The 72089-nt window shown below is 39.5% G+C and overlaps 3 protein-coding genes and 2 pseudogenes across 3 annotated transcripts; all 5 read left to right on the top strand.

The window, feature by feature from the left end:
• The first annotated feature begins 1649 nt into the window (after window positions 1-1649).
• Window positions 1650-7559, top strand: LOC134645878 (trace amine-associated receptor 13c-like; annotated as a pseudogene).
• Window positions 7560-10330: 2771 nt separating this feature from the next.
• On the top strand, window positions 10331-17345 carry LOC134645692 (trace amine-associated receptor 13c-like; annotated as a pseudogene).
• Window positions 17346-21231: 3886 nt separating this feature from the next.
• LOC134645706 (trace amine-associated receptor 13c-like) lies at window positions 21232-22340 on the top strand. The gene is made up of 2 exons (XM_063499248.1): window positions 21232-21404; window positions 21524-22340. Exons 1-2 carry the CDS (start codon window positions 21232-21234, stop codon window positions 22338-22340), a joined length of 990 nt encoding a protein of 329 aa, XP_063355318.1.
• A 2008-nt stretch (window positions 22341-24348) lies between these two features.
• LOC134645669 (trace amine-associated receptor 13c-like) lies at window positions 24349-25678 on the top strand. Its single transcript, XM_063499200.1, has 2 exons — window positions 24349-24521; window positions 24862-25678. Exons 1-2 carry the CDS (start codon window positions 24349-24351, stop codon window positions 25676-25678), a joined length of 990 nt encoding a protein of 329 aa, XP_063355270.1.
• A 4451-nt stretch (window positions 25679-30129) lies between these two features.
• LOC134645743 (trace amine-associated receptor 13c-like) lies at window positions 30130-31240 on the top strand. The gene is made up of 2 exons (XM_063499311.1): window positions 30130-30302; window positions 30424-31240. The coding sequence occupies exons 1-2, from the start codon at window positions 30130-30132 to the stop codon at window positions 31238-31240; spliced, it is 990 nt and encodes a 329-aa protein (XP_063355381.1).
• Window positions 31241-72089: the final 40849 nt, after the last annotated feature.

Here is a 72089-nt window from a genome sequence, read left to right on the forward strand (position 1 = left end):
AATAAAAAAACACAAGTACAACATATCCAAAAGGAATGTAGAAAAGAGAGAGAGGCAGGACTACAGGAAGAAAATAGTGAAGCTATTGGCCAAGACGTAGATGAAGGGGGAAATCAATGTCCAATAAAAACTGAAAGAAAGAAGAGGGGAGGAGTTGAGAGGATGTGGTGTGAGGACAGTGGCGGTCCTAGGCTGTTTGGCGCCCTGGGCGAACACTCCCTCTGCCCCCCCCCCCCCCACACACACACACACACACACACATACAAAACATATTAAGGATTGTACATTAACATAAAACTGTTGTACACACACACACATATGAAGAGAGAGAGAGTATGCATTGTATGCAAACGGCTACCAAACAGCCATCATAATTCGTCATAAAATGAGAACAGGACAAATTAACACTGACTAATTAATATTAAAATCTGTAACATTATGTATTGTTTGGAGTTTAGTCTGTTACTGTTGCTATTTTTACCATTTCTTCTTGGAGCAACTGTAACCCACATAATTTCCTTAGGGATTAATAAAGTATTCTGATTCTGATTGTTTCAGGATACATAACCCGCCATTGTGCAATGACACATCTGCTTACCTGTATCTTTCGTTTCTCCTCCTCTTCTTTTCTCTTTTTTTCTAAACTGAGCACCTGATGGCTTTGAACTTTTCTTGTCCATCTTCCATTGGTTTTAATTTTGCACTCCAGTATGAACACCCATCCCTCAACCCGAGGATCACCACAACACAACCTAATAGACCTACACCTTAGTTCACAGATTCACTTTGTCTGGGGTTTATTTCTGGGATTTCGCACAACCCAGGATTCAAATCATGAATACATAATGGGCTTGGATTTACAACATTATGAATGAAATGTGCTCTATCTGGAAGCAGCCGGCCCCCTCCCCTTTCGACAGGTTGTGTGTGAGACTTTAAATCATCAAACTGTAAATTATAAATTTTAAATTGTTATTGATCCCTTTACACCAAGTCCTAAAGTGTATATTTATTTTCTTACTCTGCTTATATTTATTGTTTGTTTACTTGCACTGCTGTAACTGGAGCCTCTTCATCTCGTCTCTCTATATACTGGACTGTATGTAGCGGAGATGACAATAAAGTTTACTTTGACTTCAGCAGCAAGCAGGCGCGCCGAGGGCTCTCGCGCTCACTTTTCGCGTATAGAATTTCGAAAAAACATCGGTGCAAATTATAAGTCTGTATTATAATGTCTGGTGTTTTCGTGTTTGTTGTTTTGTTTTTATTTTGTTTTATTTTGAGAGTTGTTTATTAGATGCCGCTCCAGCCAGCCAGAGAATCCCCCGCCGCCCCGCCCTCTCCTCCCTGTGCCACAAGCAGCAGGCGCACCTCGCAAATGGAGGGCGCCCTTACTCCCCGCAAATGGGTGATAGAAAACCGATCGGTGCCTATGCCATTCCCACTATGCACTGGCTGACGTCGGGGGAGCATGAGTACGAACATTTTTTTTTTTTGCTGATGCCCGTGATGCCGCCCCCACCACGATGCCGCCCCGGGCTACCGCCCGTGTCACCCGTATCTAAAACCGCTACTGCATGGGGATCAGTTATATTACTAATTCTGGTAACAACTCTGCCAGAGCTGCAGCTCTCTGCAGGTCTGTGGAGATGGATACTCAGGATGGAGCAGAGCTCTGCTTTCCACAACTCTTCAACATCTCCTGCAGGAAACCTACAACTCCTCTGTCTCAAGTTTTGCTCCCTTATATTGTTGTGTTCTCAATGTCTCTGCTAACTGTGCCTCTCAACCTGCTCGTCATCATCGCAGTCTCCCACTTCAGGCAGAGTTTCACTTTTTTAACCGTTACTGTAGTTTTACAAGTCAGAGTCAGCTTAAGTAAATACATGATTTTACTCATATGTGGACTAGATTTACATTTTAACTGGTAGACTATTTATTTTATAATGATCTGTATATATTAGATTTTAATATAAGATTAGATGACAGACTTTATGAGTTTAAATATTCATTATATGAGGTACTTCATTCAGTATTCCTTCTCCTACCAGTAATCTTTACATTCAGTCTGCTACAACTTATCTTCTGTCTACACTTGAACATGCTAAACCTATAATTGAATTATTTTCAGATGTTTCAAATGATTTTGTTTCTCTCTCTTCTTTCAGGCAGCTCCACACACCCACTAACATCCTCCTCCTCTCTCTGGCTGTCTCAGACTTTCTCATTGGTCTGTTGTTGATGCCTGCAAATATCATCCAAAAGAAAGTTTGTTGGTTTCTTGGTCAGCTCACATGTTTAGTATATACTTATGTATCCTTATGTATCCTTCATTATTACCTCTGCCTCAGTGGGCATCATGGTGCTGATATCAGTTGACAGGTATGCGTAATTATTCAGCCCCCTGAGTCAATACTTTGTTGAACCACCTTTTGCTGCAATTACAGCTGCCAGTCTTTTAGGGTATGTCTCTACCAGCTTTGCACATCTAGGGACTGAAATCCTTGCCCATTCTTCTTTGCTGTTCACAAACGCTGTCCATCTAATCTGACTGAGCTGGAGCTGTTTTGCAGTTTTCAGATCTTGCCACAGATTCTCGATTGGATTTAGATCTGGACTTTGACTGGGCCATTCTAACACATGGATATGTTGTGTTTTAAACCATTCCATTGTTGCCCTGGCTTTATGTTTAGGGTCGTTGTCCTGCTGGAAGGTGAACCTCCGCCCCAGTCTCAAGTCTTTTGCAGACTCCAAGAGGTTTTCTTCCAAGATTGCCCTGTATTTGGCTCCATCCATCTTCCCATCAACTCTGACCAGCTTCCCCCTGTCCCTGCTGAAGAGAAGCACTCCCAGAGCATGATGCTGCCACCACCATATTTGACAGTGGGGATGGTGTGTTCAGAGTGATGTACAGTGTTAGTTTTCCGCCACACATAGCGTTTTGCATTTTGGCCAAAAAGTTCCATTTTGGTCTCATCTGACCAGAGCACCTTCTTCCACATGTTTGCTGTGTCCCCCACATGGCTTGTGGCAAACTGCAAACGGGACTTCTTACGGTTTTCTGTTAACAATGACTTTCTTCTTGCCACTCTTCCATGAAGGCCAACTTTGTGCAGTGCACGACTAATAGTTGTCCTATGGACAGATTCCCCCACCTGAGCTGTAGATCTCTGCAGCTCGTCCAGAGTTACCATGGGCCTCTTGGCTGCATTTCTGATCAGCGCTCTCCTTGTTCGGCCTGTTTGTTTAGGTGGACGGCCTTGTCTTGGTAGGTTTACAGTTGTGCAATACTCCTTCCATTTCTGAATGATCACCTGAACAGTGCTCCGTGGGATGTTCAAGGCTTCGGAAATCTTTTTGTAGCCTAAGCCTGCTTTAAATTTCTCAATAACTTTATCCCTGACCTGTCTGGTGTGTTCTTTGGACTTCATGGTGTCGTTGCTCCCAATATTCTCTTAGACAACCTCTGAGGCCGTCACAGAGCAGCTGTACTTGTACTGACATTAGATTATACACAGGTGCACTCTATTTAGTCATTAGCACTCATCAGGCAATGTCTATGGGCAACTGACTGCACTCAGACCAAAGGGGGCTGAATAACTACGCACACCCCACTTTGCAGTTATTTATTTGTAAAAAATGTTTGGAGTCATGTATGATTTTTGTTCCACTTCTCACGTGTACACCACTTTGTATTGGTCTTTCACGTGGAATTCCAATAAAATTGATTCATGTTTGTGGCTGTAATGTGACAAAATGTGGAAAAGTTCAAGGGGGCCGAATAATTTTGCAAGCCACTGTACATGAACAAATTGGAGTCTGTTAGATAGATATGATACAAACCTGTGCAGTGCAGTACCTTTAATACCTACAGCATGTTCTAATCGCTCTAATAGGATATTATGGTCGACAGTATCAAACGCTGCACTGAGGTCTAGCAGGACAAGCACAGAGATGAGTCCACTGTCAGAGGCCATAAGAAGATCATTTGTAACCTTCACTAAAGCTGTTTCTGTTTTGTGATGAGCTCTGAAACCTGACTGAAACTCTTCAAATAAGCCATTCCTCTGCAGATGATCTGTTAGCTGTTTGACAACTACTCTTTCAAGGATTTTTGAAATGAAAGGAAGGTTGGAGATTGGCCTAGAATTAGCTAAGACTGCTGGGTCTAGAGATGGCTTTTTGAGTAAAGGTTTAACTACAGCCACCTTGAAGGCCTGTGGTACATAGCTGATTATTAGAGGTAGGTTGATCATATTTAAGATTGAAGCATTAATTAATGGCAGGACTTCTTTGAGCAGTTTTGTAGGAATGGGGTCTAAAAGACACGTTGATGGTTTGGAGGAAGTAATTATTGAAGTTAACTCAGAAAGATCAATTGGAGAAAAAGAGTCTAACTTAACATCAATGGTACTAAAAGTAGCTGTAGATAATATTACATCTGTGGGATGATTATTGGTAATTTTTTCTCAAATGATAAAAATTTTATTTGTGAAGAAGTTCATGAAGTCATTACTAGTTAACGTTAAAGGGATTGTTGGCTCAGTAGAGCTCTGACATTTTGTCAGCCTGGCTACAGTGCTGAAGAGAAACCTGGGGTTGTTCTTATTTTCTTCAATCAGTGACGAATAGTAAGATGTTCTGGCTTTGTGGAGGGCTTTCTTATAAATCAGCAAACTATTTCTCCAGGCTAAATGATGATCCTCTAAATATGTGACACGCCATTTCCTCTCCAGCTTATGAATTATCTGCTTTAGGCTACGTGTTTGAGAATTATACCACGGAGTCAGGTACTTCGGATTTGAGGCCTTAGTTTTCACAGGAGCGACAGTATCCAGAGTCATACGTAGTGAGGAGGTAAAATTATTAACCAGATGATCGACCTCTGTTGGAGTAGCGTTCAGATAGCTGCTCTACTCTATGTTGCTACAGGGCATTGAAGATGATAACAGTGGGTGGATTATATTCTTAAACGTAGTTACAGCACTTTCAGAAAGACATCTACTGTGATAAAGTCTACTGCTGTGTAATCAATTATTGTAAAAAGGAAATGATCAGACAGGAGAGGGTTTTCAGGAAATACTGTTAAATGTTCAGTTTTTATGCCATATGTTAAAACAAGATCTAGAGTGTGATTAAAGTGGTGGGTGGGTTCTTTTACATTTTAAGAGAAGCCAATTGAGTCTAATAACAGATTAAATGTCATGTTGAGGCTGTCATTTTTAGCATCTACATGGATGTTAAAATCACCCACAATAATTATTTTATCTGAGCTGAGCACTAAATCAGATAAAAAGTCTGAGAAATCAGACAGAAACTCTGTGTAAGGCCCAGGTGGACAATAGATAATTACAAACAAGACTGGATTTTGAGTTTTGCAGCTGGGGTGGACAAGGCTAAGCATCAGGCTTTCAAATGAATTAAAAGTCTGTCTTGGTCTTTCGTTAATTAATAGGCTGGTGTGAAAAACTGCTGCCACACTGCCCCCTCGGCCTGTGCTTCGAGGTTTCTGGTAGTTAGAATGACTCGGGGTTGTTGATTCATTTAAACTAACATAATCATCCTGCTGCAACCAGGTTTCTGTAAGGCAGAGTAAATCGATTTGTTGATCAATTATTAAGTCATGTACTAACAGAGACTTGGAGGAGAGAGACCTAATATTTAATAATCCACATTTCACTGTTTTACTCTTTGGTTCAGATGTGGATACTGTATTGTTCTTTCTTAGTGATTTTTTATGTTTAAGTTGCTTATTGCTGGTTTTTAGTTTGTTTTTTGTCTGTTTGGGAGCTGACACAGTCTCAATGGAGATGGGTTTTTTTTGGGGGGGGGGTATCAGGAGGAGAGAAGATGCAGAGAGGCGTGTAAGACTGCAACTCTGCTTCCTGGTCCCAACTCTAGATAGTCATATTTTGGGGGGTTCAATAAATTGGTCCATATTTCTAGAAATGAGAGCTGCTCCATCCAAAGTGGGATGGATGCCGTCTCTCCTAACAAGACCAGGTTTCCTCCAGAAGGTTTGCCAATTATCTATGAAGCCCACATTGTTTCTAGGACACCAATCAGACAGCCAGCAATTTAAGGAGAACATGCGGCTAAACATGTCACTCCTGGTCTGATTGGGGAGGGGATCAGAGAAAACTACAGAGTCCGACATTGTTTTGGCAAAGTTGCACACCGATTCAATATTGATTTTAGTGACCTCGATTGGTGTAACAGGGTGTCATTACTGCCTACGTGAATTATGATCTTACTGAATTTACGTTTACCCTTAGCCAGCAGTTTTAAATTTCCTTCAATGTCGCCTGCTCTGGCCCCTGGAAGACAATTGACTATGGTTGCCGGTGTCTCTAGCTTCACATGTCTCTGAACAGAATCACCAATTACCAGAGTTTGACCCCCGGCGGGTGTGTCGCCGAGTGGGGAAAAACGGTTAGACACATGAACAGGTTGGTGGTGTACCTGGCGCTTCTGTTTAAGACTATGCTTCCTCCTCACCGTCACCCAGCCGCCCTATTTCCCCAGCTGCTTGGGGTCTGCCGGGGAACAGCTAGCGGGGCCTACGCTATCTTCGGCTGCACCAGCTACAGGGGCCTGGCTAGCTATGGGTAGTAGAGGATAGAATCCTCTACTACCCTTGCAACGGTCTACACTTTCGGACAGGACAGCTGCAATAATTTTGTTTGTTTAGATTGTTTTAGTATAGAAATAATGACTTGTTGATATTACTCTCTTCTTTCAGACAGCTCCACACACCCACTAACATCCTCCTCCTCTCTCTGGCTGTCTCAGACTTTCTCATTGGTCTGTTGTTGATGCCGGCAAAAATCCAACGAGACACAGCTTGTTGGTTTCTTGGTCAGCTCACATGTTCTCTGTATAATTATACATGCTTCATTATTACCTCTGCCTCAGTGGGCATTATGGTGCTGATATCAGTCGACCGCTATGTGGCTATTTGTGACCCTCTGCATTACCCCACCAGAATCACTGACAGAAGAGTGAAACTCTGCGTCTGTCTGTGTTGGCTCTGCTCTGTTTTTTACAACATATTATTTATAAAGGACAACCTGCTTCAATGAGCGCGACATACTTCCTGTTATGGAGAATGTGTATTTGTCATACACTACATTGCAGGAACCACTGACATCGTTTTAACTTTTATTGCTCCAGTTACTGTCATCGTATTTCTGTATATGAGAGTATTTGTGGTGGCTGTGTCTCAGGCCCGTGCCATGCGCTCTCATGTTACAGCTGTCACACTGCAGCTCTCAGTGACTCTAACAGCAACTAAATCAGAGCTAAAAGCAGCCAGGACTCTGGGTGTTCTTGTTCTTGTGTTTCTAATATGTTTCTGCCCATATTTCATTGTTTCACTTTTAGGAAATGAGTTGCTCAATAGCTCATCTGCATCCATTGTGATATATCTGTATTATTTTAACTCCTGTCTAAATCCTTTGATTTATGCTATGTTCTACCCCTGGTTTAGAGAAGCTGTGAAACTAATTGTGACTCTACAGATACTGCAGCCTGGCTCCTGTGAGGTCAGCATACTGTAGAAGAAGGAGATCTTTCCAAAAAGATGTTTATGATAAAAACTGAACAACCAGCTGTAAAAACCCTTTCTGTCTCTTTAAGAGAACAAGGAGAATAAGACATATTGTTCACCTCATTAGGCATATTCTAAAAGTTGGAAATTATAACATATCCAAGATATTTATGTTGATCCAGATCAATGACAGTTTCTGTAATCATTTTTGAAGTAATTCTGTATTTTTCTCTGATTCTGCAATTAAGAGAGGGAAACAGAGGGAAGGTGCTGTATGCTCCTGTTGAGGCCACTGTTATTGATGCCATAGAAATAAAAGGGAAGTGTTTTTTTTTTCATTTGTTTGTTTTTTATTCAAATAAAATAATATTCAGAAACTGTTTCATGGATCATTGTCTGTTAAAAGGTGTTCTTCACCTTTTAACAGACAATGATATCATTTACAAAATGATATCATTGTCTGTTAAAAGGTGTTCTTCACCTTTTAACAGACAATGATATCATTTACAAAATGATATCATTGTCTGTTAAAATGTGTTCTTCACATACTGCCTGAAATATTGTCAGAAACAGAATACGACTGTGGCAGCAGGAATTAGCTGCTAGCTAATTGTGTTTTCGGTCATATTTCTTACAAAAAAAGAAAAGAGTAAAAGAGTAATGGATAATTGTATTTTTTCTTATGTTAAAACAACAGAAAATAACTGTAAACACTATAGCTTTCATAGTTTTGCCTGTTTTTGTCTATCGCAACAATGTAATGGTTCAAATGTTGTGTAGGGTATGAAAGCACCAGCACCACTTTTTGCAGTGCAGTACAAAACCATGACACCATTGCACCTCCACCATGTTGTAAAGATGTTTCTAAAGTTTTACTGTTGTTCCTCCCTCCTGACCGCTTCCATACATAAGCCCCTTTTTCCATTAGTACTTACCTCGAATTGACTAACCACTGATCGCCTCGGATTGACTGGTTTTCCATTACAATCCAGTACAACCTAACCTGTGTGGTTGTTATAATAGCAGCGCGTCCGAGCACCCTGTGACATAATTAATATGCAACACAAACGCTACAAAAAAAGGTGGACGTCGAGGCAAGAATATACCTGCTGCTCAGTCTGTGGCTTTTCGTTAGACTCAGGGACCACGGCGTTGTTTTTTTGTAGTCATGTTGCCAGGTTTCAAAAATGGCATTTTTAATTTTTGCGAATGAGACACACTCATGACTCACTGAGTGGCGCTACTTATCAGCCAATCGGTGGCATGCAGTCTGACGACATCACATTTTAGTACCTGCTTGGATCGCTTGGAACCCTGAACGAGCAGGTACTATGACCTAATGGAAAACCCTGAAAATCGTGGCAAACCACGCCGAGTTGACCTGGAAAAGGGGCTATTCTGTCAGCACTGCAAACCAAAAATGTTCAAGTTTGGATTCATCCCTCCATAAGACCTGTTTCCATTTTTAAGCTGTCTCATTTCAGAGACATTTGTTATTATAATATATGGATATATGTGAATAAATGTTCCTATTAAGTGTCAATCATAAATTGAAATCTGTAGGAGAACAAGAAAAAACAATCGAATCTAACACCATGCTTTGGAACAAAGTCACCAAACTTTTATAGTGTTTGTTTGTTGTTGTTGTTTTTAGTTTTCTTTTAAAGATTTTTCTGGTATGGTTTTTCTACACACATTATAAGAGCTTTACCTTACATAAAAACACCATAAGGGTAAGTGGTAATTACATTTTATTTTTCAGTATTGCTGTGATTTAACACGTTGCTGTACTAAATTCAGTAATTGCATTACAGTCACAGTTATTTCAGTAGTCTCGTTATAAAGGTTCTTCAGTTATCTGCATGCCGGGTGGATAGAAAGATAAAAACAAACAAAGATGATTTTTTTTCTTCCTCTGCTACCATTATCTGATTTCATTTTATGTGGCTGAAGAAGGAAAATGGCGGAGTGATCTTCAGCCTTTGACAAGTGGCGATATGGACATTACTTTTAATTTTATTGGACAAAAGGAGGAGAGAGTGATAGGAAATTGGAAAGTGCATCCAAGTCAGAAACCAGATTATACTGCCAACAGAACTTTGGCTCTTTGCAAGTTTTTGGACAGACAGCATGCTAACACAAAGCTAGCCAAGAACATAGAGTAATGTTAAAGCTGAATGGATTGATCTTCATCATGTAACAGAAGCAGTGATGAGCAGTCAGGGTTGTAACCGCCATTTCTACCTGTTCACGTTTTTAAAAGTAGAATCACAGGGGCAAATCACTGTAAAGGATTTGTGTTGGTGTGTTGGTCTTTAGCATATAGATATATGTTGTCATTAGTAATTATTTGACGGCGCATTTCAGTTCATTAATAATGAGAATGTAATGTAACAAGTGGTAGCTGTACCAAATTACTTTCTCCAGCTAGTAATTAAGTACCATATGCCATTACTTTTAAAACATTTAAAAGTATATGTGATAAATTACATTTCTTGTAATGACCCGAACACTGGTTGTCAAATAGTGCTTAGTACTGTATGGCCTCAATTATAGAGGCCTAGAATGGGTAAAGAGAGAGGTTAGGACACAATAAAAGAAACACAAGTACAACTTACCTGAAAGGAGGGTAGAAAAGAGAGAGAGGCAGGACTACAGGAAGAAAATAGTGAAGCTATTGGCCAAGACGAAGGGAAGGGGGGAGGAGTTGAGAGAAAGTGTGGGGATCAGTTATATTACTAATTCTGGTCACAACTCTGCCAGAGCTGCAGGTCTGTGGAGATGGACAACCAGGGCGAAGCAGAGCTCTGCTTTCCACAACTCTTCAACACCTCCTGCAAGAAGCCTACAACTCCTCTATCACAAGTTTTGTTCCATTATATTGTTGTGTTCTCAGTGTCTCTGCTAACTGCGGCTCTCAACCTGCTCGTCATCATTGCAGTCTCCCATTTCAGGCAGAGATTCACTTTTTTTGAAAAACTGCAGCTGTAGTTTCACTAAACTTAGTCAAGTCTAACTAAGTTCAAGTTATTAATTTATGATTTTTGTGTACAATATACTTGCATTTTAATTGCTAAACTAATTTTGAACAATGATGGGCAAACCTGTAGATAGTATCTTCTACAACTTCAGTACCTTGTAACTGTCTACACTTTAGACAGCTGTAAATATTTAGTTTGTTTGGATTGTTTCAGTATAGAAATAATGACTTGTTGATATTTTTCTCTCTTCTTTCAGGCAGCTCCACACACCCACTAACATCCTCCTCCTCTCTCTGGCTGTCTCAGACTTTCTCATTGGTCTGTTGATGATGCCGGCAAAAATCCAACGAGACACAGCTTGTTGGTTTTTTGGTCAGCTCACATGATTAATATATAATTATATATGCTTCATCATTACCTCTGCCTCAGTGGGCATTATGGTGCTGATATCAGTCGACCGCTATGTGGCTATTTGTGACCCTCTGCATTACCCCACCAGAATCACTGACAGAAGAGTGAAACTCTGTGTCTGTCTGTGTTGGCTCTGCTCTGTTTTTTACAACATACTATTTATAAAGGACGACCTGCTTCAACGAGAGCGACATACTTCCTGTTATGGAGAATGTGTATTTGTCATAGACTACATTGCAAGAACCACTGACATTGTTTTGACTTTTATTGCTCCAGTTACTGTCATCGTATTTCTGTATATGAGAGTATTTGTGGTGGCTGTGTCTCAGGCCCGTGCCATGCGCTCTCATGTTACAGCTGTCACACTGCAGCTCTCAGTGACTCTAACAGCAAAGAAATCAGAGTTAAAAGCAGCCAGGACTCTGGGTGTTCTTGTTCTTGTGTTTCTAATATGTTTCTGCCCATATTTCATTGTTTCACTTTTAGGAAATGAGTTGCTCAATAGCTCATCTGCATCGATTGTGATCTATCTGTATTATTTTTTTTTCCGCTTTTTTTTATTGAGCATCAACAATGTAGTACAAAGACATACATTTAGCAAGGCCACAGTGCTCCTTTTTATATATTTATCCCACCCCAAAAACATATTGGACACCAATCCAAATAAATAAATAAATAAAGTGAATAATGTGGATTTAAAGTTCACCATATTTGAAGATGTGCACTTAAAGGGCGATATTTTGGACAAAATTAATCCCAATCACACACAAAAAAAAGGTTTTTCGGCAGCTGTCAAGCCTCTTTCAGGTGGGTATGATTTTAACTTTCTCTAAATGTTTTAGGAATGTATCCCAAACAGCAAAGAATCTCTCCTTCGACCCCTTGAGAGCGTACTTTATCTTTTCCAACTGTATAAATTGTGTCAGGTCACTAAACCACAAAGCCGCTTTGGGTGGCTTTTTTGACTTCCAATGCAACAATATCCTTCTGCGTGCAAGCAGTGTAGTGAAAGCGATTATGTTTTTATGACTCTTCCTTAATGTTTTATGTCCTCTATCTGTGACACCAAATATACCCATAGCTGCATTGGGTTGAAGTTCAACATTCAATGCTTCGGACAAACTATTGAAAATTGTTGACCAGTAGGCTTTTAAAGTTGGACATGACCAAAACATATGTTAAATCTGCAGAGGGATTTCTGCATCTCTCACAGCTTGCATCTATGTTTGGAAATATTCTGGCCAGTCTTGCCTTGGAGTAATGAATGCGGTGTAAAATCTTGAACTGTATGATGTTTAATTTAGCACAAAAAGTGCTGTTGTTTACTCTTAAAAGAGCGCTCTCCCAGGTCTCCTCCTCTAAGTCCACCCCCAGCTCATTCTCCCAATCTGCTCTGATCTTTGCCATTGTTATTTTCTTAAAGGAGGCTATACAATTATAAATTCTTGAGATAAGGCCTTTAGCCTTAAATGTCAGTTTCAACAGATCATCTACAGCAGTAAATGGAGTTACATTTGGAAAGTCAGGGTTATGATGCTGAAGGAAGTGGCGAACTTGAAAGTATCTAAATAAGCTGGACCGAGGGAGGTCAAATTTGTGTGACAAATCCTGAAAACTTGCCAAGACTATGTACATGTCAGAGAAGTTATGGAGGCCTCGTCTCTGCCAAAGAGCAAATTCAGAGCCTAATCTGGCGGGGAGGAAAAGGTGATTATTGTGTATAGGGGTTAAATGGAGAAGATTTTCAAACCCAAAGTTCTTTCGAAATTGAGCCCATATTTTGAGGGTGTTAATAACTATAGGACTGGTGGTGTGCTGCCGTGAGGAAATTGGAAGGCTAGAGGTGACTTTAAGAGAAGTGGAGATGCAAGACGCTGCTTCAACTTGGCACCAGTCTTCATCAAGGGTATTGAGCCAATATATGATTTTTTGAACATTTGAGGCCCAATAGTAATGGCGAAAATTTGGAAGTGCTAAGCCGCCTAGATTTTTAGGCTTCTGTAACAGATCCAGGCGTATTCTAGGTTTTTTCCCATCCCATATAAATGAGATCAGAGCTTTATCAACAGATTTAAAAAATGATTTTGGAAGGTAAAGTGGGATACACTGAAAAAGATAAAGAAACTTGGGGAGTATATTCATTTTTATACAATTTACCTTCCCTGCCAACGATAGATGAAGTGGCTTCCATTTCTTTAAGTCTGATTTGACCTTTTCAAGTAATGGACAGAAATCTTTTTCATAGAGATTATGCAAATCTCTTGTTATATTTATGCCTAGATATTTAAAGCCGTTTTTGGCTATTTTGAAAGGTATAGCACTGCTCTGTATTTGAAGAGCCAGATCATTAACAGGATAGCATTCGCTTTTACTGAAGTTCAGTTTGTACCCAGAAAAGGAGCCAAAGCTGCTTAGGGTATGGATAATATGGGGGACACATGAAACAGGATCAGATACATATATTAACAGATCATCTGCATAAAGGGACACTCTATGCTCTTTATCCATCCTATGGATACCTGCAATTGATTGCGAGGTTTTGAGTGTAATAGAGAGGGGCTCTATGGCCAGGGCAAATAACAATGGACTGATTGGACAGCCCTGACGGGTACCCCTTGTCAACTTAAAATAATGTGAACATTTACCATTTATGATTATAGAGGCTTTGGGTGATGAATATAAAAGTCTTATCCATGAAATGAAGTTGGGGCCGTAACCAAATTCTTTTAAACAAGCGAATAAATAACCCCATTCCACCCTATCAAATGCTTTCTCTGCATCCAGCGCGATAACCACCTCAGGCACCACTCTGGATGCAGGAGAGTGGATAACATTTAGGAGTCGACGGACATTCGTAAATGAGTGACGGCCTGGGATAAAGCCAGTTTGGTCAGCAGATATTACGTCGTGGATTGTGGTTTCTAGGCGTAGGGCAAGAGCCTTTGCCAAGATTTTTACATCACAGTTTAGGAGTGAAATGGGACGGTTCTGTGCTGTCTTTACCTGATTTCAGCAAGAGGAAAATAGATGCTTCAGTCATTGTCTGAGGAAGTGACCCACGAGACAAGGAGTCATTAAAGATGTCAAGTAAAATTGTTATTAGCTTGTCAGAAAATTTTTTATAAAACTCAATGGGATACCCATCCGGGCCCGGTGCCTTGCCATTCTGCATCGCCTTTATTGCAGTACCTATTTCTACATGACTGAGTGGAAGTTCAGTTTCAGTCCTATGGGCCGCTGTTACAAGAGGAACCTGAAGATTATTAAAGAAATGCTCCATATCAGAGCAGACACTTGTAGTCTCAGATGTATATAGATTTGAATAAAATGTAGTGAAAGTTTCTTTAATTTCTTCAGGGTCAATTGTTAGCTCACCATCATCTTTTCGTATTTGTGTGATTTGTTGTGCGGCTGAGCGGCATTTAAGTTGGTGTGCTAATAAACGTCCGGCTTTGTCGCCATGCTCATATACATAACCTCGTGATTTTAACAGAAGACGTTCAGTTTTTTCAGTTGACAGCAAATTGTATTGTGTGGAGATCTAGCTTCCTTTTATAAAGCTCAGGAGAAGGAGAAGCAGAGTACTGAGCATCTAACATAGAGATGGTTTTAATTAGTTCCTCTTGCCTAATTTGATTCTTTTTGTTTTTTCTAGACGAATATGAGATGATTTCTCCCCTGATTACGGCCTTTAATGTTTCCCACAAGAGGGAAGGTGAAACATTATCTTTCTGGTTGAAAATTAAAAAGTCATCTATTTTTTTTGATATCGTTTCACAGAAACCCTCATCTGCCAGGAGAGTCCTGTCTAATTTCCAGGGTGGGTGTTTTGATTGGTAAAAAGGAAACGCAAGATCTAAAAGTACAGGGGCATGATCTGACTCTACAATGGTTAAATATTCAGTTTTCTTGACTAAGGGGAGAAGATTCTGGTCAATAAAGAAATAGTCTATTCTACTATATGAACGATGTACATTAGAGAAAAAAGAAAATGATTTACTTTGTGGAAATAAAAACCTCCAGAGGTCAACACATCCTATTTGGGCCATAAAAACGGATAATAACTTGGCTTTTTTAGAGAGATTTGCAGGTTTACAGCTGAAACGGTCAAGTGCTACGTTCATCACACAGTTCAAATCTCCACCAAAAATCAGCTGTTTTGAGTTCGTATCTGGAATTAATGATATTATTTTGCTAATAAACTTATCATCATCCCAGTTCGGGGCATAAATATTTATCAGAACCACAGGTTTATGGTACAAGAGTCCTGAAACCATCACAAATCGCCCCTGCGGGTCCGAAGTAATAGTGGATGCATTAAATTGAATTCTTTTATGGATTAGTATGGCTGTTCCACATGTTTTTGAGTTGAGGCTCGAATGGAACGTTTTTCCTATCCATCCTTTCTTAAGTCTGATATGATCTTTTACCAACAGGTGGGTTTCCTGGAGAAATGCAATGTCACATTTTAGATACTTAAGATGATTAAATATCCTAGCTCTTTTGACAGGCCCATTCAAACCCTTCACATTCCAGCTAATGAATCGCACAGCAGCCGCCCCCACATCAATACCATTCACCATGTTTAACTAAGGCGATTACAACATAAGAGTAACCAGCAAAAAAGATAGGCAATGAGCGTATTTAAGTGCACGATTTGGAAAATTTCAACTCTTGTGTACATAAAGGTGAACAAACATTGTAAAGATCTGGTGGTGTCCTTTCCCTTACACTTGTCCATAAACAAGGATGAAAACAAAACTAAAACTAAACCTATACTTGTCGCTCTCTCTGAGGCAAGCTGCAGGTTAAACACTATTACTAAAGACTTCCAGAAACACATTTTTTAACACTTCTACACAAGAAGGCTCCCAGTTCCTATGATAGAATATAATTACAAAAGAAAAAAACAAAAAAACAACAACAACAACAACAAAAAAAACCACCATTATGATTAAGCAGTACGAGCGCTCTTAAACAGGTGCATACACATATATGAATAGAGTTCTTATACTCACAGTTGAAAGGCATCAGCTTTAGTATAAACAACTTAAAGAGATAACTCAGAATAATATTATTTAGGCCAACAGGAACATCACTGAGTGTCTATACTTCGAGTCCGCGGGCCGCAAATTGACCTACATTTTGCCAAGCACAGGAGTATTTACATCACTGGGTCAGAAAGTTCAAACCGCGGCTCATTGTCCTAATCCTTACCGAAAGTCCGGTCGATGAACTGCTGGGCTTCATCAGGTGAGTCAAAGGTGAGCCTGTCGTCTCCATGCATCACTCGCAGCCGGGCTGGATATAGCAGGTGAAATCTGACGTTCTTCTGGTACAGCGCTTGCTTGACGCTGTTAAACGCGGCTCTCTTTTTGGCGAGTAAAACGCTGACATCCTGATAGATCCTAATAGTAGCACCTTGGTACTGGAGCTGATGGTTCCTGGCCCAGCGCAAGGCGGCTTCTTTCTGCTGGAATCTGGAGAAGCAGACCAGGAACGCGCGGGGGGATGATCTCCGGCTGGTTCTGGAAGTCGGGGTTCGGTGAGCTCTCTCCAGTTCAGGAGGTGCAGGGAAAACTTCGGAACCCATCATTTCCATCATGACGTCTGAGATGAACTTTATGGGATCTTTACCATCTTCGCTGCCTTCAGGAATATTCAGTATACGGAGATTAGCTCTCCGTGAGCGGTTCTCCAGGTCGTCGCACCGGTCTGCCAGCGACTGGTTCTGGGTCTGAAGCATCTTGATGGATGCCTCTGCTACTGTTAGCCGTTCAAAGTTATCCCCGGCAATAGACTCCACGGAGGTAAGACGTTTCTGGAAAGAGCTCACCGTTGTTTGTAGCAAGTCCAGTGAGTCTTGAATCGGTCTGATGGCGTCTCGAATCAGGGCAGAAACATCCTCCTTAAGGGAGGTTCTTTGTTTGGCAAATTCGGCAGATAGTTGGTCCATAGACACCATTACAGCTGTAAGGTTTTCAGGTGCTGGAGGGTCGTCTGTTAATGTCGACGTATTGTTAGCTGCAAAGGATGCTAGCTTACTTGCAGCACGTGTAGCCGGAGTTTGTACATTAATTGGTTTCGCTTGTTTAGACATGCTAATTATTTTCAAAGTTAGTTAAATTGACTTCAACATACAGATGTGTCGCAGTGTACGCAGCAAGTTTGTTATAAAAATATAATTTTAAGATGTGAACCGGGTGCCCTCGCACATACGTCCTCCCTCTACATAATACCGGAAGTCTAGGAGTCACATCTAGGAGTCACATCTGTATTATTTTAACTCCTGTCTAAATCCTTTGATTTATGCTATGTTCTACCCCTGGTTTAGAAAAGCTGTGAAACTAATTGTGACTCTACAGATACTGCAGCCTGGCTCCTGTGAGGTCAGCATACTGTAGAAGAAAGAAATCTTTCCTTAATGTACCAAGTGGTTTACCAAATTACTTTCTCTATTAATAAAGTGCTACATTAATTTTAAGAAATTTAACAAGTAATAATAAACTACATTTCTTGAGTAATAACCCCAACACTGGTTGTCAAATAGTGCTTAGTACTCTATGGTTTCAATTATAGAGGCCTAGAAAAGGGTTAACAACCCACTGGCAACCTCCTGTCACTAGCAACAAAATGTGCATTCTGACACTGTTTGCCGAGTGGTTGCTGGCTATCACTGGGTCAGACTGGTTGAAAACAGCATCACCAAAAACCATTACATGATTGCTTTAATCACCAAAATGTTGCTGTGGCTACTCAGATGGAAGATTCCAGCTTTTCAAGTTGGCCTTGTTGCCAGGCAGCACAAACCAGTCTTCAGTTCTGTGTTACTATAACGACTCCTGTGTGGAGTGTGTCGTGAGAGCAGTGAGACCCAGCTGATTTGAACACAGGGATAAACACATCTCTAGGCCTGGCTATATTATCTTTCCTTCAACTTCTCCTCACTAAAGATAAGATTAAACTCAGAGTTTCTTAGATGAGTAAAGTTTAACTGAATTCAATATTTTTTGTGATTTTCATTATTTCGTTTTGGTTCAGCTTTACTAAATTCCTTTAATATAATTTCCTGCAATTAAAACCTACATTGTGGACTTTTTAACTTTTGGAAAAACAATAAAGGTAAAAGTCTGGGGTTATTCTTATTGTTATTCACATCTTTTTATTGGTTTAAAAGATTCAAAAACAGGGGGGAGAGTACAAGTTTAAGAGCAGTAAACGTAAAGAAAAACACAATAGAATAGGTTAAGATAAAAAAGAATAACATACTACACGACAAGAATAAAATACTATATACCATCGAATAAAGTACCAACAAAATAGAATAAAATACCCTGTTATAGTAGGAAAAAATAAAAAGAAATTGTACTTGGTATTGCACATAAATATTGCAAAAATATAGCATATAAGGGAGACTGAGCGAAGGCTATCATGGTGTATTGGATGTTTGTGTGTGTCTGTCTGCACATGTGAGGTCATCTACAGAGACCGTGTTTTAGAGTCTGACAGCGGTTGGAAAGAAACACCTGTGAAATCTCTTGGTCCCACATCATGAGTGCTGCAGCCTGCCACTGAAGGAGCTACTCACTGCTGTCAGAGTCTCCTGCATGGGGTTGGAGATGTTGTCCAACAGGGATGACAGCTTAGCCATCATTCTCCTGTCGCTCACTGTAATGTTTGCATGCCTCAAACTTTAATGATGACACCTTCAGTATTTCTCAGTTCCATTCTTTAATTCTCAGGCTTGCAGCGGTAACACAGTCTACAGCGCTAACTTGTTTATCTACCGTTTTTCGTTGTCTCTTTCTTTTCTATTTTTTTCCTTCCGCCTTACATTAGACCTTTTCAAAATAAAATCTCTGTAAACATCACACTCACCACCTCCACTGGGTCCAGAGGGCCAGTCTCTGCAGCAGGTACAGCCTGCTCTGCCCTTTTCTGTAGAGGGTATCTGAATTGTGAGTCTAGTCCAGTTTGTTGTTCAGATGAACACCAAGGTACCTGTAGCTATCCACAGCCTCAATGTCTATATCTTGGATGCTTAGTGGTTGCAGTGGAGGATGTTTGTGCCTGCGGAAGTCTACCACCAGCTCCTTGGTTTTACTAGTGTTGATCTGGAGGTAGTTCTGCTGGTACCAGACCACAAAGTCTTGGGTCAGTTCTCTGTACTCCCTCTCATCCCCATCAGTGATGAGGCTGACTATGGCAGAGCCATCAGAGAATTTCTGCAGGAAGCACTGGGTGGAGTTGTGGGAGAAGTCTGCAGTGTAGATGGTGAAGAGGAACGGAGCCAGAAATGTTCCCTGTGGGACCCCTGTACTGCAGACGACCCTGTCCGACACACAGCCCTGAGTTCACATAATGTGGTCGGTCAGGGAGGTAGTCCACCATCCATGTTGTCAGGTGATGGTCCACTCCTGTGTTCTTCAGCTTGCCCTTCAGAACTGTGTGAAGAATGGTGTTAAAGGCACTGGAGAAATCAAAGAACATGATTCTCACAGTGCTCCCAGCGGTCCCCAGGTGAGAGAGGGAATGATGAAGGAGGTGATTGATGGCATCATCATTGACTCCAGTGCCAGGTTGGTAGGTAAACTGAAGTGGGTCCACTGATGTGAAGCTGTGCCAGGTCGAAGCTTGCCAGTATCTTCATCAGGTGGGATTTCAGAGCCACTGGCCTGTAGCTGTTGAGGTCCTTGGGATGTGGAGTCTTTGGCACTGGTACAACATAAGAAGTTTTTCAGAGCTGTGGAGCTCTCCCCAGCCTCAGGCTCAGGTTGAAGATGTGCTCCATCACCCCACACAGTTGATCTGTGCAAGACTTGATAACCCTTGAGCTGATGCCATCTGGACCCGCTGCCTTCCTGGCTCTGATCCTCCTCAGTTCCCTCCTAATCTGGATGGTCGAAAGAGACAGGCTGTATTCGTGTGTTGGTTGTGTGCTGGATGCTATGGTTGGGGGTGGGGAGTAGTGAGCAGGGTGAGAAGAGGAGGTGTGAAGTGACTAAGGTGTCAGAGGGGGAACAGCCGCAGTGGCCACCTGGCGAGCCGGCACGACCCTGCAGGGACGGTCGTGAGCCCCCGCTCGGACCCAGGTCGAGCAGGCTCCCCTGTCACGGGTACCTCCGTCTCCCCACACAGTTCCTCCACCGCTCCCGGCTGGAGAGGACCCTCGTGTGTCTCCTCCATCTCCAGCTGGAGCAGTTCCCCCACCTCCAGTGGGCACGGACCCACTCGCTCCTCCACCACTCCAGAAATCGTTAATCAGAGCCATCTTTATTCATTCCGACTGCAGCTCACAAGCTGCCAGGCGCACATAATGTCACACCACAACTCTCTCAACCCCTGCTTCCCCGTGGTTTTAAACATGGCGAGCGTGATAGCGGATGCTGTGCAGGTGCATCCGCACGACACCGCCGACCATGCCTCACCACACTCATTTATTTCTGATGGCGTAATGTCATTCTTCAATTTGGATTTATCCGAATGAGAGTGTGCATAGCCAAATTACAAAAAAATCTTCCACTAAGGCTGCATTACAGGCTTCAGAAGTATACAAATTGTCATAAAATGACTGAACTGAATATTAATATAATATGGGGTGGTAAGTATGTTTCCATATTCATCCTTTATTGCTGTAACAATGAGGATTATTCTTTATTAGTGTAAATAGCTCCCACAGGTTACCCTGCCTTCCAAGCTACTAAAATAACACCAGAAATAACAAGTGCCATGTTAAATAACAGGTTAACAGGTGAGACTGACATGCTACTCAGGTTACGTCTTATCAGGGTTAGTATGGAAAACACCTGGCTGATTTCGAGGTAGTCAGTACTGGGTGAGTCCCCTCACCCACAGCAGCATCAGAATCCTGCATTATCCACTGGGCAAGACACATAGGATCAGGGATTAGGACCTTTTTTTATCAGTAAGCTGAAATCAACATCCTGTATAGGGGTTTTGTGGGCCTACCGATTGACAAGTGGAGTCAATTAAATAACTGAGACTTCCATTTCTGACCTAGAATGAACAGAGAGAGAGAGATTAGGACACAATAAAAAAACACAAGTACAACATATCCAAAAGGAATGTAGAAAAGAGAGAGAGGCAGGACTACAGGAAGAAAATAGTGAAGCTATTGGCCAAGACGAAGGGAAGGGGGAAATCAATGTCCAATAAAAACTGAAAGAAAGAAGAGGGGAGGAGTTGAGAGGATGTGGTGTGAGGATCAGTTATATTACTAATTCTGGTCACAACTCTGCCAGAGCTGCAGCTCTCTGCAGGTCTGTGGAGATGGATACGCAGGATGGAGCAGAGCTCTGCTTTCCACAACTCTTCAACATCTCCTGCAAGAAACCCACAACTCCTCTGTCTCAAGTTTTGCTCCTTTATATTGTTGTGTCCTCAATGTCTCTGCTAACTGTGACTCTCAACCTGCTCGTCATCATTGCAGTCTCCCACTTCAGGCAGAGTTTCATATTTTTTACCTGCTGCTGTGGTTTTACAAGTCTATACTTGATTTGTTATACCTGTTTGAATAGTTTCTTTCTGTTGATTTTTTAAATTATATTTCCTGTCTTTCTAGGCAGCTCCACACACCCACTAACATCCTGCTCCTTTCTCTGGCTGTCACTGACTTTCTCGTTGGTCTTCTGTTTATGCCTGGAGAAATCCTACGAAATACAGCTTGTTGGTTTCTTGGTCAGCTCACATGTTCTCTGTATAATTATGTATCCTACATCATTGCCGCTGCCTCAGTGGGTAACATGGTGCTGATATCAGTCGACCGTTATGTGGCTATTTGTGACCCTTTGCATTACCCCACCAGAATCACTGACAAAAGAGTGAAACTCTGTGTCTGTTTGTGTTGGCTCTGCTCAGTTTTCTACAGCTATGTGATTTTAATAGATGATCTAAGTCAACCAGGCAAGCATAATTCTTGCTATGGAAAATGTATAATTTTCATTGAATTCATTGCAGGATTTGTTGACCTCGTTTTAGCCTTTATTATTCCACTTACTGTCATCATAATTCTGTATATGAGAGTATTTGTGGTGGCTGTGTCTCAGGCACGTGCCATGCGCTCTCATGTTACAGCTGTCACACTGCAGCTCTCAGTGACTCTAACAGCAAAGAAATCAGAGCTAAAAGCAGCCAGGACTCTGGGTGTTCTTGTTCTTGTGTTTCTAATATGTTTCTGCCCATATTACATTATTTCGCTTTTTGGAAACGAGTTGCTCAATAGCTCATCTGCATCGATTGTGATCTATCTGTATTATTTTAACTCCTGTCTAAATCCTTTGATTTATGCTATGTTCTACCCCTGGTTTAGAAAAGCTGTGAAACTAATTGTGACTCTACAGATACTGCAGCCTGGCTCCTGTGAGGTCAGCATACTGTAGAAGAAAGAAATCTTTCCTTAATGTACCAAGTGGTTTAACAAATTACTTTCTCTATTAATAAAGTGCTACATTAATTTTAAGACATTTAACAAGTAATAATAAACACATTTCTTGAGTAATAACCCCAACGGTGGTTGTCAAATAGTGCTTAGTACTCTATGGTTTCAATTATAGAGGCCTAGAAAAGGGTTAACAACCCACTGGTAACCTCCTGTTACTAGCAACAAAATGTGCATTCCGACACTGTTTGCCAAGTGGTTGCTGGTTATCATTGGGTCAGACTGGTTGAAAACAGCGTCACCAAAAACCACTACATGATTGCTTTAATCACCAAAATGTTGCTGTGGCTACTCAGATGGAAGATTCCAGCTTTTCAAGTTTGCCTTGTTACCAGGCAGCTGCAAACCCGACTATAGCCCTGTGTGACTGATGACTCCTGTGTGGAGTGTATCGTGAGACTCCAAAAGTTGATTCTGTTCATCTGGACGTAGCATTTTGTGGGAGAAACGTTTCGTCACTCATCCAAGTGACTTCTTCAGTCAGACCTGGGGTAGAAAGAGACTGCAATGTCACCCTGGGTACCTTTACATCACAGCTAACAGATGCTAAAAAAGTCTTAATATCCAGCTTTATGTGAGTGAAAATTATCAGAGTGTGTGTGGGTGTATGTGGGTGTGGTTGAAGCAACACTCTGAAGACACTAATCTGAGAGAGTCTGACTTACAAAATGTATGATTTAATAAAAGAAGTTTCATAAAATAAATAAATGGTGATTGACAGCAGAGTTTTAAAATGTAACAGAAACTCTTAATATGAATTTGAATTATTAAGGGATTGTGTTGCAATAAATGTTCAAGTGAAAATGTGCTACAGACAAATTTAATTCTAGCAGAATTACACAAACTGAATGAAGCTTGATGTGAATTTTGTCTATATGTGAGTGAATGTTTAAATATGATGTAAATGTGAACTCTTAATGTTAAGAGTAACAAATGTAGTGTAATGAACTGATTTTAAAGTTTAAACGGTTAAACTTTGTTTTAAATCATGTAAGTCAGGTAGATAGACAGAGATAAGGTGTGAGTGGACATCGGATGATTAAATGTCAAAAACTTGAATGCCCAGCTGAGTGCATCTCTAGGCCTGGCTGTGCTCATCCCTCCTTCAACCTCTTCTCACCAAAAATAAGAATAAACTTAGAGATTCTTAGTTAGATGAGTAAAGTTTAATTGATTTCAATATTTTTTGTGATTTTCATTATTTTATTATACTATTGTTTTGCTGAATCCCATTAATAAAGTTTCCTGCAATTCAAGCCTAAATTGTGGACATTCACTTTTTCACCTTTAGTGAAACAGTAAAGGTAGAAGTCCAGGATTATTTTTTATTAGTGCAAATAGCTCCCACATGTTACCCTGTCTTCCAAGCTTCTAAAATAATACCAGAAATAACAAGTGCCATGTTAAATAACAGGTTAACAGGTGAGACTGATGGGCTACTCAGGCTACTTTTTATCAGGGTTAGTATGGAAAACACCTGGCTGATTCGAGGTAGTCAGTGAGTCCCCTCACCCTTATCAGTGCCAGAATCCTACATTATCCACTGGGTAAGACTCATAGGATCAGGGATTAGGACCTTTTTTTAATCAGCGAGCTGAAATCAACATCCTGTATAGGGGTTTTGTGGGCCTACCGATCGACAAGTGGAGTCAATTAAATAACTGAGACTTCCATTTCTGACCTAGAATGGGCAGAGAGAGAGAGGTTAGAATACACTAAAAGAATCACAAGTACAACATACCCAAAAGGAATGTAGAAAAGAGAGAGAGGCAGGACTACAGGAAGAAAATATTGAAGCTATTGGCAAAGGGAAGGGGGAAATCAATGTCCAACAAGAACTGAAAGAAAGAAGAGGGGAGGAGTTGAGAGGATGTGGCATGGGGATCAGTTATATTACTAATTCTAGTCACAACTCTGCCAGAGCTGGAGCTCTCTGCAGGTCTGTGGAGATGGATACTCAGGATGGAGCAGAGCTCTGCTTTCCACAACTCTTCAACATCTCCTGCAAGAAGCCTACAACTCCTCTGTCTCAATTGTTGCTTCCTTATATTGTTGTGTTCTCAATGTCTCTGCTAACTGTGATTCTCAACCTGCTTGTCATCATCGCAGTCTCCCACTTCAGGCAGAGTTTCACTTTTGTAACTGTTACTGTAGCTTTACAAGTCAGAGTCAGCTTAAGTAAATACATGATTTTACTCATATGTGCACTAGACTTACATTTTAACTGTTAGACTATTTTTATATAATGATCTGTATATATTAGATGTTAATATTAGATGACAGACTTAGAGAGTTTAGATATTCATTATATGAGGTACTTCATACCATATTCCTTCTCCTACCAGTAATCTTTACATTCAGTCTGCTACAACTTATCTTCTGTCTACACTTGAACATACTACACCTATAACTGAATTATTTTCAGATGTTTCAGATGATTTTGTTTCTCTCTCTTCTTTCAGGCAGCTCCACACACCCACTAACATCCTCCTCCTCTCTTTGGCTGTGTCAGACTTTTTCATTGGTCTGTTGTTGATGCCTGCAAATATCATCCGAAAGAAGGTTTGTTGGTTTCTTGGTCAGCTTGCATGTTTAGTGTTTACTTATGTATCCTTCATTATTACCTCGGCCTCAGTGGGCATCATGGTGCTGATATCAGTCGACAGGTATGCGGCTATTTGTGACCCTCTGCATTACCCCACCAGAATAACTCAGAGAAGAGTGAAACTCTGTGTCTGTCTGTGTTGGCTCTGCTCTGTTATCTACAACATTTTGCTCATAAAGGATGAACTGGTTCAACCAGGGCAACATAATTCCTGTTATGGAGAGTGTAAAATTCTGGTAGACTACATTGCAGGAACCACTGATATTATTTTAACCTTTATTATTCCTGTTACTGTCATCATAGTTCTGTATATGAGAGTATTTGTGGTGGCTGTGTCTCAGGCCCGTGCCATGCGCTCTCAGGTTACAGCTGTCACACTGCAGCTCTCAGTGATTCTAACAACAAAGAAATCAGAGTTAAAAGCAGCCAGGACTCTGGGTGTTCTTGTTCTTGTGTTTCTATTATGTTTCTGTCCTCATTATTGTATTTTTGTTTTTGGAGGAAAGGTGCTTAATAGTTCATCTGCAACTATTGTGATCTATCTGTATTATTTTAACTCCTGTCTAAATCCTTTGATTTATGCTATGTTCTACCCCTGGTTTAGAAAAGCTGTGAAACTCATTGTGACTCTACAGATACTGCAGCCTGGCTCCTGTGAGGTCAGCATACTGTAGGAGAAAGAAATCTCCTTTAAAAAGATGTTTATGGGCAAAACTAAACAAGCAGAAGGTAAAATCGTTTCTGTCTTTATAAGAGAAATGATAGAGATTGCAAATTATTACTCAGTATATTAATAAAAGGGCAAGGTACTACAGCTTTATTCCTTTATTAGACAAGTTGCAAAATGCCTTGGCTTATCTTAGAACCATATTGTAGACTGTATATTTGATATATTAATAACAAATTAAAATGTAATATTTTTAATTGTTATATAAATTGCATTACATTTGAGTTGTACAGTATAATATTAATCTAGTCTTCTTAAGAATCAAAAGTTGCACTGAATTCAAAATAGGCCTATTAGGCCTACAAGTTTCTATTTATAATTACTGTAAAGTACTAAAAATACTCTCAGTTTTGCCTAAGTTTAGTTGAATGCAACTAAACTGACATGGGCGAGTGTATGAAAGCATCAGGAGGATTTGAACTGTAAACTGAAACAGAGCTGCAGACACTGACACAGAGCATAAACATATATTCTGAAATCACTGCCCACTGGTGGGCTAAACAGTTAGCCCTAAAACTTAAAACCAACATGACAAACACCTTAATGTTCTTAGATGACTCAAAAGTGCCCCATTTCACAAAAAATGGTACAATTTTAAAGCTGTAGGGTATACTAATTAAAACAGTTTAAAGGTAGGACATCAAAAATAGGTTTCACATGTGGGCATCCAAGTATAACATACAAATTAGTTAGTATAATAAACAATTATATATAATATTTATGATTTAGTTTTGTCTGTCTTTGTCTATTTGAGAATTGTAGTGGTTTAAATGTTGTGGAGGGATGAAAGCACAAGCACCACTTGCTGAAATGCAGTTCAAAACACTGTTTTACAGATCGTTCTACACACTCACTGTTGTGCCTCTCTTCTTACCTCCATCAATCCAAATTTTCACATTTATGTCACAATGAATGTCCTAGAAGAAGCTCTTTTAGCACATAGATAATATAGTCATAGATTTTTCCATCGATTATTAAACATGAATTGAAATCTGTGCGAAAACAGGCGATATAAAGGAATTTAACACCATGCTTTGTAAATCTCCAAAAGTTGATTCTGTTCATCTGGCCGTAGTGTTTTCAGTGGGAGAAACGTTTCGTCACTCATCTAAGTGTCTTCTTCAGTCTCAGCTGACTGCAGGTTTCCCCAATCTTATAAACAGTACATTTGCATAATGACTGAAGCCAGCCTGAGGTTGTTTGGTTTCTCCGATGTATAGTCCTGGCAATCCTCCTGGCACTTAACAGCGTACACTATGTTACTCTGTTTGTGTCAGGGGACCCGATCCTTGGGGTGGACCAATTTTTGGTGCAGCGTGTTTTGGGGTTTAAAAACCACAGAGAAAAAATGTGTCTCAACTGTTCCGATACTCCTGACACATACGGGATCACTACAGGTTTTAGGCAGCAGTTGTCATTCTCTCCTGGATCGGCTGGAAAAGAAAGCTCCAGGGTAGCTTCAGAATCAACTTTTGGAGATTTACATACCTGGATGATTGAGCATGCATCAAGACATGCTTTGTAAAAGTTTCCTGACTTTGCTCCAAAAGTTGAAAGTGTTTTTTCCCCCTTTCTCAGACTGGACTTTTGTTCCGTATATATAATTATTATGCCCCAGAAGCCATTTAAATTCTATTTGACAGATCATCAGTGTTTTAGGGCAATTGTTGTTATGAAGCAGTGCTTAGTATCGCCTCTATCACAAATGTTAAAGGGCACCTTAAAACCTCGTGGCAACCTTTGGTAATGTGCATTCCCTGACCAGTTGGCGAGTGGACCCGGGCCACGTAGACTGAAAGCTGAGTCCTCAGGAGGATGCAGCCTATGAATTTGGACACCCCACTGGAATCAAAAGAAAAAACATACTCCAAGCACCAAAACCATCATGGACTATTAAACTACCCTGAACACAATTAATTAATAACAATTAACCACCGTTCTCTGTGCTCTCCACTGTTTTTAAACATGCAATGTGTTAATATACAAAAACATACAAAAGTCTTCGGCTCTAAGCTATTTCAATAAAACCCCACAAATTATTGTAGCCACATGCATGTAATGACCTCAGACCAGCAGCCTGAAATCCACACTGACAAAGAAACAGCCTGGCGATCTGCGAACTGAAGCAAAGCATAAATATATTAAATAAGCAAGTTACTTCGGAGTGACTATCTCTCCCAGTTTACTCTACTCTTTTTGTAGGCTGTCTTCATAATAGGGTCCCACCCTAACAGGTATCATGAGAAGAGTTGGGAGGGGCCACTATGACGATATAATGGGAGTGAACCACAAAGCCTTCTCCTACTTGTCAAAAAGTTCGAACACACCACCACTCTGCACCAAGGAGCCCCACACAGCTCCAAGTTCAAACAAAATACCCCCTACTTTCTTCTACTTGTGCTAATAAAGAGAAAAGAAGAACCCAACCCTGCCTAAAAGGGGCGCTACTAAGACTCAAGTTTCACCTCTCAAAATGTTTTCTGCGTTGGTGTCCTGTCAATCGCCTGGTAACCATACTTATTGTGAAACAAGACCTTATCCCTAAGGCTCTGAGAGACTACTAATTGGTGTATTGGCGCCCCACCATCTGGCTGCAAATTAAGGCATCTGGAAGAAGGGTACCAGAAAGCAAGGTCTCAATATGTGCCATTGAGGCAGATGACTGACAATAGCAGGAGAGAGCATCCATATTACCATTGGCCCAACCTGGATGATATTTAATTGAAAAGTTCAAGGAGGATATTTGAGCAGCTCAGCACTGTTTCAAAGCTCCAAGGTTTGCTGTGGTCTGATAGCTCTAGGGATCGTTAACTTTGTGAAGACCACATTTATGAACCAGCATATGAACTTTTCGCCCCTTGTAAAGTTAGGAACTCAAGTTTCCTGGAGCTGTAATTTGACATTTTGCATTCAGTGGGCTTTAATCCTCAGCTAGCATGAGCTATAGAACGTACCCTATCATTTGAATACTGTTGTGAAAGCCGGGCACCCAAAAAACCGTAACTAACATCAACCTTCAAAATGAAGGTTGAATGCAACTAAACTGACATGGGTGCCTGGACTTCTTTTTTTTTCTTTCAGTACAGTTTACTTAAAGAAAAAAAAAGAAGTCAAGGCACATATTTAACAGCTTTTGGTAAGGTAAGGTGATTAGAGAAAATTGTATTCCTTTGCATCCTTAGTAGTATTAGTACCAGTTTTAGCTTATGCTTATTGACAAAGAGGTTTCTTCACACATAGCTCTGCACAAAACCAGTCATTGCAGAGCTATGAATTATCTTCCCCTCTGATGTTGATGGGAACAAAGGTCGTACCTCTGGATAAACAATTATTACAAATGTTAAAACAAAGAAATCCTTGACTAGTTCTATAACACATGATATAAATACTAAAAGTTAAATAGAAATTCCTTTCTTAGGGCACTGCTGTTAGCTCCTGTTTGCTGCCATTCATGGCTGTTACTGAAACTTTTTTTGCAGTGGATCTAACATGGGTAGACTCGCATTCAGCAAATAAACTTTAATGATGTGAAAATGTAATTAAACTGTTGATCAGAGGGAAATTACTTAAAAAGTTTTAGGATGTTAAAACGTACAGCAGCTAGCTAGCTTGTAATGTTATGTTGTTGTTTAGCCATTTCTTGTCATCTGTCCAGGGATTGGGGGTTGCATGATGATAACTTAATTGCGACAATAAAGAGATTAAATTAAGTTAGAACCTGGAGGATTTCTTTTGTTAAAACACTAACTACAATTCAGGAGTGATGATTAAGGTGAGGGGGAAAAGGATGAGATGGATATGAGCAGGCAAGAGTAGAAATGGAAGAGGTGGATGAACAAGATGAGAAAGAAAAAACTAAGAAAGGATAATGAAAATATAAATATAAAACTTTTAAATGGTCAAATACCATTTGAAACAGATACTAGCGACTTTAAATAACATAATTGTTATACTGTTATACTATTTTTGCAATGCCTATTTTTTTTTCTCGGGTACTTATATCTGAAACAACAAGAAAGTGATTTAAAAAAGACTTGCTTTCTGTCTATGATGATTGCTGCAGCTAACCATGCACAAGAATGTAGGTATTGTGAGGGGAAAAATAAATAGTGGCAATTTCTATGTAAACTACCACTTATCTCGTCCAATATGATGGAAGCTCTTGAATGACATCCTCATGACATCACATACAAAACCTCCAAGAAAGAGGGATGAGGACAGGCAGACAGTGAGAGAGATATGGTTACGATCAAAAAATAATGAACATAATGGCCCAAAGTAAGGGAAGATGGGCATCAGTGTCCAACAGACACTGAGAGAATGATAAGGGGAGGAGTTTAAAGAAGGTGTGAGGATATTACTAATCCTGGTCACAACGCTCTCTGCAGGTCTGTGAAGATGGATACCCAGGGCAGAGCAGATCTCTGCTTTCCACAACTCTTCAACACCTCCTGCAAGAAGCCTACAACTCCTCTATCACAAGTTTTGCTCTTTCACATTCTGATGCCATCAATGTCTCTGCTAACTGTGACTCTCAACCTGCTTGTCATCATTGCAGTCTCCCACTTCAGGCAGAGTTTCACTTTTTTTACCTGCTGCTGTTGCTTTACAAGTCTATACCTGATTTCTTATACCTGTTTGAATAGTTTCTTTCTGTTGATTTTTTTAAATTATATTTTCCTATCTTTCTAGGCAGCTCCACAAACCCACTAACATCCTGCTCCTTTCTCTGGCTGTCACTGACTTTCTCATTGGTCTTCTGTTTATGCCTGGAGAAATCCTGCGAAATACAGCGTGTTGGTTTCTTGGTCAGCTCACATGTTCTCTGTATAATTATATATCCTTCATTGTTACCTCTGCCTCAGTGGGCGACATGGTGCTGATATCAGTCGACCGTTATGTGGCTATTTGTGACCCTCTGCATTACCCCACCAGAATCACAGAGAGAAGAGTGAAACTCTGTGTTTGTCTGTGTTGGCTCTGCTCAGTTTTCTACTGCTATATGATTGTAAGAGATGATCTAAGTCAACCAGGCAAGCATAATTCTTGCTTTGGAGAATGTATAATTTTTGTTGAATTCACTGCAGGATTTGTTGACCTTGTTTTATCCTTTATTATTCCAGTTACTGTCATTGTATTTCTGTATATGAGAGTATTTGTGGTGGCTGTGTCGCAGGCCCGTGCCATGCGCTCTCAGGTTACAGCTGTGACACTGCAGCTCTCAGTGACTCTAACAGCAACTAAATCAGAGTTAAAAGCAGCCAGGACTCTGGGTGTTCTTGTTCTTGTGTTTCTAATATGTTTCTGCCCATATTACATTGTTTCACTTTTTGGAGACGAGTTGCTCAATAGTGCCTCTGCATCTATTGTATTCTATTTCTTTCTTTTAAACTCCTGTCTAAACCCTTTGATCTATGCTATGTTCTACCCCTGGTTTAGAAAAGCTGTGAAACTAATTGTGACTCTACAGATACTGCAGCCTGTCTCCTGTGAAGTCAGCATACTGTAGAAGAAAGAAATCTGTTCTAAAAAGATTACCATAATCAAAACTAAGTGACGACCCTTCTCTTCTCTTCGACAAATGTTTGCATTATTCTCTTTATGGTATAAAGAGGGATTTTCTTTTTAAGTAACTGTGTATTTTCTCTGAGTTTCTAATGCAGTAAAAGTTCTCCTTGGTGGGCTGGTGCTACATCAGAATTCTTAGATCTAAGCAGCATCACATACATGAAATATCTACCTGCACATCTGCACATGAACAGTGATGCCCCGGTTGAGGCCACTATTATTGCTGCCAGAGGGGACATACATACATACAGGCTTTTTTATGCACATTGAAATTTGAGTGGACAGGAGTGCATTATTGTTTATATCAATAAAATGACAAGCAAGTTACATTTAATTTTGAATTGTTTCCGTTTTCACATTCTATTTAATTGGTTAGTATTTTAAGAAAAAGGCTAAATGGGACATGTGTTTTGTAAATAATATAATTGTTTGTTGAACTGTTTTCCTCATATATTGCCCAAAATACTCTCAGTCAGAGAGAGGATAAGAATGTGGCAGCTGGTGGAGTCACCAGCTTCTTCTAATCAAGCTGTCTTTTTCTTATGCAAAATTTTTTGCGGGTCATGTTTCTCCCTCAAATGGTAAATGGACTGATTCTTATATAGTGTTTTTCTACTAGTATTCAAAGCGCTGTATACAACATGCCACATTCACCCAATCACACCCATTCTCCCCAGCAACTTGGGGTTAGTATCTTGGGATGCAGACTGGAGGAGCCAGGGATGGAACAACCAACCTTCCAATCAGTAGGTGACTTGCTCTACCTCCTGAGCTACAGTCCAAAGACATGCGATTAGTGGGGATAGGTTAATTGGAAACACTAAATTGCCCATAAGTGTGAATGCAGGAGTAAATGTGAGCGTGAATGGTTGTCTCTGTCTATGTTTTAGCCCTGAGACAGGCTGGCGACCTGTCCAGGGTGTACCCTGCCTCTCGCCCTATGGTAGCTGGGATAGGCTCCAGCACCCCCAGTGACCCTGAAAAGGACAAGCAAAAGCGAATGGATGGATATGAGTAACTGTATTCCTTTACAGTTACCGTTTAAAAAGGTGGTATTCAGAATACAGTTACTTTGTTGAAATAAAGGGATTACACAGCGGTCTTTTCCTGTTTGATATGTTCGGCTATGCCCTCTCTATTTTTGGTAATTCCACGCCGGTGGAAACCCAAACAAAACACGCATTAAGAGGCTCAAATGCCTGTGTCTCAATCTCGCGTCTCATAATGACGTGAAGAAATATTTTTTAAAATGATTTAATATGAAGGCAATAGCAGAGTGTTACAGGCGTAGCCCTAAAGAATGTAGCCTCATGGGCAGTGTAGTCCGTGCTGCAGGGAGAATGGACTACCATACCCGTTATGTGTCTGTGAGCAAGGGAGGGAGAAAAAGGATAGTGGAAAAGTACGAGCTGTCACCGAGCAGAAACAGGAGCTGGAAGCATGTAAATATAATAAAAACCACTGCAGCCACTGACGAGCAGAGTTGTAAATAAGCTATTAAGACTCGACTGTACACTGTTTGTGTTTTCCTCTGAAATAATAAGTTCTGTTAGAGCAGCCTTTCAACGCCTCTCTCTGTCTCTCACTAGCAAAGTTGACCCAAACAATAAAGTAAAGCTAGTTTTCAGCTACGAGCCCAACACGAACCCGACGTATTAGCCAGAGGTCCCTTTACTACGGTTTGGAGCCATGGATCTGTTTTATATATGCCTAGAATAGTTTTCTATATGAGATCGCTGCAAAAAGTGCAGCCTTACCTAATGTCCACCCTACTGTTACTCATTTTATATTAAGATTTAAAAATCTAGTTGCTATTGGTATGGCAAGCAACCTTCAGTAATAGTAATAAATCACACAGCAATAGTACATTCATGTAGTTGTAAAAAAGCATGATAATATTAAATAATATTAAGTAATCCAAAGTATTCAGATTACGTTACTCTCATTGAGTAACATAACGGAATACGTTTACCACATGAACAAAACATTTTCTAAAATGAAGATAACAGTTGTATAGTCAATAAACAACACCACAGCATATGCAATAATCAGCTTTTTACATTTTCCCTAATTTTGAACACAACAATGTCTACTTACAACTGCTTGCATTTTCAGAACTGTATTTTCATATAGTGAAGCTGCAGGGGACAGCCCTTGTTTTCAGACAGTAAGCCGCATTGCTTAGAGGGTCAGGTTCGTCAGCTATTACCTCTCTGTTACTGGTTTGGTTGCACAGAGGAAACAAACTCATGTGAGCTTTTGTCTCTCTCTGCACATTAACAAATCTGCATGTATTTAAAGCTGCCAGAAGGGGGCACTAAACAGTCAATTTTTTCACAGCATGGTGTAGGTCTACACAAAATAATCTATTGTATGTTGGATTTTAATAAAGTTTTAAAATACATGAAAAACCATGATGTTTGAGAACAGCATTATGAAATGTTAAGAAAAATTCAACTACCCAAGTACTCTGAGACTGAAGTGCTCTATTGGAATAATATGGTTGGATCTTGGTTGGTCTTTAAGATAAGATAGGGCCTGATTATTCAAGATTTTGTATATGAGGAGAAAGAGTTTAAATTCAATTCTGGATTTAACAGGGAGAAAATGAAGAGAAGTCAGTATGGAAGAAATATGCGCTCTCTTTCTAGTCCCTGTCAGTACTCTTGCTGCAGCATTTTGGATTGATTGAAGGCTTTTCAGGGAGTTTTTCAGGACATCCTGATAATAATGAATTACAGTAGTCCAGCCTATAAGTAAGAAATGCTCAAACTAGTTTTTAAGCATCACTCTGAGACAGGATATTTCTAATTTTAGAGATATATTACTCCCTCGCCACATCACGTTTCCCCTTTCGCAGGCTCATCAACATTGCAAATTTAACTGTAAATTTCATTATATCATTGGTTTCTTGGCCTATAAGTATTTACATTTTTTACAAAAAAAATTGGATTTATTCTTTTAATTATTGTCGCAGAATAAAATCCTTAAAAGCCTAAAAAATTACTAATAATATAAATTCCATTGTATACACACTATCCCACATAGCAGACAGGTCTGGCCCAGATCTGGTCTCAAACCAGCACTGCTGGCTGACTTCTGGCATGGTGGTATGTGTGGTATGTCATCTAGATATGGGCAAGGTCTGGAAATGATGGCACTGTTTATGTGATGCCATGCCACTTCTGACCAGATTATGGTTTGGTTTATGTGGCCCAGGCTCATGGAAAACAGGTCTTCCCCGGATCCGGCATCAAGCTGGCACTTCTGACTGACTGGTGTCATGGCAGGGTGTATGTCAACCAGATGTGGGCCAGGTGTGGCAATGATGTCACTATTTATGTTCTTGTTTTCCTATTTTAGTTATAAGTCAAGAGTGTGAATGTGTATGAATGTAGTTAGGAAGTACTCAGTTTAGAGAAAGTGTGTGATTCGGTGAATGTGGCATGTTGTATAGAGCACTTTGAGTAATTTGGGAGAGTTGAAGAGCACTATATAAGAATCAGTCCATTCCCTGTCTGAACAGAGTTTCGTCATGTTACTTTTGCACTATTATGTTCCAACACATGTTGTTATTACATGGCTTGATTAAAGTACACATTAGGCTGACATATGGGGCCAGAGCTGAAACTGTTCTGGGCCAGCACAGGGCCAGCAGTGTGTCTGCAACTGGCTTTGTGTTGGCCCATGTGTGGATTACCTCTGGCAAACCAGATCTGGGCCACCAAAGGCCATCATTCTTTGCAGTATGTGGGCCATGTGTGGGCCAGATCCGGGCCATACCAATTTTGCTTTGTGGGATGTCTTACCAGCTCTTGGTTTTTCAAAGATCAAGTGTCAATTTTATATTTAATATTCAATTTATTTCTCCTTTATTTATGCTCCTAAGATTAAAATTCTACTTGTCTAGCTAAGATAACCTGGGTTCTAGCATGTTTGGACCATCACTGTGACTACTTAGGACATTTTACTGTGAGGCATCAAGGTTGGAATCAGGCTTTATAGGCCACAAGAGGGAAAAAGGTGCGGAGAAATGATATCCATATATGATATTATGAATGAAAATTTGTAGCCTTTAAACAGCAGAATAAAACTACCTGTCAAAACAATGCAAAGATAGAAAATTTGGAAAAAGCAAGGAGCATGCTTTTTTTCAGATTGATGTTTTACATCTGGATCTGCATATGCAGTCTCTTCAATCTGATTTCAGTACAGCTATTTATGAATGTACTTTGAAGAAAAAAATAAAGGTCAATACAATATTTGTTTTTGCTGTTACCATTAAATTTTATATTGATGAGTCAGCCTTTGTTCATTCTACAAACTTGCCAGAAGATGGCGCTCCTGACTAAATTTTGCGATGCCAGAAATGAAACGAATATCTGTAAATTAGATCACAGTTGCTGTTTCAACCACTGGCTTATTGGAGCCAACAACCTTTCAAGCCACAAGAGGTCTCCCTCTGCACAATGCACGCCAGACTGAACATACTGTAACCCACTCCTTTATGGACTTGAAGCCCTCTGACTCGCTTCAGAGTCTCATCTGGATGTTAAAAGACTGCTTGGTCAGATATTAACCTCAATTTAAACAAACCTGAAAAGAGCAGCAATTCTTGTATTATTGATGTAGCTACACAGTAAATTTTGTCATGGAGTAAAAAAATTAAGGTTCAATAGAAAGTTGACTGGGATACTAATAAAATACTATGGCTCTTGGCCTTTGAGAGCTAGGGCTTTAGGTGGAAAAAATGCTAAAACTTTGTGTATAGATGCAGAAAAATATTTAAATATCATTTCATAAACTGAATTCTTGAACAAAGAAAACCTTAAGTGAAGCCAAAGTTTTAAAAAAAAGAGGCAAAGATTGATTTGGGGATTTTGTTCAACTTAATGCCAGTTTGATGTATTTGAATGAAGTTGACAAGCTGATGAAGTAGTGTTTTTTGATGAATGGCAGTTTAATGTTGGCTTAATATTTGCATTTGCTATACAAGTTTCTTAAAAATGTAGATTATATCTAAGATTTATTGAACTTCATTGAATTAAACATTTGGAAGCAATTTTGTGGAAAACAGCATGAGATCTGCAAGCCTCGAGATCAAATACTGTATGTTGAATTTGTACAAAGATTATTCCCCCCCCCCCCCCATCCTTCATGGTTTGGTTGTGGCTTAATAAATGGACAGATGGGGGCCTATGGATTCTGCAAAAGGCGTCTTTAATCTCTGATCAGTTTTTATATTGCAAGTTTTGCTGTGAAGCAGCCATCTGGTGGGGGGTAGTCAAATCACCATGGTGTTGTTGTTGCCATGACCAGGCGTTGTGACAAGTTTTGCAACAGCGAGATATATAACTATAACTACTTTCTAATCATATTGTTTATCATTTTTTCATACTCAAGGCAGTCATCCACTTTATTAAATTTAAACCAGCAAAGCCTTAACATAAAAATGACAATTTAAACCTGAAATAGTATCATAGGATAAGAATACTAATGCAAACGGTCCAAAACTTCACAAGCTTAAGTTGGTCTCTAAAAGGCATAAAATAAAGAAATATTTCATTACCCCATCAGTATACTGTACATGTCTATATGACCTGGTAAATGTGCTATAGTCAACTATAAATTGTTCAGTGACACATGTTGGTGAAAGATATCATTTTAGGCATGTATTTGTTCCTCTAACAATCTTAAATAGACCTATGACTGACAAGCAGGAGAAGGATCCAAAATGGAGGACTCGGATAACCACACATAAACACAAAAAGATGCTTTATTACTGATCTCTTACAAAAAAACAGATCAGTGCACATAATCCAACAACTGGGAATCTTCTAGGAAAAAATCAAAATCAAGACGCAGGGACTATGGCAGTTAAATTTTCTTAAGCCTGAAAAGAGAGCCCAGAGGAGGTGCAGGAGTCTAGTTCACATGGACCACTTGAATTAAATTCTGCAGAGAAGATGTTTTTTGTATATTTGGTACCAACATTTGTTTCTATTTCACCTATCAAACAAACACAGTCGTCTTGGTGAAGTAGTAAATGTTATAGGAAACAACCATTAGGTTCCAGCACATTTACCACAGCTTTTTTTATTGTTAAACTGGAGCAATGTGCCGTACGAACTCACTCACTGGACAAGCCTATGTGGTTGTGTTTAGCTCGACATGTCTGGAACTGTTGCTGCACATTCCTCTGTCAGCCAGCATGACTCCCGCTGCCATTCAAAGGGTCCGACTCTCAACATGCAGGAGGTTCAGCTGCAGAGTCATGGTGAAGTGCAGAAGACATTTTCTTTCAGGATTGTAAGGTTGTAAGACTATTGACATGTCATTGCTGTAGTTGGACGACAACCAAAACATACCTGTTCACCTCAGGCTAAATCACATGAAGGTGCTACATTATGTCCTGTTGCTTCTAAAGAGGGCCAAAAATACACTAAGAATAGTGGCAAATTCCAGCTATAATCAAAACTCTTCTTTCCCCCTAGTTTTCATATTCTTGTTTAAATTCTTAATGCTTGTTGCTTATACTTAAGTATTTTATTTATTTATTTTTATAAAAATTGTATTCCACTGTCAATTTATCTATTTGAATTTTTGTAAATATGTACATCAAATATATTCACTATCCCAGCAAACAAAAAAATCTTTCTAATGTATAAGGTCAGTTCTTTTTTCTATGTTACTCTTTGGAAAAATGTAAAGAAACCTGCAAAATATGTGCTATCAGCAAATTTGATACCAAGGAAACGAAAGAGATTTTTACATAGTTATGTTTTCTTTAGAAGTAAATGAAATGATGTAACTGACTGTATGTCCTCACCAGGTACTGCCTCGGGAACTCGGCTGCTGCCAGGCAAATACCCAAAGGATTACAAAGCTGTTTGTGACGCATTCCTTTCAGGTGGATGTTTCACAATTTACTGTGTGCAAGGTCACACACTGGCCATTTTGGTAATTTAACCCAGACTTTGATATATATTAGTTATAGTGCATAAAGCAGAGCTTGTCATGTGGCCCAGTCATTATGGATAACCACAGTTGGTTCAGAGATGAAGAGAATTACAGTACTGTGTAGAGTTATGTGAGATGGTCACAAATGTAATTTCAAACTTCCTGAGAGCAGCTGCATGACCCAGCCTAATGAATGGCAGAGCAAGAACACTGTGGTATGACCTGCCTTTGTGTCTTCAGGCACAGGATAGTGGCACAGTGCTCTCTGCTACTAATTGGAAACTGGCTGGTTTGACAAGAGGAGACCTGGGTTCCAGGTGCATAAAGGGTAATTATTTCTCTTTACAATCACGCTCTTCTAAACAAACAAATATATGGACAAAATCACGGCCTCAAAACTGACACAAGGAAATTCAAATTACTTCTGATTCCACATCTTTCAGCAGATAACCTTAGAGATCATCGGCCTCTCTCTGCCCTCATCATTCCTAACAGACTTGACTTCTTTTTCATTTTTAAGGCAAAATGGGGAAAGAGTAGGGAGGGGTGACAGTGTGTCAGATTGATGTTTCACTATGTTTTATTTATTGCAAGAGTGTCTACAACCACACAGACACACACTCCGCCTTGTTTCTAGTAGTTTAGAGGACACAGTACATTATATAATCATAAGCACTACTCGCTCAGACTAAGTCCTAACTTACTGGGATTTTTCTAATTTTTTAAAGTAAGTATTCTTAGGATGTGATTTTATAAATGGAGTCATGCCCAAACACATACACACACCATCACCACCACCACCTCTTCCTCTAATGAGATCTGACGTTCCTGTGGGCGAAGGCATCTTTGACCTTGTCTCCTTTAGCAAAGACAGAGTCCATTTTAAAATGAAACACTATCAGTCACTCAGATTATAACATGTTCTTACTGTGACGTTTCATTCATCCATTTGCCATTTATCTCTCAGTATACGTACATGATGCTCTCCTTTGTTTGGTCACACTAATGAGAAATGTGCAGGCCATTTTTTTTTTTATAATTTTGACATTCTGAATGGATTCTTGCTTTATGGTAGTTTGGATAGGCTCCAGTAGTGACAGTTTACTGGAATGGACACAGTTATGTTTGCAGGTAGGCTTCTTTCATATGTATGTGTAGAGCCCAGAGATAGGGAGGAAAGAATTTAAATCGATCAGGTAAAACTGATTTAGTAAAACCTACTGTAGATTTTGATAAAATGCTATATAAAGCCACAAAAAACCCCAAAACAGTTTTATGTATTATTTGTTTCATACACCTATAGTTGTATTACTGTCTTTGACTGTTTGTGTCAGCAAACTGTCTTTATAAGTGTGGTCTGCCCACACATTAGTCCAGTCAGTAAGTACCCCACCTATCTGCTAATAGATGGGGTGGCCAGGGATACAAATATAAACAAAATGAATAATTTCTTAAATTAACTGATTTAAGAAATGCCCATACAATATAAGAATGAAGACTAAGGTAAAATGCAACTTATGCAACAGTTTCATTTTATTCATTTATACATCAATAGCTCCTGTAGCACCAAGGAAGTGGACATAGCTGTTAAAGTTGTGATATCGGAAAGATGACTGGTGTATACAAGTGAAAACATGTAATACACGACGGGTATTGCTCACATCAGTTTCACAGAAGTGAGGGCTGAAAAATGTGCTCCCTTCAGCTAACGCTAACATAAAAGTAAATGCAGCACACATCAACATAGTAAATGCAACCTTATTGCTGCACTAACCGTGGCAAGGCTTTGTTTTAATGCTGCCATAAAAAGGCCTTTCGTCCTATTCCTCTGTAAAGTGCTCGTGTATTTAATGAAAACATTTCCCTCTCTCTCCCCTTTACTTTGAAACACCGACCTTTGAAGTATGAGTATTAGCCAGCACATTAAAATCAGCAGGACACTCCAATTATGAACCCCTCCTGCTGGGTTACAGGAACTTCAAGTTTCTCTCATGTAGTCTGACCTGTGTCACACAAACCCTTTCTCTGCAGCTGTGAGGAGGCCACAGGTCACAGTGCACCCTGGAGCCTTGTTGGCACATTTACATTTAATTTTAAAAAACTAAAAGCAGCTACTAACAGAGAGAGCTGCCTGTATGTGTGTCCACATCAGAGAGATTTTTGATATGACTCAAAATTACAGGATCTTTGTCAGGTCTACTTCACCTGGACTGAGCTTGAACTTAGTTCACACAGTTTTACTTGTCCTCTCATCTTAGGCTCATTGCATTTTAAGATCTGTCTCCATACTGTATTTCTCCTCTGCTTCAGTTTCGGGGTAGGCAAAACAACTCAGGCCTACTTAATTACTGACTAAGAAGATGATTTATTTATGATAGGACCAACGAAAGGCTGCTGTGAGAAGGAGAATTTCCTCTGGATGTGATCTAATCATAGTTGGTAGGCTGAAGCTTGGTGAGACACGTTAACAGATGCTTGCACAGCTTAAGCCTACACACATAAAACATATGTGGGATTAAAACAATCAAAGGGAGGAGGGCAGGGTATAAAGCCTTTCATTTAGGTAAAGGATCATACCTGAAGTTGGTTACTTTCTTGCTTTGTTCCTTAGATGCTCAAGGTGGGTCTAAGGGATTCTTTCTATGGATATCTTTACTGAAGCTCATTCTTTGCATTTAATTCAAGTATTAGGAGCAGCAGGCAATCTGCCACACAGTGCCAGATACTCCCCAGTGCCTGGGGACCATCTCAAGATCCAGGTCAAGGGCTCTTTTAAAGGAGAAACATCCTCCACACAGAAGAGATCTGCACTGGCCTGAGTTTGAACTCAAAATTCTGTTGCTTAGCTACCCTTCTCATCTGACAGCTGTTTAGATATCATATTTGATAAGAGTTTATGTGGAAGCCGTTCATATTAAAAAGGTAGACCATTCCACTGGATACACTTTGTCTTTTGGTGTCACACTGTTTTTGTAGCCAGCACCCACCATTACAACAATTTACAGCACTTAATCAGAAATAATCTGTTATCTATCTGTGTCTGTATGTCTCTCTCATTTCTGTATTTCTAAGTTGTAATGCTTTCAGTCAACTGCATCTTGAACTGTGACATTTAAAGAGTTATTGAAAGGGTGGCAGAGAGGTGTAGTGGTTAGCACTGTTGTCTCACAAGATGGCCTAGTATTTGAATCCATGGGCCAGCTCGGGACATTCTGTGTGGAGCTTGCATGATCACCCTGTGCTTGTGCACTCTGACTTCCTCCCGCAGTCCAAAGACTTGCAATTCAGGTTAATGAGTAATTCTAACCTTGCTGTAGATGTCTGTCTCTGTGTTGGCCTTGTGATGCACTTACAACCTGTCCTGTCTCCTCATGAAAGCTGGTGTAAGCTCCAGCCCTGCCCCATGACCGTGAATTGGATAAATGGTTAAGAAAATGTAATAGATGGATGTCAAAAATACACAAATGATCATTTTGTTGTTTTACTTTGCATTACTTTTTACAGATAAACTTATAAACTCTTGATGTGCCTCCACGCACTTCTCATTTGGGCTTGATTTGTAAAAAAGGCAACTTACAATAGATACATAGATAAAGTATCATGTTGTGGTTGCAGGCAGTGATTTTGAGTTTGTCTGTCTTTCATTTATGTTTGCCACAATAGACCAGTTTTGACTTTACCTGCTGTTTCTGGTGGAATCCCTTTAACCTCTCAGTCTCTCATGGTTATTCTGCAACCAACCAGGCATCGGGGCGACGTTTGCTCTCAGGTGGCAGATCTACAGCTCTTCGACTCGCCGTTAACATTTTCTGCTCTACTTCCACCTCTGTCCCCGCGGGGCGCAAACAACCCTGGCAACAAGCAGCAGCATCAAAAGGGGACTGGATGGTTGCCTCTGTGACTTCACACTGAGTGACTCGTCTGATTGGCTGGCCAGCTACAATCAATAGCATGCAATGACAATCAAGCCCCCAAACTAGAACTGTTCAACTTCTATAAAGTTTCAAATGAACTTCTGCACCTGCACATTGTCTCTGCAGGAGATTCCTGCTATGCTCATGTTATCATGTTAACAGGATAATTAGGAAAGAGGCTAATATCTGCCCCAGCCCCCTCCCTTGACCTTATGACCTAACTCTAAAACAGGCCTACTTTGAAGTAAGTGTCTTACAGATTTATGCTTTGCTGTTTCTTTCTTTCTTTTTTTCCCACCTTCAGGCTTAAGTCTTTGAACGCCCACCTTCCTCTTTGAACTTTTCAGCCTTCAAAATAATCCAATTAGTTTCAGCAATTGTGACGCCTGGATATGAACCATACAAAATGGCTGGGTGCTCCAAGCAGTCTTGGAAGAAAAAAAGTGTTGAATCTTTGATCACTTCAACTGAGGCAGACAGTGGAACCAGGTCACCTTCAGTTCCCGCACTCTGTCACTGTCAGGGTGTTTAAATGATGATTCCTCTCGCACATATCCTCATTCATTTATTCCATGCCTCCATATATTTATTTTATGTGGAGTATGAAGCAACTTGAAACATTGTGATAAGTAGAGGCATCTGATGCAACAGATACCAGAAAGACAATGGGTCAGATTTATTCACCATCTGCACATGCTCAAAACACTCATTAGTAATTACACAAAACACCAAACAAATGGGAGGCAGGGTAGTTCGAGCTTCACCACCAAAGGCCTCGATGTTTGTCTCACCCTAGCAGCACCCGTCCCTCTCCTCCTCTTCAAGTCGACCCATCATAAACACATCGTCATATTCTGTGTTATGATTTGTCTCATGTCTCAGAAACTGCCTCCTAACTGTTTGTGCAGCTGAAATAGCTCCACGCATGACTCTGCTTATAATCAGCCATTATTGTCAATTAGTACATGCGTTTGTGGCATGTTAAATTGGATTTATGCATTAGTAATGTTAATGATAGTAGAAATGCTTGTAAGGAATCCCTGTATGTCACAAGGTAACCAGAACGTAATGTTGGAGGGTGTTTCAACAAAATATTTTTGGGTAAAGTAAATGTGACTTTAACAATGAAACAAAGCAAATCAACAAAGAGTGAAAAAAAAAAAGTTCAAACCAGTCAAACAGGACAAAAATCACAACTGATGAAGCTGGCTGACAAACTTGAGAGTGAATCTGTCACTACGCCTGTTAATGAATATATCAGTAATATTTTAACTGATATGTTTTTTCCATTTGAGATTTTTTTTGTTAACTTGGTTAAGTCAGAGAATGACTGTAGTTTGTTTAATAATGATAATTAATTACTTAATTGGCTAATAATTAGCTTTTAAGTTATTAACATATAACCAAAATTAATTTACTGTTTGGTTGATTCCCGAACATTACAAATGAGAGAATGACTGAACTATAAATGGAGCTTTTGTATTTTTCATAAGGATTTGAATAATCTCAGTGACAAAATTTATTAATACCAATATATAACAAACATTGCTTTTGGCCTGTGCTTACAATTAATATTTGGTTAACTAATTATGTTACTCATGCACTTTTGCATGTCGTGAATCTACTATTTGTAAGTAATCGAACAAAGTCAAACTCTTTATTCAATCGTTATTGCATTCTTGCCTTATTGCAGACTTCCTTACCTTTGTCTAGAGGAAAATCCAGGAATATCCTTGCAGCAAATGTCAGAGATTGTAGACTTTTCAACAATTAGCATTTTTTACAATGAATGCAATACAAAAAATAAACTAAATAAACAATAAACAAATACACAAAAAACTCTACTGTAGGATTGCTTAATAATACAGTACAAGTGGTTGTACAGCAGAACTGGAACACATGGAACGGGCTGTGCTGATTCTCAATGTGAATCAGCTTTGAAGAATTCCTGCTAACGGTGAGAAGAGATCCTGATAGATGTTGACGTGTCTCCTAGCCTGAACTGTCTCTGCCTCAGAGATCAAAAGCTTTTTGAAATCAGTGAAGCTGAATCCCTCACAGGTTTAGACAATAAGCAATGCTTAATGCAGATCACTGAATAAGAGACACCCACTCCTCAAAATCTCTTTATACTTACATGTTTATCAGCTCAATATCAAAGATCAAGCAAAGTAGCTTTCAGCCAAACAAGACCTTTAGATTATTGGAGGAACTTGGGATAAAATGAGACATGCACAAAAGAAGTCCAGTTCTTATGGTCAGCTTGTGCCAACTTTTGTTTGATTTGATCACTTTTGATAATTAGCAGTGACACCAGTGGAGTAAATAAAGAAATGTCTGCAAATGGGGACAGTCACTAGTAGTATTTTTCACTACAGTGGTTTTAGCAAAACACTTTGAAGAGAATGTTAAAATACATTCATCTGCAGTGAGTGTCAGATGCCAGTGTGCTATTGACCCCGCAGAGGTAAGGAATCCAATCCAAGTCAGTTATTCACTGAACCTCACTTTTGTCCCATGATAGTGATATTGATATTGAGCTGTTGAGACTACCTGAGTCTTGTTAGTAAGCTGGTAGTAAGCACTGAATGTAGAATCAGAATGTAGCACTGGGGAAAAATATTTTAAGGATACAATAAAATTGTACTTCACTAAAGTAGACTGAGAAAGTACTCTAGTCTAGTAAAGAATGTTATAAGTTACATTCTACCTATTCATGTTCTCATTCACTGATGTGCAATCCCATGCCCCACCCCGAGGACATGCCCTTGGTGATTATATCAACACAAAATTAGTACAAATCATGGATTAGGTCAGATGCTGTCACGATTTTCAGCAGAAAACTCAAACCTGTCACAATAACACCCATTTTGTTACGAAACTCTCAACTGCTCCTTTGAAGTAAACTCAGGGACTGCAAATGTACTGATCTCAGGTCAGTTTTTTAAATTTGCTATACAAAGTAATGCAAGTGATGAATCAGAAGGTCTGATTCAGGGGTGTTTTAAACATCAAATCATTCAGGCGAGGGAATGAAAAGATAATCTCCATGTAATATGCAAAAACATATTTTCTGTACTTAAGAGGAAAAAGCTTAAAAAATATTAATCCTCTTGATGCTGTGCACTGTTATTTTTAAGTCTAAACCTTTTAATGGATGAAATTTTCAAAACAGACAAAATATAAGTTTTTGCCAGCTGGGATTTGGGGATTTGTTTAGTCTCTCAGATTTGCACTGAGATTGCTTTATTTTCGGTGACACAGGAAACATAAAGTTGATTAAAAACTTCATTCTTAGATCTCAGCAAACTGGATGAATCTAACTTCTGTTTGACGGTGCCATGTCTGTGTGAAGTGATTAAATGAATATCTGGACAATCCTGCTCCCTTTGAAAGATGACCTGCATCAAGGCCTCATCGTGCACTGCTGTTGGTCAGCTGCTGAGCAGATTGTGTTAGCATGGCTTAGTTTTTGTATAAAAACAAAGCTGATGCTTGTGAGACTGCATCAGAGGTGTAACTAAGGATAAAACACAGAAAAACATGAAGGAGATTTTCCTCTCCAAGCTTCTTATAGCAGATAACCTTAAAAATATTCTGCAGTAGATAAAAAATGGATGAAAACCATGAATCAGCATATGAATATAACCTGATGCTGCTGAGGTGCAGAAGCGCAAAGTTACAGAGGTTTAATTAGAGACGCAGCTAAGCGTTTCATAATTTGTAAACGTTTACATTTCTTCAGTATTGAACAGCAGAAATGAGGCTTTCTTTTCGGAAGTCATTTAAAAAAAAAAGTGACCGACTGGTGCGTAATAAGCAAGCGAATAATGCAGAAATGAGAGATTTCAGATGGGAAACTGGTCTCAAAGTACACTGAGAGAGAGAAAGAGCTGTGCAGGAAGTGGGATTTTATCGCGGTGGAAGTAACAGGGAATTAATGACACATGTGAAGCGTAGTCTTGTTCTTCTTCTGCTGCTGGTTCAGTGAATTTTGGTCAGAGAGTGACAAAACCTGCAGCTTCAGAATCTGTGAGATGTCGGCTTTCATCACATGGCAGCATGTCTTGTCTAAAACAAACCAACCAGAATCCGGCACATGATATTGATAGTCTGTAGGTAAATCACCATGTTCGCATTCAGTTGCTGTTTTCAGCTACTAATGATGGGCGAGGAACCCATCACAAAGCCACCATCTGGAAATCACTTGACCTGTTCTTACAGTTTTAATTTAGTTTACTTGTGGTCTGCTTGATAATTCATATCATTAATTATTATCACATGATGAAGCTGTTTACTTTTGGGTTTAATTACATTAAGGTCTGTTTTAGGCCAGTATTCAATTGGGTGTAGTCAATCTTTGGATCTGTATTGGGGCTAACTTGCTTAGTTCCAGTTTGAGTAGGTTTTTCATTTATCCTTTTTAGATGAGGTTGACACTTTAGATTTTCTCATATTGGCCACAACTCTTCTACTCACTTTAAACTAAAACATGAACTTAAGAAAACAGAGCAATTCTTGTTGTAAATGCCAGGAGGTGACTGAAATGCAGATGCAATAAATGTTCTGCATGGCAACCAGAATGCAGCTGCTGACATACTTAATTGTGATTGGTGGAGCTGGATGACTCTAAAACAGGCCACAGGGATCCCAAACTCCATAGAAGCATTTGGCCTTCACTGCCGGAGGTCAGAGGAAGGAGGGCAATCATTTTTACAGTGAAGAGGGTTTTCAGTTGTTTTGCTCTGGGTTCAAACTGTTGATAATTACAGTAATACACTTAAAGATTGACATGCTGGAGACTGCTACTAATATGTAACATGTTAAGATATATCACCACTACATTGCCACTTTGCTTATATCATTCTTTAATTTACAGCTGAAGGAAAAGTGAAGTAAAAATTCACAGACCTATGACCATTTTCTAACACAGGGCCATATCAACACCTACAGATAAGTGACAGGCACAGCTGAGAAGAGGCAGTCTTTCTTATATGATGTTAGTAGGTCATTCAGTTTACGGAACCATATGTTCAGATTTCGTCTGTCACAAATATCCTCTGGGGTCAAGCTCTAATTGCATGACAAACATTATCGACCCTGTTTCTCAGAAATCACATTTGCACCAACAAATGCATTCAGAAGGAAACACAACACGGGTCCAAAAGTTATATTCTGAACATTTTAGTAAGATGTTTGCTGCTATTGGAAAAATTTGCAGACTACGTAAACCTACTACACAAACTCAGCTGTAATCTAGGTTCATAATGAAAATGGCTGCTGATTTGTTTATCAATTGTAATATGTGTTAATAGATGAAAATCAGTGCTGCTTCCAGTATGCCTCAAAAATGGGCATGTATAAGCTGTGAAAGGGAGTAGACAGCCAGTACTGTACAGTCACTGCAGCTGTCATTGTCTTGCTCACTTTTTTCATGGAACTTTATACCTAGCTCCTTCTTCCAGTAAGCATGACTGACTGGTGAGCACCAAGTAGTCATAATCATGAAAAGACAATATGTTACATCTTTTCATGATGATTTCTTTATGGCATCCACCCAGCCTGCTCTTGCAGACTTTGGTACAGTAAAAAGAAAGACAGCTGAACATAATCCACTGAGCGAGAATGCTTTACTATCCTATGTATTGAACAGTATACATCACATTACTAATGGCCAATACTTCAGATTGCATTTAGAAACACAATCCCACACAAGAGCTGTTAGGTTAAAGGTAAAAAAAAAAGAAAAAAAAAGAGTTATTTTAAATTTAAAGTTGCCCACAAACCAAAATAGTGAAATGTGTTGAGAAATTAAACCAATTTAATGTTAAATTAGCTTATAGTAGCTGGAATTAAAAGGTGAAAAGCTGTCCAGATAATTTTAAAAGTGAATGCTCAGTATTTAATTAAATAAATTACGGTCTAATGAATTTCTAAACAAGTACATTTCATGTATTCTCTTAAAACATGCTTTGGAATAAAAATAAAAAAAATCCTCGTTAGTGGAAGAATATCTGATCTTGTAAAAGTGAAATTCGGCATCTGTAACCCATAAAGCTGAGAGCACCGGTAGGAGGTGAGCTGATGAAATGGGTCCACCTTGTCTGAAATAATTCCTCTTTGCTTTATAGCATGCTTGACTTTAAAGTGGGGCTCTTAACAAATGCTTCCTGTGATTAAACACTAAGTGTCTTAGAAATTGAGAACGATAACAACACATCAGAACATGGCTTTATTTAACACTGTGGCTTAAAACAAAGTATGTTTTATCAGATTTCTCCTGCATCTTGCAATTATGAGCAAGGTGTCAGACTGGTAATATGGATATCCCAGTTCTGAGACCTGTAATGTGGTTATAATTTCATATAATTTAGTTCTGAGGTTTAGCAGGAGAGTCTGGTTGATGTTCAATGTTCCCTCTAAGCTGCGCTGCTGGCACGGTCTCTGCGCACAGAAAATCTGCGTTGTGCACAAAAAAAAATCTAACCTGAATTGAAATTAAAATTAAAACTTTAACAATTCTGTTTTGCAGTGTTAGTCAGTGACTGGCTGCTCCCGTATGGGATTAGAACGATGCCACCTTATCCCATAGTCCAGCCATAGATGCGATTCACACTCGTATATACGCAGCTAATCAACGTCGTTGACAGGCTATGACAGCGTCCTTATGTGACGACACCGGTGTTTTAGCTAGCAAAGCGGCGTGGCTGATGTGGAGTGAAGCCATGTTAATGACAACGTGTACAACCATTGGAGATGTGAGCAGGACAGACGGAACAATTTATGGAAAAAGTGTGGACTTTATACCAGTTTTTAAATTGTGTTGATAGGCCACGTAAAACCAGAGTTATGATAAAAATATATGCAATGTTTGGTTTTCTTCCTGAATACTATCGTTGTTTATATTTACTGCGGGAAAAAACGGTAAAAACTGTGTCTTATTAGGAAAGCGCTTGAAAGCACTCTCAGCCTGTGAGCAAAAACAAAACCAAATTAAAGCTGCAAGCAGCGTTATGAGGGCCCTCGCACCCCGGCATGTCGAGCCACGCCCAACACCTACAACCAGCACGTCCGATCTGATGTCACATTGATGGAATTCATGCATTTAACCACCAGCTAACATTTCATCTAATTCAACCATTATTATAGTCGTCCCACTAGGTGGCGCTCTAACCATTACTGACAAATGGCATAACAAACATTTCCGAGGTCGAGTCTCATCACGCCTGCGACCTTTGGAGAGATTGGACATCGTATTTTTGAGTGACAGCAGATTACTGCTTTTTGGCGAGGGATTGAAACTCCATGTGCCGCCATGACCACCCCGTTTCCCTGAACGTAAAAAGCTTCGCAATTTAACATCACAAAGGTCTTTAGATTCAACACACTGGAGATTGGGTCAATATGATGAAATCCCTTGGAGGAGTTCGTCAAAGAACGGTGCCTGAAAAGTAGCGAAATTGTCGCCAAAATTACACATTAATTTCAAAATGGCTGACTTCCTGTTGGATTTGGGATATTGCTCCAAGAGACTTTTTTGTACATCTTGATATGTTCCATAAGCCTACCAGGTTTCAGACTCATAGATAAAACACAGAGCAGGGGCTGTTGTTTTGAAATTTTGTAGGGGGCGCTGTGGAGCCATTTTGGGCTATTCAATGAAAATGGTAAAATAACAAGAAAGCGCTCATCACATTGGAGGTGTGCGCCAAATGTCAAGACATTTTAAACTTTCCAAGCCCCTCAAAAGGCACTTCATTGTTCATGGTGAACTGCGTTGCCACCAGGGTGCGCCGTTCAGTTTAAAGTCACAATTTTCTCACTGAAGCATCATGAGGGACTGATGGTGATATTCACCGCTTTTGAAGTGGCCACGATGAACCTGTAAAAGTCAGTACAACAAAATGAAAGACATGACATTTCCACATCAATCTGTTCAGGGCGGGTCTGTTATCATGCCTATAAAGTCTGGTTCTGATCAGACTGGATTTGATTGAGTTATACTAATTTGTTTCTTCATGGCGAGACATCAATGTTCGCCATGCTGCTGGGGTCACACCCTCTGACGAAAAGTCACAGTTTTCACTGTAACCCAAGACCAACTCCTTAAGGCTTTCCTGGAGAAATTTGAGGGTGCAAATGTCACCCATCACAATACTGTACCCCAAAGTGTAAAACATGACATTTCCTGTTGCCACTAGGTGGCGCTGTCCCTGGTGTCAAATATGGCAGTTGAAATATGTTCAGGGCTGGAGCCTTATCATATGTGTGCTCTTTGGTCCACGTCGGACCATGTATGACAGAATGAGTGACAATAAGATTTTCATGGCAAGTCATCGAAATTCGCCATGGCGCCACGGCCTCACGGTATTGTGAAAACTCAAAAGCTCCGCAATTTAACATCGCCCAGGTGTGTAGTTGACACAGACCAAATATGAAGCTTATACATTCAAATCCCAAGGAGGAGTTCGAAAAAGTTCGAGGCATGGAAATGGCAAAATTAGAGCCAAAATGTCACCTTCAATCCAAAATGGCGGACTTCCTGTTGGGTTTGCGTCAATGGTCCCAATAACTTTTTTGTTCGTCTTGGCATGATACACATGTGTGCCAAATTTCATACATGTAGCTCAAAAGATGTGTTCGTAGGGCTGCATTTAACAAGGCATAGGTGGCGCTACAGAGCCATTTCCCACTGCTCATATGTGTAACCATTAAAATACAAAATTTTTCACCAGACCTGACATGTGTGCAAAATTTCATGAGTTTTTGAGCATGTTAAAGCCCTCAAAAAGGCAATTCATTTCAATGAAAAATAATAATAATAATAATAATAATAATAATAATAATAATAATAATAATAATAATAAACAGAGCAGATACAATAGGGCCTTCGCACTTTTGTGCTCGGGCCCTAAAAAACCCACCCTTTCCTATTGGTCGAAAAATGTACCATGTCGACCAATCAAAAAATGATATGGCAACATGGCATTTAGTTGTTTAGGAAGGGGGAAGTTTTAGGAGTGACAGCGGTGTTTTGAGATGTGAGAGATTTGCGACGTTTAGCGTGTTAGTTAGTGTGTAGTGTAGTCAATAGTTTTGTTGTGTGCGTCAGAACAATGAGGCGACTGCTGAATGTTACACATGTTGCTGGAGTGATACATCTCCTGTTGTCAGGCCTGCAGGGATCAGGCTGTTGTTCTCCTTTATCTCATAGTGGACAGAAATTATTTTCTGGAGTGGCACAAATAATTTGTGTGGCATCAAATTTGATGCAGAACAGCTGATTGTTCTGTAAATAGTTTGAAATGTTTATTTAAAAAAATGCCTTGGCTGCATTTTTAGGTAAACAGCTGCAAAAAACTTTGTTGTTTGCATAACTCAGTTACTTTTTTGAAGCAGTAACTATATAATTAATTGCCCAACGTTGGTCATTATTTATTGTATTTTGCAGACAGAGAGTTACAGGACTCTCTCCCAGACCACAGACTCATACTCATAATACAAGTCAGAGCTTTATGAAAAAAAAAAAAAAAGAAAGAAAGAAAGAAAAGAAAAGAAAGTTGTGTTTTCAAAATTGGAGTTCAAGTTATTTTTACTTCCAATAGTGTTAACATACTACACAGGTCATGATTTTTTTAAATTTTCATTGTAAGTGGGCTAAAGCAGTTAATTAAAAGTAGTCTAACATAAATGCTGTAATTTGATTATTTTAATAAACCATGTAACTTGGATGGATTCGATGCTGGCGTGACCACAGTGCACACGTCTGCTGTTGCTCACAGTGGTCCAAGGGATCGCTCAGGGAGTTTGTGTGTTCGCTCAGACACATGAAAAATTAGAGGGAACATTGTTCATGTTCTGTTGGGACCCTTGTGTAGAGCAGGGGTGTCAAACTCATTTTACATCGTGGACCACATACAGCCCACTTTGATCTTAAATAGGCCCAACCAGTGAAATTCTTTTTTTCTGTCAGTGTAAAGAAGTTCACATAAACATTTAATACCTGGGATATCTTAATATAAGTAAAATAAGTGCAATTTCAACAGTAGATCTCAGTTTTTCTACATGATAGCTGTAAAACCTTTGAAAATACAGTTAAATGTCCAGAAATCTTGTCCTTCCTTTTCTTGTTCTAAAGTGCATCCAGTAGCCTGAATTTGAGTCTTTGTTGGGCCAATTCTGGGCTCCGGGCCTTATGTTTGACATCCTTGATGCAGCTGACATCACTAACAAAATTTATATCACTTTTTACTTTAACTTCAGCTAGTTGGTTAGTTTCAGGAATGATTCCTTGTTGGGTTAAAACATTCCACTTCATAACATTAATCCTGCTCATAGACAAATTAGTTGGGAGTGATACATTCCTCTCACTAATGAGATTACCCAGTGCGTCAGGGCACAGACACCTTGTGCGTAAATGAGCCACACCAGCAGTTATGACAAAACGGCATTCAGTGACACCCTCATGTTTATTCTGGGAGACTGACTCAGTAAAACTCTGCTGGTCCTGAACTTGCTAGAAACATTAATGTTTTGTTTAGATTACATGCCTACAAACTGTATGTACGTATAGAAAATTGTGTATGTTTGATTTTTTTTCATTTATTTACAATTTCATACAATATAATTTGCTTCATACTTTTATTTTATCACATTGCTCCCATTGAGACTGGGAAAGTCTTTCACCAGATTACATCAGCACAGCAGCACTGCAATGCAATTAATGCAAATCTTAGATCTAAGGGTCGAAAGCTATGACAGTCACGCAAAACAATCACAACTAACACATTATGGTTATGTATTATTATTTATTATTAGGTTTAATGCCAGCAAAGGTTAATATCTCATTTAACATGACATAATTCATGAATAGATCACTAAACACACAAGTCAGCTGAAATTCATTTTCTTTTTCTAGAGACTTTTTACAGGCAATTGACCATAAATCAAAGCATTGGATAATGAATTGTTACGACGCATTCTGATGCAATGAATGTATGACTCAATCGTCAAATAAAGACAAAAATAGTATGTGCATTCTTTTTGTCTGACTTATAAATCCATTTGCACGCACAGGCTTCTTTTATAAATGTCAGTCATCATGAAATTATGCAGTCACACATGAGCCTAATTTCCACTCCCATCTCATGACACATCATCCTTACTGCGCATTCTTTCTTCCCTATATATATAAAAAAATTATAATTCCCATCTCGCCCCTGCGGGTGGTCTATCCTTCAAGCTCGGGTCCTCTGCCAGAGGCCTGGGAGCTTGAGGGTCCTGTGCAGTATCTTTGCTGTTCCTTGGACTGCGCTCTTCTGGACAGAGATCTCAGATGCTGTTCCTGCTGGAGCCACTCGCCTAGCTTTGGAGTCACTGCACCTAGTGCTCTGATTACCACTGGGACCGCTGTTACCTTCACCCACCACATCTTCTCGAGCTCTTCTCTGAACCCTAGGTATTTCTCAAGTTTCTTTTGTTCCTTCTTCCTGATGTTGCTGTAATTCAGCATCACTACATCTATCATTACGGTCGTCTTCTTCTGCTTGTCTACCACCACTATGTCTGATTGGTCCCACAGGACCTTAGCTCGGCCATTCTGGACCACCCTAGGGAGTGTCTCCCATTTTAACCTCAGGACTTCCAGGCCATACTCGGCACAGATCTATGGTTTTGGCGTTCCATGTATGCCCTGCCTGCTAGCATTTTTCACCCTCCTGTTATGTGCTGGATTGTCTCAGGGGGATCTTTACACAGTCTGCACTGGGGTCTTGCCTGGTGTGATAGACCCCGGCCTCAATGGATCTTGTGCTCAGAGCTTGTTCTTGTGCTGCCATGATTAGTGCCTCTGTGCTATCTTTCAGTCCAGCTTTGTCCAGCCACTGGTAGTACTTCTGGATGTCAGCCACCTTCTCTATCTGCCAGTGGTACATACCTTGCAGGTACATACCTTGCAGGGGCCTATCCTTCCAAGATGGTTCCTCCTCTTGGTCCTCCTTCTTGGGTTTCTGCTGGACGTGCATGCGTGGTTGGAGTTACTTCCTGATGTATTCGTGTATGCTTGTTGTCATTTGTTGTAGCCCGGATCTTGTTATATATATATATACATATATATATGTATATATATATATTAAGGGTGCAACGATACTCGTATCGATATTGAACCGTTCGATACAGTGCTTTCGGTTCGGTACGCATGTGTATCGAACAATACAAAATTTTTAATTTATTTTATCAACTTTTCTTCTGACGATACTGTGGATCTGCGTTCGACTACTCCGCCTAGGCTGCACTGTCGAGCGCAGATCCACTGTGCGCAGCGCAAGCTAGCAAGACAGAAGCTAAGCTCGTTGCAACATGGCAAATTGAACCTCCCCCACCCTCATTCAGATCTGGCCTTTGGAACTATTTTGGTCTTCATGTGACGTATGACCCTGAAGGTAAGCGCATTATGGACAAAAGTAAAACAGTATGTCGGATGTGCCACGCAATGCGAAAATTACATGGGTGGGAACTACTGCGTTAGCGCAGTTTGCTCGTTAACGTGTTGACGCCGTCCAGCCCCACGCACGGGGCGATCCGCGGTAGCTCGTTAACGGAGATTTGGTGTTGTGGCGTTAATGTCATTTCAGATTAACGCTGACAGCACTAGTGGGAACACAATGAATATGACTGCACATTTACTCCGACATCATCCTAGTGCAAAGACAAGTGGAAGCAGACAAAAACAACAAGCACGCATGCTACAAACTTTACCCGAGTCATTTAGACAGCCGTTAGCACATGATTCTCCTTATGGGGACCTGATATGTTTAATATGCTGCTGAGAATATACCCCAGAAGAAGCGTATAGTATAGCTTTTATTTTGGAAAGAGCCATTTCTCTGTAATAAATTCTCTTTTCCAAAGATGAGGGATTTCTCCATGAGATATTTATTTTTTTATTACTTTGTCGTTTCAGCAACATTAAATTTAAAAACTGTACTTTTGAGTTAAAATATATATTTATAATTTTAATAAATGACAAATTAAAAAAGCATGAACATTTTTTTGTATCGAAAAAATATCGAACCGTGACACCAAAGTATCGAACCGAACCGAACCGTGAATTTTGTGTATCGTTGCACCCCTAATATATATATATAGATATATAGATATAGATATATAGATATATAGATATAGATAGATTTATTTATTTATTTATTTATTTATTTATTTATTTATTTTTGAGGGGCCTGTACATGTCTGTGACAACAATATTACAGTGGACTTGAGCAAAGCTTTACAGGCTGATAATGAGTGTGTTTTGTGGTTTTTGCATGTTTTTTTGTTTGTTTGCCAACAAAGGCAGCATCAATGAGGTAGAGAGTTTCACATGTGTGAAACTGTGGCGTCAGAATCTACTTCACCACAGCTTACTGTGTAGTCATGACACAACAAACTACAAAGATTAAATACACAATGTATTTCACTGCAGATGAACACTGGGATCAGTATCTGATGTTCTGATGGTCACATAAACACTGTTTATGTCACTAGTGAGTCATAATGCCAATCATTTCATTTATTTTAGGCTTCAAGATGATGCTAGTTGGATATTGGATACCAGCATTCTGTTGTGTAGAGGCTCAACAGCAGACCCAAAGACACATGTTTTGCTTGTTGGCAGTCTAGGACTAGTAGAGTGACAGCTATTACCATTACCAACTGGAGTTTTCATAAATATGAAAAGAGCCACAGTGCTGTACAGTAAGGAATCACAGGATCCATTAAAAAAAGAGAGAAAAAGAATCATGACACAGTCATTAGAGTATGTAGTCGTAGGATCAACATTATGGCCTTCATCTTTCTTTCTTTGAGTACGATATGGACTTGCCAGTAAGATATACTGACAAGTTGACACATAAAAGATCCATTTGATGTGCTTAACTGCTTCATAAAAACACATGACATCACGCTGCTCATATTTCAGAGCCTGTCCATAATGCAGCAAATTTCTATTGATAATCAATGCCATATGGTCCTCTGGTGTTGTCTCTAGTTACAAGAAGCATTTGAAGTCATCAAACAGGAGGATCACTTTCACGACACACGCTTATTACAGACAGATTGAATCAAGTGCTCAAATTTTAATCTCAACGCTTTTTGTTAAATATTCAATTCAGAAATCAAAATATACTGAAAATCTAAACAGGGATTGTAGTACACCAAACTCTGGACTTGGGGATGGGATGATTTAGCTTTTTAGTAGTGTTGCCACAAAAGTCAGGGAGTGATTAAAATGTAAACAGTTCCTCCTCCAGGGACCAGACATGTGATGTGGAAATGTGATTGATCTCACAATGAATATCTCACATTGCTCAAATCAGTTTTATCACAGATGTTGGATGAAAAAATCAATATCAGCCCACTTAAAAGAACCAGAAATGGACTTAAGGCACAACAACCGATCATTTTATATCATTTACTGGATACTGGCTTGTAACAAATCAAGTCTCTCATAACATAACAATTATGGTTCCACACATGTGTTACACATGTGTTTGACTGGGAAGAAATCACTACAGAAGATTCAACATCTCCTGGAAAATACTAAAAACGGAATAGAGGTGACCGATTTCAGAAATACATGCTCATGCTTGTGTTTTTTTGCCTGTGTATGACACAGACTGATCAAGGACCTAAGTATGATTTAGACTTCTGCAGGAGATCTACCTACGATGTAACCATAAACCCATTTTAACCCTACACTGTAACCTTCCAAGCTATTCAGTCGCTGCAAGCTGTGCCAAGCCGATGTGTTGTTGCATTTCTCAGGATCTGCATGTCAGGTTACGTGGAAGGTTACAGCATAGGGTTAAACAGTGTTTCCGATTATGTCCCAGGTTATGGCATAGATTTCACAGATTGCACAAGTCTAAGTCAGACATCAGTTGAAAATTTGCTCCGTAGCATCTCTAGATGTCAAAAATAACAATGGGCACCTTTAATATACAGAATGTTAGATGAACATCAGTATCCCTTCTGTGTAGTCAGGTTGGGCTTGCAAACAGACTCTTCTGGTTTGTTAGTTGTTGTGGGAGTGGATGGTAGTCATTCCAATTGACATCAATAGATAAAAAAACAATTTCTTTGGAAGTATTATCTGCCCATCAAGGGCAGGTATCTCCATGACTGGTCCTTCAGGAACAGGAACTCATTGTTAATGGAAGCGTAAATAATACCATAGAAACAAAGTAATTATGCATAGACACAGAGCCCATAGAACCAGAAGAAATTGCTTAACTGGTTCTTAGTTAACACAAGATTATCTGCTGAATGAGAGCTCAAGCCTAACATACTACAACACTGTTGAAAAGCTGCATTTCTTAAAAAAGATTCTTATTAATTTCTTAGAAATGTTCTCAAATAAAGCAATAACAGAACCCCTGCATTCTTGTAGGTTTACAGAATGCACACAACAAAAGTGTACATATGCCCTCTTTCCTGCAGTCTGGGTTAGAGACATGTCATACCTCTGTGGTTTACATTTTCAACATTGGCTCTTTAGTCATATTTTGCTTAAACAATCAAACCAGCCTGTGATAATCTCTAGCCACCACCTGTGACCCTGAACTAGACGAGCTGTTAAGAAAACAAAAGGATCTGATATGCAAATTCATCACCGTTTCACCTTTATCATGGTGTGGATTGACTTTGTGAGAATATGAATCAAATCCTGCTTAAATCATTAGTATATTCTGGTTTATGTAAATGGTGCTGAGGAAAAATATTTTTTGTATTCCCAAATATGGTTTTGTAGTTTTTCTGAGACATTTTTTGTCAAACTATGTTCACTTCGTCCTGCACAGGTTTGAGGTTTGTCCTTTTTTTTGTGCACTCTTCTAGTTATGGATTTGAGAGCTGCTTTTTTGTTGACTGTAGCTGGTGAGAACCAAGAAGCAACCTTCAGGTCTGAAAAATTAAGTCCACTTCCTTTAAGGGCCACTTGAGTCGGGCTTTTATTCAAGTCCTACAAACCCCTAAAATGCCGACTTAACAGCTTTAGAGAACATGCAGACAGCCTGGTACAGAAAATGATTTGGGGCTGTATAGAAAATTTTAAGATGCACAGTAGGTTACATCCTTTGCTTTTTTTGTTTGTTTGTTTTTGTTTTTTGCTTCTTCTTGCAGATGTGAAAAATGGATGCAATTACCACTGTAGCCTCATGGGGATGCTAGTGAGGCTTGGGCCTCATTGCATATCTGCAACACTGCAAAAAACATACATAAGGACCTGCAGCGAGTTCACAGTGTTTATTATACAGTGTTGTGAAAATGTACAATGCTTGATTGCACTTCTTTTTGCCAAGGATACTACAATCAGTTATAAGGTAAGTCTGAATAACCTTTTTCCCTCTTTTTTGTTTGTTTTTTGATCTATGTGTTATTTGATGATCTGAAACACAATTATGCAAAAAAAAATAAATTAAAAAACATTAAGAAAGGGGGCAAATACTTTTTCACAGCACCAAAAATATTATTTAATCTTATAATTGTAGTTAATCTTGTGGTGGACGACTGTTGATACTATCAGTTTATATTTAAATATTTATACCAACACAGGGGTTCTAGGTTACACGGCACATGACATTCTTTGAATCAAATGTGTACACACTACTGTATGTCTTACAAAATCCTTACACAAACTTAAAAGGCAGGTAAAACTAGAACTCAACCAAACCATGTAAAATGGCAAATTTCTGGTGTTTAGTGAGATGTACATTTCTGGGTGCAAAAACCCTCCTAGCACTTTGAAATCCCTCACTGTAAAAAAAAGTAAACAGCCAATGCATTCAGCTTTATGCTTCACTAAATAGACTCTTGGGCCTCCACTTCAGGAATTCTGCCTGGAATGCAAAATGAGTGTCTGCTGCTGAGATACAGGTAAACACATCGCATACAAACATGCACACCTCCTACTCTGCACTGAGAGATAAATCAAAATAGAAATTCTGTTCATACTTAACATGCAAATTCTCAGTGAGGTTTTAAATCTTCCCACCTGCATGGGTTCTGCATGTGCATGTATATACAGACCGTAAAATCTGCATCTTGTGTTGAATTACCAGACTGCTGGTTGAACAGACGTGGTTGCCTGGCAACACAGTTTGCACGCGAGGCAGCGAGTTATGGGATCACGGCGCGTTCGGTCAGGAAAGACCTGTTATGGTCGAGAGAAGATGAGGGGAAACCCTGAGTTCATGCTGGCTGCAGATAGGAGCACATAAGCTGAGAAATTTAAGTGGACTGACAAGCATGAAACAAACAGACCATCTTAATATGCTGACATGTAGTCAGTATGCAGTACAACAGATTTCTATGCGCGGAGAACAAAAATGCATGTACACTGATGCAACCATCTGCCCATCGCTGATAACATGTCAGAGTGTTTGTCATTAAGCACTCGAGGGGAAAATAATGAAGCCAGAACTTTATAAATACAGAATGTTGATAATTAGGTTACGTGTTGTATGTGTGAGTGCAATTTGGTTTTGTTTAGTTTTTTTAATGATGTCTTTGAACCGGTCTTTCTCCAGAGTGGAATGGTTGTACAGCATGCAGCATCTTTAATCACTTTAAAAAGCAAAAAGTTCTCATATTCAACCTGAAACTAAACTACCTTGTTGAAATTTACATACTACACTTGTACATACATAGTATGCATAGTGTGCTAAATGAACGTCTACTAATATTTATAGCTAAAAGGAGACATAACAACTGCCTTGATTACAGTCCACCAGTGATAAAGTTAAAAAAAGACACAAACTTATTTACACAAGGTCTCACAACAGGTGCTGCAGGTCCCAACAAAGGCCAAGCCATGAAGTCTAAGGAACTGTCTGTAGATCACTGTGATAAAATTGTTTTGCACCACAGATGAAGGCGAGTTATGAAAACATTTGTCAAGCTTTGTCAAGTAGAGGCTTCCAGAAACACAGTCACATGATTACATCTAAAATAAGAAAAACAGTTGGTTTTTTTTTGTAAACAAGGTATTTTTTATATGATGATTCTAAAATTAGCACAGAAAATCTTTGATCCAGATGATGTTTTTTGCTTTTGTTACTGAATAACCAAAAGTAAAAAAGTAGCACCTCAAGAAACACTGAGAAATTAACTATACACATGTTAACAAATGTGTTTTAATCTAGTGCTCATCATCCTTCCTGGAATAAACTGGTTACAGTTTTTCCTTTTTCTTTTTTTTTCCTTTTTTCTAGTCACTAAAGTCAAATTATGCGCACAATTCTAAAAACATGACATTCATAAATCAACAGCATGACTCCAAACTGCTGAAGTCTGAGTGCAGTTCCATTGGTCTCACTCATTCTAAATCACAGTTTTGCAAATGAATGCAAATTGCATCATTTAGCACACTTTGTTCACCTAGAACGTTGGTCCACAACTGTGTCGGGGTATAAAAGAGGCCTTGAGTGACTCATACAGGAGTTAGGCAAGAAAATTGAGCAGCAAGAACACAGAGGAAGCATGAGGGGAAGAGTAAGAGGAGGCCTAGGTGGCAGCAGAAGACAATTTGCAATTTGATTTATTTATTTCCTTATTTATTCATCTTTTATTTATTAGTTCATGTGGTTCTGTAAATGCTTCAGAACAGAAACCCCTACTACAATTCACCAAAATCAGAAAAACTAAACTAAACCTTCCACTTACTTGTATGCGTTTGAATATGTAACATAGCCTCGCAAAGCCAAAATACTCATGCCCACATACTTCTGATGACTGTACACAGTTTCTGTTTGTAGCGTTTTGATTTTATCACATATATCTGATGTTTTGGGAGATATAAGTTTTTCGGTGGAGGTTTCGAAGAGACAGAAATTGTTTGCGATGTCTGATGTTGCAAGAGATGTGGCAAGGGGTTTGGACAAAACTCTTTTAAATTTGAGGGATTCCGTTTCTGGAAATGCTTTTAAAACACATTAGGAAAAACTGTAAGTGTGAGTGACGTCTTTTTACTTCTTAGCTTTCAACAATCGTGACTTAATGAATAACACAACAAATAACAGTGAGTGTCCAGCCCCCTCACATTAGTGATCACATAAGATAAATTTATTACAATAGCTATAGCTACATTATTGGTAGGAAGTTACTGCCCTGCACAGCTTCGGTCTTCATTGGCAGCAAACCTCCTGCTCTAATCAAAACAAGACAAAGGTAAAAAAGGATGGGGAACAACAGAGACAGCCTACAGGGAGGTGGAGGTATTGTTGTGCTAACAATGTGGGATGTGGAAGAGAATTACCCAGGCTTATGTAAGTGATAAAAAGGGGAACTCCTGCCGTGTTCATTACCCTGCAGCCAAATATACCCCTCCCCAACTGCAGTTACCACCCTCGGTGCTGGCAGGGTGGTGGGAGCTGGATGTGGAGCTGAATAGATTGACATTGTGGGAAACCCGAGCACTCACAACACCCACTGGATCTGCAAAACTTGGCAGGACTTAGCACAGGGAAACACAGCACCTGTTCAACTTTTCAAAAGTTGTTTTTTTTTTGTTTTGTTTTTTTATCAAACGCAACTCTAAAAGAAGGTAAACAGTTTAATTATCTGATGTTAAAGTTATGCTGGAAATGTAATTCTGTAACAATGGTGGTTGAGTAAAGGTCTAGGCATCACTTGAGGCAATAGTCTTGGGATCATGACTGTCTGTTTAAAGTTTATTGGCAGTAGCTGTTGCAATATTTCTATCCAGATCAGAGTACCAGACTAACATGTTACCCCTCGTGCTGGGTTGCTGAAGTTTGTATTAAGGTGATCAAAGAGAGGTTTATCCTTTGTGGAAAAGGAATAAAAACACTAGATTTTTCAAAATTGCATACAAGACAACAATGTTGTCAATGTTGTTACACATTTTTCCTTGCAATTTATGCCTAAAGACTCATGGTGACAGATTTCTTCCTTTACTAGAGCAGCATTTCTTTGTTGTACAGAAAAACTAAGCTGTACTGTTAAATTGGCACTTCTTTTCTAATACTAACATATCTGATGGTTTAAGTCTGCAGTTCCATTTCTTTACACTGACAGAAAGGGCTGTTCCACTGGTCTTATCCATTCAAGATCAAAGGTGGTCCACAATGCACAATCAGTTCAATCTCTGTGCTTCACACTAGGGCTGCCTTATGCTAGAAAATATCAGTTTTATGCATGGCAATATCTGGGAATATTTATAGGTACAATGCTTGGAACTGCTGTCAATGAGCACTCACAAGTCCAGTCCATACTAGAAGTTGGTAAATGGCCTGTATTTATATAGCGCTTTACTAGTCCCTAAGGACCCCAAAGCGCTTTACATATCCAGTCATCCACACATTCACACACTGGTGATGGCAAGCTACATTGTAGCCACAGCCACCCTGGGGCGCACTGACAGAGGCGAGGCTGGACACTGGCGCCACCGGGCCCTCTGACCACCACCAGTAGGCAACGGGTGAAGTGTCTTGCCCAAGGACACAACGACCGAGACTGTCCGAGCCGGGGATCGAACCGGCAACCTTCTGATTACAAGGCGAACTCCCAACTCTTGAGCCACGATCGCCCCTTGTTTTTTAAACAAGTTATAATTGTTTAAAAAACTCACAGCCTGTCCAATTTCATGACTGCTTATCAGACAAACACATACGCACAGATATAACCACCAGTTTTGTGGCAGTTATTTGAGCAGTATCAAATATACTTCTTGAACCTGAGACTGGTTTCACTCCCTTTTGTTTCCAGACAGGTTTGGTTGCTTTGAAAGGCAGAAATGGTACACTTTTTCTTTTTATTGAGAAACGTTAAGGGGTTGAGTTAGGATATTTATAGTTTCTACTCACGTGACGGCATTCAGCTCCTTTTTTCAAATTCACAAGTTAATCTGATAAAATTCTAAGAAAACAAAAAATAAAACACCACCCAGTCCTCATACCTGAGAGACTGTCATACACAGCTGGATCCAGCTGGTTCCTTCAGGCAGGTACACATAAGCCCTGTGTTTACACACCTGGAGAGCCTGCTGTTTCAGAGACAAACATGTAGAAACATGCAGGGATGCAAAGAAATCCCACTGTTTGTACTCTCACTGAACCACTTCACACTTCTCACCAAACCCAGCAAGAACACACAGCGAGTCTTCAAACACAACATTTTTATATTAATTAAAAAAGACTTGGATGCACAAACTTTACCAGACATTTTTTGTGACTCACCTCATGAAAAATATTTCTATTAAGTATTGCTGTTGTTGGGTTTATTAGTTTTATGACTCATATGACCCATTGTTTCACAAATGCTTGATGCTTGATGGGTCTAAAAAGACCTGAATTCAGAGATTAAGAACCTCATTACTTAGTGCTAAGCTATCAGCTAAAGGTAGCATACATAGACACAGATAGTTGTTAATCAGTATTAATTAACATAAAAATAAAAATGTTAGCAAAAATAAAATAAAGTATTAATACTATAAACAAAATTGGAGCACTCTTGCTGTCAGTGCAGTCAACCCCACTGCAAGATCTACAATCACTGTTGTTATTTGCATGTGCGTAAGCTGCTAGTTCAGTGCAAGTCCTTTATGCAAGAGTCCTCCTCAGACCTGGGACGGTTTTTCCAGGGAACTTGTTTTGCCAGGGAGGAGGTGCTGCCTCGCAGGCTAACGTCAGGAAACAAAAACTGTGTCTCGTGAACAACACATTACATAAGACTACAGCACGTCTGAGTACAGCACCAACATAAATATGTGACTAAAGACATTGTGAATATATATATATATTTTTAAATTTCAAATAAAGAGTAAAAATTGAATTTTTCAGTTTGGCCAAACAGACTCTCTTAGTGGTGCAAATACGTAGTTTTTAAAGCTTGGAAACATATGTTATCACCCAGTGAAAAAGTACATACAATAGGGGAAAGATCTGTGCAAACAGCATGTTCGGGAACATTGACTTTTAGTCTGAAGCTATTTCCGAGTATACATCTACCGGCGGGAAAAACGCAACAATGATTGATGTCAAAACTGCATTGTCATGACAGCTGTAGGGGTTTTTTTCTTTTGAGGTCAGCAATTTCATATGCCTAGTATACACCTTATCATAAGTTTCTTTTTCCTGTGTGAAGATTTACCAGCAGTGTCAACCCCAACACGGGTTTCATCTGTGTGATTCATGATGTGATGGTTCCCCATTTGATATTCATCAGACTCTTTGTGATGTTAAAATGTGACTGCCTGATCAATGTAAACTATAATTGTTTCTTAGTGTTCACTGAAGCTCTAAACAAAAGAAAAACAACTTGTTTGTTCTTGCACAAGTTTGCTATAAACCACACGTGTAAATCTGTGATCAAGGGAGGAGAAAGAGAGAACTAACACCAAAGTGAAGGATTCAGAGGAGGCTGGCAGTCGGCTCGGCTCTTCATGTTTGACACAGTTCAACTATCCAAGTGGTGGGATTTCCAGCCCTGCAGCTGCTCTGTGTCCCCAGGAGGCTGTAGGGAGTTTTGGAAGGAAATCAAACATTACTGCCAGTGATTCATTTAACACCAACCCTCCCCCAAATCCTCGACTATCATGCAGTTTCTCTCTCTTTCCCTGCCATCAACCTCTTGACCTCTGTCTCCATCCTGCCCTCCTTCCTTGGCCTCTCTTACTGTAATCCAGTGCAATAATGGATTCTGGTTTTAGGTTACCATGGAGTTTAGTTACATTGATGTTACTTGTTCTGTTTGCCTTAATTATATTTAGACTCTTCACACATCTAATTTCTATTGGTTTTAGTTGCACATTTACACCACATATTACACATTTACTCATTTAATTTTGTTTTAAATTATCCACCAATGCAGACAAGCATGGTTTTATTTGCTGCTGAAGTTTCAAAATATTGATTTGATTGCTCTTAAGACTTGACTTTCATTGTCTTAATTAATGCACTTGATATTATCTTTGCATTTGATAAACATGAGTTTGATTTGAATGTTTGTGACTCAGACTGAGGGGTTTGATGATAGCTGTAGTATTAAGCTTGTTATACAGTGCTGTGTTTGAGTTTTTATGTAGGTATTTGTCTATGCAGAGGCTGCGCAGAGGGCTACACAACCTATGCAAATGTGTTTGCATGCAGTCCTCCAGAAACCAACAGCACATAACTCAACATGGATGACATGTTGGGCCAGAATAGGAAAGGGACAATAGCAGAGATGAAAAAAATTAAAGATAAAAACCGCTAGCTAATGGACCGAGAACAATACACGCCCACAGGCCACTTGTATGTTACATTGTGACTTATGATATTAAACAGCTACGACATGTAAATGACGGTCTGCATAGGACCAGTGCAAAAGCATAAAGAGCCATTAAACAAATGAGATGAAGGGAGAATGGCACAGGAAGTATTCCATGTATTCAACACTAGTAAGCATCCATCATGGATGCCCTCTCTTGCATGTGCTATCCATTTATTTCTAGTAGTGCTGAAGTGGATTATTTCCTGATGTGTGCTGCACGTGTTAAATCACAGCTGTAAAAAAATATCCTGAGCTGATTCTTCCTAAATTGGAAAGAAGTGAATGTACACTGCTTTTCACTTTTTAATCAGAGTACAGCAGTCAATTAGAATTCTGGATTTTTTCTTTTCTCTTTTCTGCCTCTTGACTGCTACTGGGAGACATTACATTTAATGTTCATAATGGCTGTAGCCTTAGACAGTTAAGGGAAACCTCTGGATGGTAGCAGCTCTACCTGCACACTGAGCTAATTAGAATCTGATATTCAAAGGCTGACAGAGCTTTGACTCACCTTAGCAGACTATACATCTTTTATGCATTCACACAGTTATTCACTGCATGTCACATCCCATTTCATATACAGCCTGTGTTGGATGTGACATGGTGTTTGATACACACAGCCTGAAATGTTCAATCAAATCAAAGCAGTGTCTGACATGATTATTAACCCTTCCTTGAGTCTGGACATGCAGTGCATCCTGGGACGGCAGATACGGTCTCAGCAGAGCAGATGTGTGATTGGTGGCGACAGGAGGCTTGGTGTGGAAGAAAATGAGGACTGGCAGCAAAAGTAGTAGCTCTTTTTTCATCTTGGTGCTATGTTCCTCGCTTTGCTCAGTGCTTATTATACAGATGTCCTCAGCAGCAAGTCTGCTGTGCGTGCAGAAAAATCACAGTGCAGTCATTAAAGTCAACACAGGGAAAGGAAATGTCATTAAGTAAGGAGGTCACAAGAAAAAAAATATCGGGATGAATTATGAATTATGTTTTAGTGAAAACTGTAAACAAATATACCATAAACTTGTCAAAACTGTACTGTTAATAGAAATAATGCCTTTGATATCTGTATTGACTTTTGGTCTTTGTAAAAAGAACTTGATCATTCACTGATTTAATTCTTTTTTACACTTAAGATTTGCTTCATTAGACGCATGGATGTTTTGGTTGGCGGGTGGGTGCTGGACCTCTGTTAGGCTTCACCTGCAACTGTATAAATCATTGTCTGTGGTACTGGTATGTTTTTAAGTACTTTTATGCAACTATTTGACAAAGCCTAACCAAGTCTATCCAAGAAGGCCAGTCTCCAGTTTCCGTGAGTGAAATTCTAGTATTTGATTAATGTCTTACTCAGCACTAATTTGGAGGATCTGATTCACGCCCCTGATTCACTCGACAGGAACACCTCACTAACCAAGACTGCTAATGTTACGTGACATTTTATCACTGCTCACTCATGTCTAAATATGGGCATTTATAGCTCTAAAAACCATGAAGATGGCCATAGAGATAAAGTCAAGGTTTCAAAATAAACCAGTGGATAATGCCTAGGTTTATCTATTATATGCACTGTATGAGACACACTATGATCCTAGCATAATCCAAAATGAAGAAAGCAAAAATCAATAAATATATACATAAATAAATAAAAAAGAATTAGCTCTTCTTTAAATTGTTAATTAACAGATCGCTTTAGATGACCTCGGCTTTATTGTGGGCTTATTACGACTATTGAGAATAAATGTCTCGTTGCTGTAAAGTGCCCTTTGATCGTTATTTTTATAGCCCATAGGAAACTTCACTTTGCATCAGTTGTCTGTAAATTAGGAAGGACATTGTCTAAACCTTCATACACTGAGAGATTTCTTTAAGTTGTTTCAAGAATTGAATCAATGTTGTATCTTCTGTGAAGCCTGTATACTGACAGCCCACGCTATCAAAGTAACATGTGTTTTCACTTCTCTTCTTCCTTTGTTCTTGCTTTCCTCAGCTGGAGCTGATTTGTCTGGGAGCACGACGTCACTATATCCTGGTAACACAAAAGATTTAAGCAGTGCTATTTTGAAATGGAAATTATATTACACATCAAAGCATCATAATCAGATTTGAATAAAGTAATAAACATTTCAGTTGGAAGTAATGACAGAAAGAAATTATAATTTAATGATTATCGTGTGTAAGGAGTGTGCTGGTTATTAGATGCCCAATTTAGTTTCACTAACTAAAAACATGGGGCTGGGACGTGACATTCTGGCTTCAATACAGTTACTCTGATGGGAATACTATAAAAATCAGTCAGCTCTCAACTAAGTCTCAGTGCTTATGGAAGCTTTGTTGGTGTTTGAAAAGCAAAATCCATATGTCATATCTACTCTGGGTATGATTCATGCTGATAAGTTTATCGCATTAGACAGAGAGTGTGTAGAAATTAGTGGCATCTGGCGTTGCGGTTCCACTGGACTGCCCCTCTCCCATCGCCTTTAATATGAAAATCCAAAGGTCATCTCTGGATCCAGCGATTGGTTTGTCTACTCAGTGTTACTGTAGAAACGTGGCAGAACTGCACTGCAGCAGCAGAGTTGAACAAGACCTGTTCCCTGTGGGGCTATGAAGGGCTTGAGCTCAGCTAATGAAAACATGATAGTTCCAGCTGGTCAAATGGGTACCACTGCAGTGCACAGGTAGATCCCAGTCAGTGGTTCACCTCTGATATCACTGGAGAAGTCACATGTCAAGCAAGAGATTGCACAGTATTATCAAAACTATAACATCATGTATAACTTTATAACTATAACCTTTTTTCACTTAGATGTTTTCACTATGTATTTATACAACACTCTGTATTTAATCATTAGTTATTATTAATCTCTGGCCGTCTTCCAGATCAAGTCTTTTGTCTTGTTTTCATCTCCTCACCCCCAACCAGTCACAGCAGATGGCCATCCCTGCCTGAGCCTGGTTCTGCTGAGGGTTTCTTCCTGTTAAAAGGGAGTTTTTCCTTCCTACTGTTGCCATGTTCTTGCTCATAGGGGGTCTGTAGGGTCTTAAGGGTCTCTACCTTGAGATAGCTGTTATTGTGATTTGCTGCTATACAAATAAAGTTGTATTGAACTGAACTGAGATTAAATTGAATGGCTCACAAAAAATATAACAGAATAGAAGAAAGGGCCAAAAACTGGGATGCCGCTATTTGAAATTAAAACTCCACGCTGCTCTTTCTGAACTGTCTGATACTGTCATCTGCAAGGATAGCTAAAAATCTGTACAGACTAAATTGTGGGTATTCGTGATTCCAAGAGGATAATTCCTCTTGGGGTTCTTGTTGGACAAATTGAGCTTGAACGCTTCCTTTCTGTAATGTTGGTAGTAGACGGAGGGCTGGCCCCAAAGGATGTCTTTGCCGCCAACACAAATATCACCAGGGCAGCTGCCTTCAAGTCAGTCCTTGAATGTTAATAAAGCGTGCTTTGTTGTCAGCGTCAAACACTGCAACAATAAACAGGGCAGGTTTGGTTTTATGTTTCAGTATCTAGTTCACTTCCCCGAGGACACAAGAGAAGAAAATCTCCTTCTGAATTTTACAGAAAAAAATTGTAATCACTGAGTATAGACACCTTTTGACTTTGTATCAATATTTGCTTCATTTTTTTTATTTTATTTCTTAAAATAAAATGAAATGTAGCTTGTATGCATGGTTAAATGGGTTTAAGTAATCATTGACTCAAAAGAGAAAGGCTTTTCTTCTCATTTTTGTGGATCTGAAAATTCTGTATGTTGTACATATATATAATATATTATTTTAAGTGTGGTATCTTGGAGAGTAGAAATAGACTTTATATTTTATGGTTAAACATCCAAAGAATTCTTGCAATTTCCCTCCTCATTACCTCCACAACAGTCTATCTATAGGATCAGAAGAATATTTCAGGCACGTAAAGGATCCTAAGCTTCTCTGGCCTCTTGAGTATGTGCTCGTCCATCATCATGACCACCACCCCTCTCCCATCCCAAATCAAAACATCGCACGACAGCTGGCAACAACCACTGCTGCTGCGTTTGTCAAGGCTGCACCCTGGAGGAGGGTGTTTCTTTTAGACAGTGATGGTCGGTGATTTCAGAGGGTAGGAAGGGTGAGACACTGCTTCAGTCCACAAGTCAAAGCGTGCATTGCTGTCTGCCTGACTTTATTTCATCATTTCTCTTTGAATCCACGATGGGCCCTGATTCAGGACATGAGTCCCAGGATACAGAAGCAGGCTAGTCCTGGATTAGGAATTAGACCAGTGGATCTCTGTTATCCTGTCTATGATGACCCACAGCATTTCAGTGCAGCAGAGCCTGTCCTCAGGCTCCACAGGACTGCTGGCCATGTCAGCTAATATTAATTCTATCCCTGTATATCTCCAAATTACTTCCTTATAGGCAACTATAGAACTCATGTTTAAAAGCAACTCTCAGATTAATCATGTTTGCTCACAGAGGGAGTCATGAAAGATCCTAATTAATCCCATAGTGGATATATAGTAAAACTGAATAGTATGCTACTCTGCAAGAGCACAATTCAAGTTTTAATTTCAATTTAGTAATGTTTTGTTTATTTTTGTGAAATACTTGTAACAATGGGGATAATCAACAATGAAACTGAGTTCAAATGTAATATACTCTATTTAGAACAGATACATTTAAGTTACAAGGCATCAATACATGAGAGGTGAGCCAATATCATTATGTACTAGATGGAATTAAAGAGTGCAGTTAATAAAGATCAGGAAGTTCATCCACATTCAATTTGGACAATAGCCTTCAAGATCATCTCCTTTTCCTCCTCTGCATCACTTTCAGAGCTCCTGTCAGTCCAGTATGTGCGCTTGTGATGCACTCACAGTCTCCTCTGCTTTGTCTCTGAATTTAAAATTCATTTTGAAGAAGATTGAAATTTGCCAGATTTAAATCACAAACAAACCTGGGAAGTAGGACACTAGATTGTGTTGATTTGGTCAGAAAACTCTGCCCTTTCATTGTGAGCAATGCAACAAGGTGCAAGCCACAAGTCAAATAAATTCACTGTAGTAGTCCTGCACTGGTTTGTTTTTGTTTCTGTGTTTTAGACCTGTTCCCGGAACAAAAACTGATTGGGCTGGGCAGATCGTGGACCCACCTGGAGCCTTGGGTACCCGTTCTTTGCCTGTCTCACCTGCTGCTCACCAGCCTCATCAACAGCCAATATTTACCAGCTTCAGCACACAGTTCCTGCTAGATTGTCTTCCACTCTTGATGGTAATTAGGGTCCTTTATAACTCTTCTTTGGTCTTGAGGACACTTGGCTCTAAAATCCTTGTTTTCCAGTGTGGCCAAAGAGCAGTTTACTTATCAAAGTCCTTTAACTGTTTCCAATGAGCTGGTCCATTTCTCTTGGAACACTCATCGCAGGTACCACCACGGAGCAAACCAGAATTGCGAATCCTACCCAGCATATCCACAAGTAAGCAGTCTCTCCTATAAAAAATCTCAGAATAGCTCTTTGAAACCACTGCTAAAGGACTAACCTAAACTAATCCACCTCTCCTTTTGCCCAGAGAAACCAGTCCCAGTGCCCATATCTGTCTCCCACAGCTACCCTTGTTGTAATCTTTACCTGTATCGGTAAATCTATTAAACTGTGAAACAGTCTGTTTCGGGTCCTCTTTTCATTATTGCCTTCTTCATGCTGCTAAACATCATGAGTGTCATAGAAAGCAATGAGCATGTTGCTGTTCCTGACCTGCACCACATTCAGGCACAAACACTGTGAATGAAGATGGCAGGCTGTGATCCAACTGACATCACCACTGATGATCCTCAAATCTCATATGAGTCTGAACACAGTGACACAGAAGCTGATGTTCTCTCTCTGCTCCGGTTTGAACTTAATATCCCAAATGCACGAGTGCAAATGTCCAGGGCAGGATTTCCATTAAGCATTCTAAAGTTAGGAGTAACACTGTAAATAGTCTACATATACATAATGATGTATATCATAAGATGACTTAGAATGTGAGTTTACCAAATTTGCTTTGCTTTTTATGAGTACTGTCAGTTTTCATCACGTGTTTTAAGATGTTAAGTTATATGCTAAGAATACAGATTTTACACCTTTGCAGTGATACGCCTTCCTTAGCCTGTGAATATCACCAGAAACAAACGCAGTGGTTTCTCACAGCAGAATGCTTTATCAATGAATCCATGTAGTAATGTATGTAAAGAGTATTAACTTTCAGCTGCTCCGTTATTCCCAAGGGATCACCACAGGGGATGGATCCACATATTTGGATTTTATTTCAGATGCCCTTCCTGATGAAACTCTCCCATTAATCTGGATTTGGGACTCCAGCTACGAATACACTAGCTTGTGGCCCCATGAGGCTGTACAGTGTAACAATGGAAGTGTTACTTTAAGTACAGTCATATTACATCTTATTCAGTGAAAACATGAAACCAGCTTTAACACTGAAAAAACACCTTTAGCTGTAACAAATAAGACTTCCACTTTGACAATACCACTCACAAGATGGAGAGAGATGCCTGAATAATAGAGGCATGATAAAATAATTATGTAAT

The sequence above is a fragment of the Pelmatolapia mariae genome, linkage group LG16_19 (assembly GCF_036321145.2).
Source record: "Pelmatolapia mariae isolate MD_Pm_ZW linkage group LG16_19, Pm_UMD_F_2, whole genome shotgun sequence".
Taxonomy (NCBI): domain Eukaryota; kingdom Metazoa; phylum Chordata; class Actinopteri; order Cichliformes; family Cichlidae; genus Pelmatolapia; species Pelmatolapia mariae.

Bases quoted from the DNA above. Each gene is read 5' to 3' on its own strand.
- LOC134645706 (XM_063499248.1), top strand. From the start codon at position 21,232: ATGGATACGCAGGATGGAGCAGAGCTCTGCTTTCCACAACTCTTCAAC. The intron at 21,405-21,523 runs GCAGAGTTTCAT...CTGTCTTTCTAG, and splicing joins ATTGCAGTCTCCCACTTCAG to GCAGCTCCACACACCCACTA.
- LOC134645669 (XM_063499200.1), top strand. From the start codon at position 24,349: ATGGATACTCAGGATGGAGCAGAGCTCTGCTTTCCACAACTCTTCAAC. The intron at 24,522-24,861 runs GCAGAGTTTCAC...CTCTTCTTTCAG, and splicing joins ATCGCAGTCTCCCACTTCAG to GCAGCTCCACACACCCACTA.
- LOC134645743 (XM_063499311.1), top strand. From the start codon at position 30,130: ATGGATACCCAGGGCAGAGCAGATCTCTGCTTTCCACAACTCTTCAAC. The intron at 30,303-30,423 runs GCAGAGTTTCAC...CTATCTTTCTAG, and splicing joins ATTGCAGTCTCCCACTTCAG to GCAGCTCCACAAACCCACTA.